Source organism: Scardinius erythrophthalmus (assembly GCF_964197995.2).
Source record: "Scardinius erythrophthalmus genome assembly, chromosome: 13".
In the NCBI taxonomy this organism is placed as follows: Eukaryota; Metazoa; Chordata; class Actinopteri; order Cypriniformes; family Leuciscidae; genus Scardinius; species Scardinius erythrophthalmus.
The window spans coordinates 24391862-24463950 of record NC_138233.1 but is presented as its reverse complement, the minus strand read 5'-3'; the positions used below and the strand labels follow the sequence as shown (position 1 = coordinate 24463950).

At 38.3% G+C, this 72089-nt stretch overlaps 3 protein-coding genes across 3 annotated transcripts in view; 2 read left to right on the top strand and 1 right to left on the bottom strand.

Moving 5' to 3' along the window:
- slc26a2 (solute carrier family 26 member 2) overlaps positions 1 to 3520 on the bottom strand; it is a 14308-nt gene extending 10788 nt beyond the window's left edge. Inside the window, exon 1 of the mRNA XM_081382392.1 lies at positions 3129 to 3520. The gene's annotated coding sequence lies outside the window, so the exon portion shown is untranslated. The remainder of the gene's footprint in view (positions 1 to 3128) is intronic.
- Positions 3521 to 13056: 9536 nt separating this feature from the next.
- Positions 13057 to 55292, top strand: shtn3 (shootin 3). Its single transcript, XM_081382396.1, has 19 exons — positions 13057 to 13144; positions 18202 to 18360; positions 18498 to 18556; positions 21839 to 21899; positions 39281 to 39375; positions 40882 to 41044; positions 41185 to 41282; positions 41525 to 41606; positions 44297 to 44391; positions 44625 to 44771; positions 48005 to 48158; positions 48259 to 48418; positions 48531 to 48601; positions 48697 to 48800; positions 49583 to 49597; positions 50446 to 50532; positions 50782 to 50902; positions 51597 to 51873; positions 52743 to 55292. The coding sequence occupies exons 2-19, from the start codon at positions 18327 to 18329 to the stop codon at positions 52882 to 52884; spliced, it is 1965 nt and encodes a 654-aa protein (XP_081238522.1). The 5' UTR covers positions 13057 to 13144; positions 18202 to 18326; the 3' UTR covers positions 52885 to 55292.
- Positions 55293 to 57444: 2152 nt separating this feature from the next.
- On the top strand, positions 57445 to 61065 carry thoc3 (THO complex 3). The gene is made up of 6 exons (XM_081382822.1): positions 57445 to 57680; positions 58467 to 58623; positions 58710 to 58914; positions 58995 to 59156; positions 60102 to 60202; positions 60292 to 61065. The coding sequence occupies exons 1-6, from the start codon at positions 57501 to 57503 to the stop codon at positions 60453 to 60455; spliced, it is 969 nt and encodes a 322-aa protein (XP_081238948.1). The 5' UTR covers positions 57445 to 57500; the 3' UTR covers positions 60456 to 61065.
- The last annotated feature ends 11024 nt before the right edge of the window (positions 61066 to 72089 follow it).

Genomic DNA, 72089 nt, shown 5'->3' with positions numbered 1-72089 from the left:
CCAAGAGTCTTTTTTTTTTGACTCAACATCTTTGAGTCAGTTTTTCTTTCTTTCCTGACAATGTGGCTAGACTAACCAGGTGAAAATAAACAAGAGATGCTGGCATTGATCAGTCACACATACACACATAATGAAAACTTTAACTCTTTCCCTGCCATTGACAAACTTTCTGTAATTTATGACACAACGCTTCCCCGCCATTAACAGAATTTTCATAGCCTAGAAATCTAGACTAACCCTAGCGGCAGCAAAATGTATTTTGCAGCCAGGGTAGTCTAGCAACTCTCCATTGACTTTCGTGCTGGAAAAACCTAAATTGGGTCAGGCCAATCACGTTGTGTATAGAGTAGGCGGGGCGGGCTTAACATAATGACGAGAGTTGCGACGGTTCCCTGCTACTTGAAAACAAAAAATGGCGGCTGCTGCTGGCGAACAGTCTTTCGAATCGGCTTTGGCCGCGACTCTGGAGGACTTGGAGTTAAGTTTTTCTTTGAGAAAAGAGCAAAGAACGGCACTTAAGTCATTCTTAAAAAAGGAAGATGTGTTCGTAGTTTTGCCGGCCAGATTCAAAAGTTGAATCTATCAACTAACGTTAGCTCCGCTGTTGGGAAAACGCTCTGGTTGGTTGAAGCGCTGTCCTTACAGCCATTTATCCCGCCCCTCGGATTGAGGCGTGTCTATGGTGAGTTGCCAGACCTAACATCTTGATGCGAGTCTGGCTTGCCAGGCTAGAATTCTCCAGCTTTCCGTGTATTCACTGTTATACGGTAGGGGGCGCTATTAAGCATCTTCTGAAAGAGTACTGAATCTCTGGATCAAAACACGTGCGAAAAAGAAGCAGAAACCATTAATAGAAGCATTGCTTATTACATGTAAAATAACATGATCAACAAACATTAAACAGGATAAATCAAAATTGCTTAATGTTACAGAATGAAATGTCGACCCAGGGTGAGGTAGGCTATAGGACTGTGAAGCTTTTGGGGTGTTGATCATAGACAGTATAAGAAGTGGGCAGAGCCATCTCATTGGAACTCAATTGAGACAAGTGAAGCCCATTTTTAGCGAATTTTTAGGACTTCCGTTCCTGACGCGCAGACTCAAACAGAGCTTGACGACGTAGATGTGACGTGAGCAACCCGTCTGTCTTCTAGTAGCTGTGCCAAGAGAAATCTGAATCATTCCCTTCCGAATCTTGCAGAGACGGAGAGTGTGAGTAGGAGCTGTCCATGAGCTTGGAGCAGGAGAAACTTTTGCTAGGTATTCTGATTAATTATTTTGTCATTTTGCCTCCACGTCCCCCCGATTGCCCGCGAGCTTCTCCTCCTGTCCATATGGTAATCTCTCTACTGTGCGACAGAGAGTCGCGTGGTTATGATGCAATCGTTAGCCTACTTTTACAAAAACTGCTTCTACGGGGCCATAACATAAGCTACAAGGTAATGGATCATTTTATACATTGTCGTGTTTCTTTAGAAATAAATAATGGACAAATGGAGTCTTCAAACGCCTCAGATGTAAAGTTGTTCGCTGTCAAAATGACACCAAAATGAATGGGAGTCATTGGGATGCTAATAGCAGGTGAAGTTCTGCTACAAGATGGTGGCAGGCGGCCGGCTTCAACTTCCGGTCGACTTCCTTCCCGCTTGGTGTTGATGGAATCAATCTACTCCATTTATGTTTTGATCATCATTCTGAATCCGATTCAGATTCAGATGTAGTCTCTGACAAAATTACAATTTTCTCAGCTTTTTGTTCAAAATGTTGTTTTTATTAAACTTACCAATATTTAAGTATTGATAAAAAAGAATGCATAAAGCTAGAATAATGTTTTGTTGTTTAAAAGCAGAGACTCTGTTCTTTCTTTTGATATATAGTGCATATTCAGATATTCATACAACAAAATATTCTGGGGGGCCATGACATTTTTGTAAAAAAAAGAAAAAGAAAAAATGCTGGTGCTGGCTGAAAACTGAAAAACTCCTGGCAGGGAAAGAGTTGAGGACAGACACCTTGAGGCACTTGACAAGCTCAATGAGAAAGAAACTTGTGTCTTTTGTTAGCACAGGTTTTGTACTTGGATTGAAAAGCAGGGCCACCTGGAGCGAAGACCAACAACCAATTCAAAACATATCATAGGAACCCTGCTGAGGTTAATCTGCACCAAAACCTCAGTGGGAATATATAAAGCTATCTACCAGACCTCACAAAAGAGTGCTGCAGTGATAGGCTACTGTATTTTTGTAGGCCAACCTAGAAGTTATCGTCACCCTGGTTCCCTCGACAAAAACCCAATAGGATTTTTCTATTGGTTTTTGGATTGTTGAAGAAAACAAGCTGTGAACAACAAGTGCCCTTTTGGTTGCCCTTTGTGGTCCAGTTGGCAGTAAAGTGCGTCACTGTATGATAATGTTCAGTCTGGGGCCACACACACAGGTCATGCTCGTGCATAAAAAAAAAAGAATCATTTGAAAGAATGTGAAACCTAAAAGTCAGATTGAGCGGTTGGCATCACCTTTTACATTACGAATTTACTTTTTAAAAATCACATAGGAACCAAGTGGCATGAATTAGTGAAAGCCTACGGGTACACATGATCTCATCTTAAAGATGCCGTGGAATTCAGATGACATAGCCTTGAATGATCAAAGGAAGTTTAGTTTTATACTAACAGAAAAGCCACGCTGCAGAAACCGTATTTTTACTTTTTTACTGTAAACTTGTTACAAATTAAAAATCTGAATAACTGCATGTACACTGGTGTCGTTTCTCTCGCTCATATGATACTAGTAATCTCAACAAATGATATTAAACATTCAGTCTGCACTCTGCATTGCCTACATATAGATTAGTACAGCGCGACGATAAATATATCAATTCCAAGATCACATCAAGTTTCAGCAAACTTAAACTTCTCGTATAATTGAATGAAATATCATGAAATATATTGATATATGAAAAATAAGTAGCCTATATGAAAGAAACGACGTAATATAACAGAGGTTTGTTTCATGCTCTGTGGTCTAACTTCATGAATGGCACTATTGAAAACAAAACTGCAACGTGTACAACCGACTCATATTAAATCCGCTGACGGAAAAGCTGCACAGATTGTGTTGAAAACTCACCTCAGACCGTCAGCACAACGAGACCGTTTCATTCAGTCATGGTCATCCGAGAGACATTGAATCACTCAAGAGTTTTGTTTGACTACATGTACAGATACTTGTAGTTCAGGATTCCGTGACATATGAAGGCATCAGTTTACAAGTAATATCACGTGGACAGCGAAAAGCCATTACCACTGGTCACGTGACTGCTAATTCCAGGCTGGATCTGAAACCTAAAACACTGTCTTCTCAGTATTCACATAGTTTTCGTAGGTCGACAACACAACCTCACAAAGTTTCTACAGATCCTGTGTCCGGGTTGCGCAAATACTACGGCGAAGGCTTGACTTATGAATATTAATTTTGTGCGCCCAGTAGGTCGAACTCATTGGCCACAAGCAGACATATTCACTGTGCTGTTTGGCTCATGAATATTAATAAGACTAATCGACGTTACAGGAAGGCTGTAACGTCAGCGTTGTCTATTTAATAGTCATAAGTTAAACCCTCGCAATAGTAGCCTATAATTCAGAGGCTACATACTATTTAATTTATTGTCATCCAGGTCTGAATTAGAAATTAATATGATATAATGCCAACTAGGCTATGTTAAACTGCTTTGATTTACCTTATTGTCAGTAGAGATGAATTAGGGGTAAATGTACAAGGGGTCCTAGATGTAGTGGTGTATATCTTCCATTTCATAACATTTCTAATTAACTCATTGTCACATTTCTAAGTTAATTATCTGGTAAGGATTTAGGATTAATGTTCTAATAAAAGTCACTACACTATACAGTTATGACAACATTGTGTTGTCATATGTTGCTGTAACTCATCAAAATAAATTAAGCAATTTCTAACTTTTTTTCATAAGTTATACAAGATTCATCTCAGTCGTTTAAGTCAGTTTAATGTAATTTAAGTTAAAATGACTTAAACATCCAAGTTGATTGTACTTAAAAAAGAAATAAGGCAGCAATTTAGCAACCTGGGTTAGCTGAGAATCTGGAAATGTTGAAAACACTTGTTTTAACAATACATCTGTGTTTCCTTCAACTGACCAATAAAAAATCCTCTGACAAGTGAGGCCTTGTCAGAAGATTGATAAAATCAACCTTATGTCAACAAGACAAAACAAAGTTTGTGAAAGGGGGGACTACTCACATGCAGCTCAAGAAAGAGATTAGAATAAATCAATCCATCAATGTCAGGATCAGCAGACTTTATTATCACTATTACATAATTTACCAATACCTTGACTCCCTCAATTCATTTACAAAAATCCAGCAACTTCTTCATCAGAGAAATCAGATGGCGAATATTATCACTCATTATGGGACAAAAATGTAAGAAGCATCTCTCGCTACTAAAGGATTCAAAGTATATTGAGATCTGCTGAATGTTTGTTCTTATCAGTGAGGCAACGTTGGAACTCTAATTTTATTTAGCTGTGACTGGGTTCATGTTACGTCAACATTCACTCAGTAGCACTTTATGAGGACCATAAAGGATTAGTGATTGCAATTAGCAAATGTACTTTGGTTTTACTGTAAACTACTTAGCAGTACATTATGCCAGGTCTTTGATGATTACACAGTAAACATTCAGGGACGGGGTTGTTAATCAAAGCTTGTGGTTGTCTTACTTTCAGAACTGATTTTATTAATCAAAAAGATCTGATTAACTAACAATCAATACACTGGAATGAGGCTGACAACACACAAACTATCAAAACGTTGAAATCTGTCTGGACATGATTATTTTCATGATTTTATTCTTTTGATTTTGTGTGAAATATGACCCAGATGAGAATCACCTTTGATCCACAGCATGATTACTAAAGTTTTTAACATTTCCTTGACAGATTTGCTGAGCACAATATATTCTATAGGGTAAATGAAACCCTGTGGGTCCGACTCCGAGCATAAGTGTAAGTACTCAACTGTTGTGACGCCACAGGTTTTAATCCATACAGCCTTTAAATTCCACATATACTCGAGGAAATGCAGCCACACACCCCTTGAAGAATCAAAGAGCTGTATGTGTGTGTGTGTGTGTGTGTGTGTGTGTGTGTGTGTGTGTGTGTGTGTGTGTGTGTGTGTGTGTGTGTGTGTGTGTGTGTGTGTGTGTGTGTGTGTGTGTGTGTGTGTGTGTGTGTGTGTGTGTGTTCCTATAGTTCCTATAGGGAGGGGTTTGATGCAGTTCATTGGGTTGTAATCTTTCCATTCCTCAACATTCCTGTGGCAATAACTGTACAATGTTTTAATCAGCATATCATTCTCAAATAATTTTACACAAAAGTACTATATATACAGTGCTATGCATAAGTTTGGACACCCATGCTAAAGTTGACTAAAAAGAGGAATAAAAAATCATCTTTTGGAAATTGATCTTAATGCCTTAATTAAAAAACATTAGGAAAAATCCAACCTTTAAGGACACCAATTTTCTTTGGGAATGAATAATGTATCGTAAATAAATAAATGTTCTTCCTTAAAATACAGGGTGCATAAGTCTGGACACCCCTATGTTAAATTCCCATAGAGGCAGGCAGATTTTTATTTTTAAAGGCCAGTTACTTCATGGATCCAGGATACTAGGCATCCTGATAAAGTTCCCTTGGCCTTTGGAATTAAAATAGCCCCACATCATCACATAGCCTTCACCATACCTAGAGATTGGCATGGAGAACTTTCCATAAGATCATCTCTCAATGCAAATCAAACCAGCTATCAGGCTAACTGAAATAAAACCATACCAATCTCTATGGTGAAGGCTATGTGATGATGTGGGGCTATTATAATTCCAGAGGCCAAGGGAACTTTATCAGGATGCATAGTATTTTCTGGATCCATGAAGTAACTGGCCTTTAAAAATATAAATCTGCCTGCCTCTATGGGAATTTAGGGTGTCCAGACTTATGCACCCTGTATTTTAAGGAAGAACATTTATTTATATATATATATATATTATTTATATATATATATACACACACATACACCATTTATTTGATCAAAATACAGTAAAATCAATAATATTGTTAAATATTTTTATAATATAAAACTATTTTCTGTTATAAGATATTTGAAAATGTCATAAATTATTCCTTCGATGACAAAGCTAAGTTTTCAGCATCATTACTACATCATTACATTTCTTATCAAGCAAACAGAAAATGGCTGATTACTTGTGATGTTGCTCACTATTATATGAATGTTAGTCATTTCAACTGATAGTACCACATTCTCATAAATACAGCTCAATGCAGTCAAATTAACAATCAGCTAACACATAAGGAAGCAGGCGGTGTCATGTAACAGAATGATTCAGTAGCAGGTGAACAATGAACAAAAATCTCCTCTCATGCACTATGTTTACATGGTTACAGGGCTGTGGCAGAATGAAAAAATATGCTGTAATAATTATGTTCATAAAAATTATATTTATTTTTAAAAAGACACATTTAAGTTTCATCAAGTTTTTGAATTTTAAACATTTTTAAATTGTTTCACACATATTATTTGTTTCCATTATGCTCATCTCTAATTTAATCAGGCTGAAACCATCTTTTCAAGTTTATTTTAGTTCAATGTGGACTGGTTGAAATTGATAGCTTTAGCGTAGGTTCTACCAGGAAGACTCTAATGCCACGTATTTCATTCATAACTTGGGCAGAATCCGAATATCGTCCCCTAAACCCTCATTCACTATTCCCTATACGTTAGTCCACTAATACTGTTCACTTGAAGGCTTCAAGTGAACAGTATTAGTGGACTAATGTATAGGGAATAGTGAATGAGGGTTTAGGGGACGATATTCGGATTCTGCCCAAGTTATGAATGAAATACGTGGCATTAGAGTCTTCCTGGTAGAACCTACGAGGAGTGAATGAAAAGGAGTGAGCGAATTCGGAGAGCCGTTGAGCGTACATTGGTTCTACACTCACTATTGCGGTGCAATGGGAGATTGAATGAGTGCACTCAATAATGTCCACTATGGGTTCACACCACTACAAATGGCTGTCCCCTCAAATAATGCCCTTTGCCAATTTCGAATTCAGCTATTCAAATTCAATACTGCAATGTGTACAACCGAGTCATCAAATCTACTGAAGGATAAAACCTGCATATAGATTTACAGTATTACAAACACACCTCTAAATGTTAGATGTTACTGCAATCCTACAATTGCACGCATACACACATCTGGAAGACATTTTTATCCAACTTCTCGTGCATTCAAACTACATTAGTACAGATATTGGCATTGTACCATGCATGACCTTGGTTTTACTTTGACTAACACCCTTACAGGAACTAGAGCCAAGCTACAGGAACTGTCAACAAACCATACATGCAGTGACGTTACCAATGACAAATATGTCAAAGCTTCAGGAACACTAGTGCATACAACAGCTCTTCAATGGACAATATTACGACATTCAAGATAAACAGAAAGCACGTCATTGTTGTGGAACATAAACAATAAAATATTCTGAATAAGAGACACATATACTAATTGTATTTAATGAGGTTTATTTTCTTGCAAGAAACAGTCAGCAGCCATGACAGTGATGGGAGGGCATCCTTGACCCATTGCCAATGATGGTATTTCAACCATATGTGGAACATTCTTAGACTTGTTCATCATCTTTTATCCTCGACAGGAGGCCCTCCTGTCACGTACCAACACCCTTTTAACATTCCAATACAATTCCATATTAAGGATTATGTGTGCTCTTTTACTGTCATATGACGGTCACACTGACACAGATCTTTTTTTTTTTTTTTTTTACATCATAACAGCAGGTGAAGATTCAGGCAAAAATAGCCTATGTTAAAATAGTGAAATCATAGAAAAGTCACCCTAAAATCATTGAAATTCCTCTGTTCACTACTGAAATGCCCTCTTCCTTCCTAATCATCATGAAAGAAAAGCCCTCACTTAACTCTTTGAAAGTATGTGCATACCATTATTCTCCATATCACAGAGTCTGGAATCCACTTTTTAATTAGTCCTAAAACAAAAATTTGTTCCAAACAATCTATCCTGTGGTAAAGTTCATATCTGAGCCCATTATAGAGCCACTACAATGCAATTGAGCAGCAAAGGTGTTCAGGAAACCCATTTAGACATTGCAATTCAAATTTAATGACTCTGGTGTAGAAACACTATCATATCAGATAATCATAATTAGAAAATATAAAGTCATAAACAGTTATAACTGTGACAATGTAAATATAGACGCAATACGGTGAGATGACAACACCGGTTTATTGCAGTGTTAATGGAAAAGCAGGTGAGTAAGTTATTTAGGATGCAAAATTGAACAGCTCAATAACCAGAGTTTTTAAAGGGATACTTCACTTTAAAATGAAAATTCTGTCATCATTTACTCACTCTAAAGTTGTTTCAAACCTGTATGAATTTCTTTCTTCTGCTGCACAGAAAGATAGATATTTTGAAGAATGTCAGTAACCAAACAGTTAACTGGAGCCATTGACTTCCATAGTAGGAAAAAATATATACTATGGAAGTCAATGGCTCCAGTTAACTGTTTGGTTACTGACATTCTTCAAAATATCTATCTTTCTGTGCAGCAGAAGAAAGAAATTCATACAGGTTTGAAACAACTTGAGGGTGAGTAAATGATGACAGAATTTTCATTTTAAAGTGAAGTATCCCTTTAATGTGTTGCAGGTATTGTTGGAGATAGTGGATTTGTGGATAGTGAATGTGGAGAGCACAATCTTTCAGGAATGGTCCAAACAGGTATATGGAAAGTGATTGGCAGTGAAGAGGGTCATTGGGGGAATCTGAGATACAAGGAGCAGAGATTGCTGGAGAAACGTTGGAGTATTGTTAGAGGTAAGCATACAGGTGAGTAGAATGTAGTCCATGGCTGCATCCGAAAACTGAAAAATGCTGCCTTCGGAGGATGCTTTCTAAGGTAGGAAGGCATCAAGGAATGTCCGAATCCAAAGTTAGCTTCACTTCGATCATGTCTCCTGAGATCTGATTGATTTTTGAGGGCATCATAGATGTATCTTTCACTGCCTTTGAAATCTTACATTCCTGTGCTTTCCATTCTGACAGCCAAAATGCAATCTGAAAGTTGCAGCTGGTGGTCAGTTTGTATAAGGGACCGTTCGGTATTTATGGAAGGGGCCACCGGAGGAAAATAGGGGAGGGTCATGTCTTTTTATTCTTTGTTGAGGGGAGGGTCATCCAACTTTTTTTAGTCTAGGGGGAGGGTCACCCAACTTTTATATTCATTAAAACAGCAACATTTCAAAGTGGCTTGTTTGGTGCTATTTTTTTCCATTTAGCTCCATGTTGATCTCGCGTTATCAGCCCCCCTTCGATATCAGATGGGTCTGACCCAACAAAAATCCAGTTTGGCGCTGTTTGACAGTGCGCGCGCACTTCAGTTCGTGCTTAGAAAAAGTGCATCATGTCAGAACAGAATGCCAAAGAAATGTTTACCCGGCAAAGACTTAAAACACGAGCAAATAATGAACTGTTGTTAAGTGCACAGTGTCCTGTGAGTGTAACTCTACCGCTGCATTAACATGTGATGTGAACGTACGTCGAGTTTAACAGTAGGCTATTGGGACTGAGGCGCCAGAACTGCTGATAGAATGTGCGCTGTAGGGCGATACTGCATATTTTAGTTTCCATTCTTATTTTGTTTCCACGATGTGTAAAATGTAGGGCTACCACCAGCCGCGGCGCTACCATTGGGCATTTTAGGTCCGGGCCCACCCATTTTCTACTATGGTTTTGTACGTTTCTTCATTCGGATCTATTTGCGATGATCGATCCAAATTCTAAACAAACAATTTACATGCTTCGTCCTTGTTACATTATTCATTAAGATAATAATAAATGCACGCATAATTATCAGTGAACTTGATAAATGTTGCAGATATGTTTTACATGCATGCACAAATGCCTTTCAACTTGTGTGTGCAAAATTCAGAATAAAATGAATGTGCAGCAATTTGTACAAATACAGAGTCTGTAGGCCTACTGTGTTGTTACCATTAAATAAGCTCATTTAGTTTCATTTTTGTTAAAATATAATAATGTTATTTTTTCATCTATGTTGATTATGAAAAGTGAACCGCACACACGAGTACGCAATATCGAGAGACATGGAGCGGGTCAGACATGATTTTGACCACTTAATTAAGTTTTGTTTTGCAGAAAACGATTTTTTTAAGTGAATTTCGTTTTGTATAAATTGTATCTTAATTTAAAAAAAAAATTATCAACCAATTGCCAAATACCAAATATAGCAGACAACACAATCATAGAGGCGCCCGCGTGGTCACTTGCACTGCACGTAAACAGGAGCGCATCTCAACTTAACGAAACTCAGCGTATGCCTAAAAAAAAAAAAAAATCCTGTTTATCAATATTGTGTGTGCTTGTGTTTATGGTTTACAAGGACAATATGTCAGGTAAGGTTACTCACCAGCATTATGAGGACACCTAGGTTTATGAGGACACCTCAGTGTCCCCGTAATTCGGAGGTCATATATGTTATTTTCTGGCATAAATAAATGCCCATATGAAGTTTGATCATTTTCTAAAAAATGACCTTACATACCATGATGTGCATGTGTATGAATACAACTATGACCTTACATACCATGATGTGAATGTGTATGAATACAACTATCTGTATATTATCTAAATATTCCTCTCAAACCAGGTAATGATGTTGGTGTATATGTACAAAATATTGAGAACACTTTGACACAGACACTGTTATTACAATTTGAAATTAAGATTTTTGAGACTTAACATATAATACCTGTGTATAGTGGTGTTGTCTAGTTTTTTATAGTGAGGGTAACACTTATAACGCTCAGTTGTAAGTTATGCTTATGATGAACTCATGAATTCATAAATGATTAGCAAGTGATATACTAACATTTTATGTATGTTTATTTATAATGTGTGTGTGTGTGTGTGTGTGTGTGTGTGTCGAAATAATTTGTCCGCAGCTGCTCAAAAAAAAAAAAAAACAGTCAAAAACCCCACTGTCAGTGTTTTGTAAGGAACAGTCAAATATGTTCAATATAGCAGGAGACATTTTAATTGTTTACTAATAAAACAGTTATTTTTTATGTCAGTGTCGGCTAGACAGATGAAGTTGACGACTCGCGATCTTCGCAGCGCTACCACATCTTTAAATTACTATTAGTATTATTTAAGTTAACATAAAATACATAGACCTACACCACAAAAACTAGTTGAGGATAAATTCGTTAAAATTGGGCGATTCCAGTGTTATGGACGTGACATTTGCAGTCAAAACTTAAAATAAAAATTCTCAGAAAATGCATTTATTTGAAACATCTGAAAGGAGTCAAACAATAGAAAAATATCAGTCTACACATGCGTTTTATATTTAATATGAGGGGAAATACACATGTGACGTGACACAAAAAAAATCTTTAACTTTTAGGTGGCAAAATATTTTTTAGTAATTCTATAAATTACACTGTGCAAACCAAAATATATACCCACCGGATGAATAAAGATCGGCCTCCACAGAACATAAAATATTATATTATTTTATTTTTCGTGTTCGCATTTATGTGAAAAAAAAAAAAAAAATGTTACGGGCGTGACAGTTCTCCATTACGAACATGACTGCTCTGAAGCGACTTTAAAAATGTCACAGAGACCTCAAACAGAAAGCACAAAGTCTTTCTTTAAAGTGAATTTCGTTTTTTTATTAATTTTATCTTAATTTTAATCAATGTTTCATCTGGATTTAATAAATAAGAAGTAGTCTAAATATAGTAGAAAATAAATAATCATGACACAGAGGCGCGGGCGAGTGAACTGGACTCTTGTCTCATAAATGAACCGAAACTCAGCGTAAGGTATGCTACTTGCCTCACAGACATGAGAAATATATAGAAAGCTTGAAATGTCTACTTTTAAACAGAACAATTCATAACGAAAGAAAACAGACTGCTCTCTGCTTATGAAATGTGCATTTCTCTCTGGCGCGTCCTGAGAAGATCGCGACGCATCGTCAACTTCATCTTTGCAGTAGACACAGAAAACACTTGTTTATTAATAAACAATTAAAATGTCTCCTAGCTTTTTATGACATATTAATAATCATTTGCATTTGATTATTCAGGTTCTTTGTGACAGCTTTTAGATGCTTTATTCGCAACGCCACCCACATGTTGAACGCGTCACACCGCATCAGCACCGAAAACATGATTTTTTTTTCGTGATACGAGCCGAATCGTAGGTTTGATCTATCGTTACAGCCCTAGTAAGATGAGAAAGCAAGAGTTTATGGTTTAAAAAACAAACAAACAATGGCTATCTGAACATCTTTGCCAAGCACAAACCAGTACAGAAGTAGGCTAATCAATAAATTATCGGGGAGGGTCATGCCTTTTTTCACAATCATTTTGGAGGGTCATAGAAAAAATTATTGCTGGCGAAGGGAGGGTAATGTCTTTTTTGACAACAGATCTCAAAACTTCTCCGGTGGCCCCTTAAATAAATAACGAACAGTCCCTAAATGTACATTTTTGACAATTCTTTTTCCACTTTTGATGTCATTTCTAGCGAGAAATTACTAGTATAGTAAATAAACATTCACTTCGTTATCACCAATACTCACCCTATTTTGTTGTAGATCATTAAACTGTTACAGTGCTTTAGAAATCAGTTTTGTGAGGTAGCCTGCACCTGTAAAATAAAACAGTCAAACTCCATACATTTACAGATTTGTTTTACAGTGTACCTTTGTGTACAAATGCTGCCTGCAAAGTCATTGCCTGATAGGGCAGTGAGGCAACAAGTCAGCTACCTAACTTTCAGTTGCAGCCCTTGTTAAAGACCAGACCGACTGAATGTGAAGTGTGTGCTCATAGTGCTCTTGATGAGGCTGCTGATTGGTGCCAGGTGGTACCAGATCAGTAATTGTAATATCATGTGGGCTGTGAGTGTGTAGGAACAAACAGGCAGGCAAAGGACACATAAAGGTGACTCTTAAAAGTCATAATTATGACAAAAATGTTGACTTTTAATCTCAAAACAATGACAATTATGACCAGTGTTAGGGAAGTTAGTTTTTAAAGTAATGTGTCACAATATTGCGTTACTCCCTAAAAAAGTAACTATTTGTTACTTACAAACACAGAACGTTGGCACAACGCACCCAACCTTCTACAACTTTTTAACAACATGGCCAAAAGGTTGCTATAACTACGTTGTGTGGTGAAAGTTGTTACAGCGTTGTCACAATGTTGACATTAAACCACTGTTCAGGGCCATTGCTTAAGGTTGAGCCTAATGGTGTCTTGACAACCACTGGACTACATTATGTACTCGTCACTGTCCTGAAGCGCGAAAATCAGCCTTTTAAATTCCAACTGCATGCCTGTTGGGCTTATTCTTCATCGAGCAAGGATACGTGAGTATTGCAGCTGAAGTAATTACCTCAGCTAAATATAGATACGTAATTATTCAAACACAACCTACAACTTCATTTTCAAATGTGATGTAGCCTCGCTTGCACTGTTTAGTTTTTCATTTTATTTGTCTGCTATTTAGTCTCATTTGTTTCTTTCGTTTCCTGGACTGATTCCGGTTACCGACCTTGGCTTTCGACTACGCTCCCCTGTCTGCCATGTACAGAACCCGGTTTTGTTCATTAAATGTTCTGATCTTTGCCTTTTATGTGTTATTTATTATACTTAAATTTGTAATTTCGTTTATTAATTTTTTTTATTTTTTCACAAATGTATGACTTTTGGAAGTGCAATTTGATTAGACTACCATGCAGTTTTAATAAAGTTGAATTAACGTAACCTTCTGTCAGTTTCACTCTTCAAAGTGTACGCTTGCAGGTGTTGATTATAATTAGGCTAATTTACTGATAGCCTGTGGTGGATTTTTAATAGATAAAATAGTAAACGGTATATTAAACTAACCATGTTTCTAACATCTAACCTTACTTCTTTTTTTTTGGCCTAACATGATAACACTTTGAAACACAATGTACTAAAACGTTCTGTCCTGTGTTTTAGAATGTTGTTGTGTTGCCATACCCCTTTTACTTTGGTTGTGTGAGTGTATAAATAACAAATTTGGGAATTGAAACTACACAGTAGCCTGGCTAACGTCAGACCTCGAGAATGTGTTGGACCTCTTCTCATTGAGACGTGGTCTGGGAACCACATGTTCATTTTCTCGTATTTGAGGCGTGGTTTACGAATGCCCAGAGCCGTTTATTGGGCGCTACGAATGTCTATCAAATGCGCCTGTATGTAGCTCATAGCCAATCGTTTCAGTTATACCAGATGATGTAGAGCGACAGAAATTCGACGAGGAAGAAGACGAAATAAACTTGCGTTCTAAACTACTTAGAACACTATCTAAGGCTGCATCGAAAGGTAACTTTGCGTCTGATGCCATGTTGGATCCATAGATATAAACAAACTGCTTCGGTGTGTTGCATAGACGACGTTCTGTGATTGGTCCCCTCGCTGAGGCGAAAATCTGGTCCATGGAATCCAGGCTGCCTAGCAGCGTGAATAAAATCGCGCTGCGCACAAGGCAGCATGGGGAAACCCAGGCTAACTAGACAGATGACTAAATTTGAATTGCCAATTGTGATTAACAATGAAGTAATCATTAAAGCAAAGTTTGCTTTACCTAGTAACAGAAGGGTTTGTCTATGAAACCCAATCAAATTGTGGGGAAATTATGTAATGCAGCATGACATTTTTGCCATACTTCCTTATTCTATAAAAACTGTTGTATTCTTTTAGCTGGTGGGATTCTCAATGGAATTTTTCTGAGATCCTCCGGCCTTGCTTCTTCTTGGGGGAAATTCTCTGAGAACTGCTCAAGAGATCCTCCGGCCGTGATTAAAGCATTTGAAGGACATTTGCTGAGGTCTGTTTATTGATTATTCCTGCGCAGGAAGTAAGCTAGTTACGGGAAAAGGTATTAGCACCCAGCCAACGTTGATGTGTAGACGCGCTAGAGTATAGGATTAGACTCAGCCGACGTCAATGTGTAGACGCGCTAGGGTATAGGGTTGTACTCCGGTATAGGCCCAGGTAGACTTAGGTCAGATGAGATAGGACTTAGTTAGGTTTATGGAAAAATCTACGACAAGCCATTAATTAATAATAAGGATAAACAATATTTAAAAAGTATAGAATTATCTAACATCTGGCTATTTAAAAATTAACCTCAAAACATGCTAAAATGCTAAATGGGGGATATCTATATGCCTATCCAGCATAAAAAATAGTAATAATAAAATAAAAAAAATGTCAGAACATCATTTCTCAGTTGCTACAGCTCTGTCGTGTCTTACAATTCAACGTTGTTACAATGTTGCGAGCATGTAGACAGCGGTTGTTGCCACGGCAGAAATGCAACATTTTATGTCATCATTTAAATGTCACATTTGTCACTATTTATGGCATAATTTGTCATAATTATTTACTATATGCTTTTTTTTTTGTCCTATGTGGAGGAAATGGGCTTCCATAATTATGAGATTTAAAATGGCATGTAAAAAGCTTGTAAGTTGCAACAAGGGCAGAAGTCTTGGGTGAATGGAGCTGTGGAGTGATCACTGAAGTACTATTGGAATCATCATCAGAGGAATTAAAAAGAAATGTGGGTCAAGGAGAAACCAGGCATGTGCAGGTGAATGTGGAATGAATAGCTGAAGAGAAGTGTGTAAGCGAAAGAGGAGAAGAGCATGTGAAAGTGAGCAATGACTGTTTGGAGAGGAGAAACGTGGAGAGGGTGCTGGGTTAAGTGTTGCAACTGTTGCATGTTAGGGCTGTGAAATCATATAACGCACAGTGTAAATGCAACAAGTGTGAGCTAAATATAGTGTATCATATGCAGAAGTGGTGAAAGCTGTTGAAATGAGGATCAAATGGAAGGGAAAGGAGAGTAATGTCAGAAACTGTACAAAAGTACATGGACGTTATTGCTTGGCTAGTGCACTGCAAATGGGTGATTATGTTGTGTTAACCTGCATTCTTGCTATAACTGTGGTGTTGATAACACACCTCAGTACTCAAGCTATACCGTTACTTTCAAATATCTGTGCCATGATGACTTGAATATACAGCAAGCTTCATTGCATGGAACTTATCATATTTCACTAAAACGTCTGTGTTACATCTGCCATAATAGACCAAGGACCCCTTGTTGGACAGATACTGAGCAGTTGTTAAATATTATGTGGAACTGAGTATTGTATTATAAGCCTGGCCTATAACCTAATATGCGTATATATTTATGTATTTACATAATTTATTATGCTTCCATTAAATAATCTTTTTTGTTTTTGATGAACGGAATATTGGGAAATAATTTTTTACTTACATTTTCAAAGAAATATTATAAGAGAATTTTAATTTTTGTTGAAGCAGTATATCCATCTCATCTTGTAAACCGATAAGATGGATATAGTAAAAGTACCTGAGAGATTCTTAGATGCAAAAGAGCTGGTGTTATTGACTTATGCGATAGTTCAGACACTGGAAGAGGAGATGGGTTTCAGGCACATAACACATTATGGAAATAGTAGCAATTAAGGTTTACTGTTAAATGCTGTATATTTTCCAATATTAAGTTCCCTTGTGATTTCTGTTGGGATAAGGAGGGGGACTCATCGAAAGCCATCAGAGGTCACAGAAGAGGGCACTGTTGAGACGCTTTTCGCCTAAAGAGATCAAGATAAAAATGGGAAGACCTATCTAGATTTAATGGAAGCGGAATAAGCAATAATACATAACCAATGATTCTTGATACCTTTGAATCTTCTGTATTATTCCATAGAAAGAAATCTTATTTAAAAAAAAAAATCGTTGTAGGCTATAGACTATTCAGTAGGCCTATCTTCTTATTAGTGATTTCTCTTTTTGCTTTATATATATATATATATATATATATATATGTATATTTGTTTTATGTTTAATACAAATAATGATGTTTGTGATGTTGATTTGTATTGTAATGTGATGTCATCGCTACTGTTGATGTCAACAACTATTTGATATTAATTAAAGGACAAAATAAAACATATTTTAATGTTATTGCAAAATAAACAAATAGTCTGACTCGCTGCTTTATGGAGTGGGCGGTGCTGTGTGTTTTGGCGCGATTTCCAATTAGATTTCTGGCGAATCCAAGAAGAAACAGTCTTTTGGATAATGAGTAGGCCTACGTGTAGCTCTTCCCCGGTAATTCCTTCTCTGTTTCTTTTTACATTTACATTTACATTTAGTCATTTAGCAGACGCTTTTGTCCGAAGCGACTTACAAATTAGGACTAAATTAAGCGAGTCATCGTGAAGAGGCAAGAAACAACGCAAGAAGTGCTCAAAATACGAAGTTCAGGCATTGTTCAGAGTAGCATAAGCCCGATAAGCGAGGATTTAAAGGAAAAAGGAGATATTTATTTTATTAAATTTTTTTATGAGGTTAAGTGCTCACGGAAGAGATGGGTTTTCAGCTGTCTTTTGAAAGTTGTCAGGGATTCTGCATTCCGGATGAGGGTGGGGAGATCATTCCACCAGCATGGAACTGTGAATGAGAATGTTCTGGAAAGTGATTTTGTGGCTTTCTGTGATGGAACCACGAGACGTCGCTCGTTGACCGATCGTAGGCTTCTGGTAGGGATGTAGACTCGTAGGAGCTAGTGAAAGTAGGAGGGAGCTGAGCCTGTGATAGATCTGTAAGCAAGCGTCAATGCCTTGAACTTGATGCGAGCTTTATTTACCTTTTTAAGAGGTAAATAGATGAAATCGCATAGCTTTCTCTAAAATGAACATGTCATGCCAAACATACCTTATACAACAAGCAGATAGGCACTCAATGTATTATATTACAATATGTTTCCTCTCAGTAGTTCATTTAGCATACTGAATCGTCCTTGACTTCCATTGAAACAGCCTCTGTCGCTTTAAGCGGAGTTTGGCTCCCTCTCGAGGAGGGGATTTGCAGCGAGCGTCTTGTCACGTGACCTAAATTAATATTCAGTAGTTATATTCTCCTTACAGCAAATCAAGTACGTCGACCGTGACGTAAGTATCTTAATATTCATGAGTCAAGCCTTCGCCATAGTAGACGCCCGGGCGGTACTGGTACATTGACTGGCTGAGCCTTATGTGTGTGAGGAGGGGAGATGATGGATGCGCCGCCGCTGACTACCGGCTGTGGTACTGAACATTTCAAATATAACACTCGAGTCGACTAGTTTTGAATGGCAACGATTTCACTGAGGAAAGCAGCATATGAGATGATTGTTTAAATGTTGAAGGTATTGTTGTATGAGTAATTGTGTTTATTTGTGCAGTGAGTGAGATGGAGGCCGGTGGAGATGAAGAGGGAGAGGCTCGGGAGGAGAGCAAGGAGGTGAGAGAAGATGCATGCATAAAAGAATAGACTATATTTTTAGTGCCTTCGCGTCTATTTAGTATAAACAATCTCTGTTAATGAACATACATTATTCTGTATGTAGTGTGTAAAGGGATGTGGCTGTGTGAGTTAACCGGCGTTTTAATCCATTCGAGGGTTGACACCCTTTTCATGTGACAGGGTCTGCGCATCTTTTGTATTTCATATAAGAATGCAGATCATACAGATGATGACCTTAAAGGAAAAATATTCATTAGTTTGCTTTGACACACATCATTGCAGATAACACATAATCATGCATTTTCATATTTCGGATGTGGCTCCATATTCATAATATTTCTAATTCTTGAATGAAACGTTCAAAATAAACTGCATTTATTTAAATTTACGAACGTATTGATGGTTTATAGTGACACTAAGGTTTCAGGTATCAGTGGACCACTATTTGTGTGGCAAGGCAACACTATTTAAATGCGTTTGCAATGTGAAGGAGAATTATGTGGTTTACTTAGAAAGATGCCAGGAGGTTTTCCAGAGCATTGCACCACTGTCGCTAAATCTGACAAAGCCCAAAAGTATAATACTTACAGTGTAGGACCTAAGACAGGTGCATTCGTTTTGGGACACAAGACATCCTTTATGGCAGATTGATATCCAGAATAAACTAGCAGGAACATACAGTCCTACATACCCTCACATCTGCAGAAGTCTGGTTCAGTAACTCAAATTGCAGAGCAACCTGTCAGAGAACCACAACACTGATATTTATTTGCAGGTTGGATCATTTTATGAAACACTATTGTGTTAAATGTAATACTATGTGATTTTCAGTACATTTGTTTTGAACACTACAGTTCAAAAGTTTGTGGTTGGTAAGAATTTTTTATGTTTTTTTTAAGTATGTTTTTTAAAAATCCTCCTAAATTCATTCTAAAATGCTGATTTGCCGCTCAAGAAACCATTTCTTATTATCAATGTTGAAAACAGTTGTGCTGCTTAAAGGGATAGTTCACTCAAAAATGAAAATTGGACATTAATTACTCACCCTCAAGTCGTTAATAATTTTGTTCATCTTCGGAACACAAATTAAGATCTTTTGATGAAATCTGAGAGCTTTCTGTCCCTCCATTGACAGCTACGCAACTGATACTTTGACGCTTCAAAACCAATCCATATGAATTGAGCTGTTTAAAGGGTTAGTTCACCCAAAAATGAAAATTCTGTCAGTAATTACTCACCCTCATGTTGTTCCAACCGCGTAAGACCTTCGTTCATCTTCGGAACACAAATTAAGATATTTTTGATGAAATCTGAGCCATGTCTCACTCCTCCATAGGCTTCTATGTGACCGAAACTTGCTGGCCCAGAAAAGTTATTAAAGAGATCGTTTATATAGTCCAAGTGACTACAGTGGCTCAATCTTAAGTATATCAAGCGACGAGAATACTTTTTGTGCGCAAAAACAAACAAAAATAACGACTTTATTCCACTATTCATTTCCTTCTCTCTGGACCTCTAGTTGGTTCGCGTAGTGTTTTTGCGCAGCGCGTCTGTGTTACACGTCATCACGTAGGCTCACTATTGGCCGACGCCGGTCATGTGTGTGATGCGTGATGACGTGCAACACAGACGCGCAACGCAAAAACACTACGAGGCCCAGAGAGAAGGAAATGAATAGTAGAATAAAGTCGTTATTTTTGTTTGTTTTTGCGCACAAAAAGTATTCTCGTCGCTTGATATACTTAAGATTGAGCTACTGGAGTCACTTGGACTATATTAACAATCTCTTTAATAACTTTTCTGGGCCAGCAAGTTTCGGTCACATAGCAGCCTATGGAGGAGTGAGACATGGCTCAGATTTCATCAAAAATATCTTAATTTGTGTTCCGAAGATGAACGAAGGTCTTACGCGGTTGGAACAACATGAGGGTGAGTAATTACTGACAGAATTTTCATTTTTGGGTGAACTAACCCTTTAATAAAAAAAATTCTGAAGAGACTTGATCGCTTTATATGATGAACAGATTGAATTCAGGCTTTTATTCACATAAACCTTCATCACCTCATACATCAGTTGTGGTAAATGGAAGCTCAGGCATGCTTGCTTAACAAGCAAGAACCAGTTAGGTTCATTCTTGTGTGACGCAGCGTGTTTGAGCTTCTGCAGAAACCAATGAGCTTTGTTCTTTCATATACACTGAAAACATTTTATTTTTTTGGCTGCTTGTTCAAATTGCTTCATTAAAATGAACTTAAAGGGATGGTTCGGAGTAAAATCAACCTAGGGTCCTTTGCACCATGACCTCGATCCAAACACCCCCCCAGAAGCCTTTTTCCCCTTGGTCGAACATTATTAAAGTTAGAGCTTATTTGGAGAAATCAGCCGGATGGCTTAGTGCAAGTGCTAATGGATCCAAGGATGTATCTCGTAAATTACTCCACTAGTAATGCCCAGAATGGTACCAAACTTATACAGTAGTACAAATAGGTTCTGTACTCATAAAACGAGGCATTGGAAAGTTTGTAAGTACATCAGGAGTTTATTTAAATAACACTTGCCTGGCGGCTCATGCTACTGCTAACTTGGACGTCGAGGTCACTTCAGTGGTTTGGGAAAAGCCTATAAAAGTCCTAGCAGAAAGCGATGCATAAGGATGTAGTGTAACAATGCCCAGTTCCAGGAATGCACTAATATTTTGTTGGTAGTACCAGTTTGCAACAATTATTAGTTAACACCAAGTTGTTAACACTTCGGAAAAAAGAATAATTTGTCGTTACACTACATCTTTATGCATCGCTTTCTGCCAGGACTTTTACGTGCTCCCAAATCATGGAAGTGACCTCGGAGTTTAAAGAATCATTTTTAAAGTGTAGATTCGTTTTACGGTCTCTTTATGATCTTTTTGAAGCATCAAAGTGTAAGTTGTGTAGCTGTCAATGGAGGGACAGAAATCTCTCAGATTTCATCAAAAAGATCTTCATTTGTGTTCATGGTGAGTAACTGATGACAGAATTTTCATTTTTGGGTAAACTAACCCTTTAATATTTTTTTGTGGAAACCATGATAGATATATTTTTTCTTGACTCTGATGAATAGAAAATTCAAAAAAAAAAAAAAAGTAGAAACCTTTTCTAACATTATACATGTCTTTCTGTCACTTTTGATCAATTTAATGGATCCTTGCTAAATAAAATTATTGATTTATTTGAAAAAATCTTACTGACCCCAAACGTTTGAATGAAATTGCATATATAATGTTTCTTGTTGTGTTTTTTTAGTGCCAGAGACTCGTTGCAGAGAGAGATGAGGCTGAAAGGCAACTCAAGCACATTAAACGAGGTAAGATCAAGAAACCTGACAGTTGTGAAAGAATGTAAAGTCATCTTCTGCTTTTTTTTTCTTTGTAAGGTATGTTTGTCATTCAAAGTGGGAAGGATAATATTGTAACGTGTAGTATAGAGCAGATTCTGTTTATAGGTGCGGTACATAATCACTTGGATGTCATTAGTGGTAAAGCATCAGATTCATTTTCTGATCATCTGTATTGACCAGAGGTCACCAATCAGATTCATGCGGTCCAGATCCCGGCTCAGTCTGGACCACAAATCAATTCTTACAAATTAATACAATTATAAATAGCTTTTTTTTTATAGCACCCCACCAAAAGTCTTGAGGTCACATGAAACTGAAGTTACAATAGCCATTTTGTCTATTATGACGTATATCCAAGTGAAACGGCTTCTCGGACAAGAAAAAAATGTAGGTTCGGACTTGATATTGTCCATCAGGAATTGATTGGATGGTTGTGGTTTGCTATTGCTGTGATGTCATGTGAGTGACAGGTTGTCCCGTCCTCACGCCAGTAAACATTATCAGAGATGAGATCTTGCTGCAAGAGGGAGGGCAAGTTATTTAAATTGAAGATTACAAGATTTAATCTCCTCCAATTCTCCTTGGTATACCCTGTACCCATACATCACCTTTTTACAAAGATGAAGAGGTGAAGATGATCTCACTTGACTCATCCCACTAAACTGACGCTTGGTGTTGTCTTATCTCATTTCCTATCCCCTCACCCTCACCCATATCACCGTTACCTGAGGGCTCTTCTGAATGGTCTATTATAGGTGTTAGCAGGTGTTCCAGTCTCCATGGCTACTGGGAGCCAACCGTGGAGATGCATTAGTGTTAAGGTGACCTTACCTGCTTCCATTCCATTTTGTGACATGTAAGGAAACCCATCCTCAGTTAACTAGCTAATTTGTTAGCACTCTGACAACACTCGAGCGGCTGCCAGGAGCTGAATCTGGAAAGTGTTCTCAGGTGAGAAAATGTTAATTCTTCTCTGCAAGATTGAAATTAGGGTTTCATTTGACAGGGTTTCACTTGCTTTTTCATAAAAAAGGCCCAATGTTGAACTTTTACACTTATGTTTATATAGTGAATGTGTGCAGTGAGGAGTATTTTTAACGCAGATTCAACTCTAAGTGTCTATTATTTATGTAGAAAATAGTAAAGAGAGCCTGTTTTTAATTCTTTGGGGACACATTCTTTTTTGCTGGAGTTTTATTGGTAATATGGTATGAACAGACTTTTGTGCAATTACTACGGTTAATTGTTACCACACATTTTCTTAATCATAAAATTTATTCAAGTGTGGGAGATCAGTATATAATTTTACCTGGAAGCCTATTCGGTAAATCATTGTGAATATTAGTTATTGTGCATAACTGAATATTGAGATGAATCCAGATTTATTTTAGACTAGTTTTGCTTCTGCTTTTAGGTTATGCTTGCTGCTCTTTTTTTATTGGTGTCCTGGAATTGTCAGACCTTCCCTAGGGAAGCAACGTAGAGCAGCTGTATTCAGCTCTCATCACTGTCTTGTTATATCACTAAATTATTAAAAATCACCAATTATGAATTATTTATCATTAGAAAATGAATAGGCACCTTCCTTTCAACCTTCCATTGTAGTTCATGCCAAACCCCTCATGCGCTTTCATATTATTTCTGAACTGCATGTCACCTTGAATACAGTTTAGTGGAAATATATTCAATATGAATGTCTTGTAAAATGTAATGTTCACAAAATGCATGGTATTTTCACAATTACCTTGTGAGTTATGTTAGGCTTGTGCACCACTCTCGGTCATTTTTCTATGTTTTGACAGTGCATTTATTTTATAACCTCACTAAATGGCACAAACATGACACAGCAAATGTCACTGTAGTTTGCCCTACTTGCTGACATACAGGACAATAGTCTTGTGCAGAGTGCATGTGATTGGTCTGTGTTCTATTTAATGATTGGCTGCTGCAGGGGAACTGCTGTTGAGTATCTGGGAGGTGCTGGATCTGTGTCTGGCAAAGCAGCTGTCTCCCACCTCCTCTTTGGGACGCTTCATTAAGAATACCCTCTGCACTTATGCAAATTAAAACAGGCCCGTGTGTCAAGCTATCGGCCCCATTACTCAGCTAATTTACCTTTAAGCTTTCCATATCTTACAGTTTGTGTGTGGAAAGAGTGGTATAAAAATGAATGCTGTTAGCATTTTAATGCAGTCTACACATCCGCCCTGCGTTTGAAGTAGATTATAGGTTGCAAGCACAGACACAATTAGTCCTGGAGTTGAAATCAAAATTGCTGGGTGATTAAACCTGAACTCTCACGGTTTATTAAAAGCGCTTAATCGCTGTGATCAAAATTGGAATGGAAGTGCTTCAGACTAAAGCCAGCCTAACATTTTCTTAAAGTGGCAGACAAATGCTTGTTTTAAGCAGCTGTTTTCTGTCTGCTAAGGATGCTACTGCATTACTTTAAGCTTTCGTCTCTGTTCGACTGACTCCGCAGAGCCATATTTTGTTCATGCAGCATTAAGCGTGGTGGACTTGCTGACCTAGAATCTGCACAAAGAAGAAAGCCCAGAAGCAGCGCTCTCTCGGTCAATCATTGGAAGCCAAATGAGATGAGCAGATGAGTTTGGACTGATCTGCAAGGGAAAGAGAGAGCCACACCCCTTTTATTGTCCTGCTTTATTTTCATGGGCCGCACGTGCAAACTGACTCGGTGTCAGATGCAGAATTAATGAATGACCCAGATGCAGTGTTGGGGTAACGCATTACAAGTAAAACGAGTTACGTAATCAGATTACTTTTTCAAGTAACCAGTAAAGTAATGCATTACTTTTAAATTTACAATGAAATATCTGAGTTACTTTTTCAAATAAGTATTAACAAGTATAACATGATGCTAATTGTAGTTCTAGACTAAAAGTGAGCATACATTTACTCATCTTACTTGCACAAAAACAGATTCAGTATTCCTTAAAATGAGTAAAAACTGTGAAATGCAAACTCGGGATATTACCCAAACCTGCAATAATTAAATTTACATAAAACATATACTGTATACTTTATGTATTTAATCTCACTTTATTAACCAACGCGTTTGCTGCTGATCCAATTCAGCCATACTAATAATCAAAAATGGCTTTAGATAAACATCCCATTTGTGTTTCATTGTTTTTGTTTTTATTGCTGAAGTTAGAGTTTTGAACTTTCTTCTCTTGCGTCCTGTTCTTCTGCAATACAGAACGGCAGCACATCTGAAAGGTTCGTTTGAGCTGCGCCCTCTACTGTACAGGTGTGAATTTGCATTTCCTTCAGCCTGTGGCTTATTCATTTCACTTTTGGTGTGAAAGGGCCTTTACGTTTGCCAAAAATACAACTTAACCCCCAAAACAAGCAAGCTCATCCCAAGTGAGAAAAAATAACGCAACACATTACTTTCCATAAAAAGTAATTAAGTAATTAAATTAGTTACCTTTTTAGGGAGTAACACAATATTGTAATGCATTACTTTCCCCAATACTGCCCAGATCGAGGTCATTTTGCTTTTATTGTAACTTACAAATGGCAGATCTGGTGATTTATACAGTATTTGGCTAGTTGAGGTGAAATTTCAAGCAGTTTCTACCATGTTCAGTGGTGTGATTTTGGTTTAAAACTAATTATTATATATTCATCTTCATGTCCTTATGTTAATTGAGAAATGTCGACAAACCTTTTATCTAGATTTGATTACATGATGTACAGTATGCTTGTAGACAATAGCAAGCATTATGCGTTGGGTCAGTGGCTGTGATGGATCAATAAGCTAAAAAATGGATGGAACTGATTTTTGATTTAAAAATTTTTATGGACTTTTGCTATACTGAATTATACTTTGCTATACTATTTTGATTTTAGGTTTAAGCAAGTGCTCTGATTAAAGCTGTGTAAAGAGATTAAAGCTGTGAACTTCACACGCCCCTGCCAGGTCATTCTCTCACTGGCTCTGCAGAGCTGCTCACTGCCGCACTGATGCCCATCCTGCATATTTAACAGGAATGAAGAAACAGGTGTCTAAATCCTGCTGCATTTGATTATCCAATAGGATAATGTGAATTGATATTAGGGGTGCACGATATATCAAATCAATATCGTTATCGCGATATCACGTTGCTCGATATCATATCGAAAGTCTCGCGATATTTATGCGATATTTTGTTTATGATGCGTCCTGTCCGACATGCACCGTTGCATTTCCCCCGACTGATTTCCTGGTTCTACTTATCTACTTTTCCTGGTTCTATCAAGGAGAGGGTTTAACTTTTCATGCTACAGATTTCCAACAGTGGTCAGAAAGAACAGGGGAGACACTTTGTTTCACTTCTCCCTTGCTCTACCACACAGTCCCCACAACACACACACTTGCCAGCTTGACGCACACACCAGCGCGCAAGTATAAACATCAGGCCACCTGGCCACTTCATGCGTTATCACAGATCGGATAGCTATCTAATTTATCAAAACGATTCCTTTTACACCTGTTCACATAAATGTGTTTTTTGCAAAACGGATATAAATTCGATCTTCAATTCCCGCGCTATATGCAGATTTAATGGAGTTCACGTCACCGAACACAGTTATGAGCTGCATTATATATATCATCAGCTAAAATGTCAAAATCAAATACCGCACTAATAGAGAACGGCAACAGCCCTGGTAAGATCATTTCACTTCTTTACTTTTAATGAAGATACTTGTGTGTAAAGCGTCTGCAACTTACTTTCACTTTGATTTGCGATAGTTTGCACGTTGGCTTGACCGGTAGATGCTCAGCTGATCATGCGGTGATGCGTGTTGCAGACGTAGCGTCGTCATATCTGGCCATAACATGCCATGTAGCCTATAGCACGTTCTCACACGTTTATTTTTTTGTGTTTTTTGGAGGAGTACATTTTACATATGTGGTTTCAACAACCAGATGCATTTACACTTCGTCCAGTTTCGTCTGGAATGCGGCCCAGATCTCCTCCTGAAGTGGTTTCAGCGATCAGATTCAAATCCGTCTCGAATGCGCTCAATAAACCCTATGTTGTAAGGAAACTTGTTTTATTTGTTATGAATCTATTTTGATGCGTTTTCCCCTAACTTTTGTAGTTTTACGTATGTTTAAAAATATCGAAATTCATATCGATATCGCAATATTCATTATCTTCTTCTTCTTCGTCCTAGCGTTTGTCCCGCGCAGGTGCAGGGTCCGCTTTTTGGCAGGCTGCTCTCCATCTATTCCGGTCCGTAGTGTCCTCCGGGGCGACTTGCACGTCCTTCATATCTTGGTTGATCCGGTCCATCCATCTCATCTTTGGGCGGCCACGTGGTCGCTTACCGGGTAGGTCAAGGCGCATAGCTGTCTTCGCCACTGAGTTCTCATGGCTGCGTGTTACATGGCCATACCAGCGGAGACGAGCCTCGAGAATCTTCTCCGTAATCGGCGCTATTCCCATCCGCTTCCTGACGTTGATGTTCATGACGTGGTCTAGCCTTGTCAGCCCGAGTGACCAGCGGAGCATACGCATTTCCATGGCGTGTAGAAGCTGGCCATGTTTGGCAGTCGCTGGCCAACACTCAGCGCCATACAGGGCGACAGGGCGTACAATGATCTTATAGATTTTGGACTTTAGGCGGATGGGCATTCGGCGATCGCATAGCACTCCCGTGACTTGGCGCCACTTTGACCAGGCAGCACTCACACGTGCGCGGACATCTGGGAGGGTGTCGCCGTTCGATGAGAGTATTGATCCGAGGTACTTGAAGTGTTGAACTTTCTTTAGATCCGTTCCGTCTATGCCAATGGTACCATCAGTCTGGGGGCCACACTCTAGGTACTCCGACTTTGCGAGGTTGAGTTGCAAGCCATTTGCATCCAGGCGATCTTTCCACTGCTGCCCTTGGTCTTGGAGGTCTTGCCGCTCCCTGTTGGCGAGGAACACATCATCGGCATAGAGTAAGGACCATGGATGGGGCGTCTGGAGGTCCCGTGTCACTGTGTCCATGCATGTGATGAAAAGCAAGGGCGAAAGGGCCGATCCTTGGTGAACTCCTACGTTGATGTTGAAAGGGGGTGATATCCCAGCTGTGCATCGGACCACGCTGCTGACATCTTGGTATAAGAGTTGCACCCAGCTAATGTAGGCTTCGGGTACGTGGTGACGTCGGAGGGAGGCCCAGATGAGGTCATGGGGAACGCGGTCGAAAGCCTTCTCCAGATCCAGGAAGACCATGCGGACTGGCTTGTTCTTTTCCCGGTGTTTCTCCATCAGGAGGCGGGCAGCGTGGATGGCGTCTGTGGTCCCTCGTCTTTTGACGAAGCCGCATTGATTTGGGCTGATTTTAATAATGCTTCGGAGGCGGTTGTCCAGGATGCGTTCAAAAATCTTCATGGAGTGGCATAGGAGTCGAATCGGCCGATAGTTCTTGCATTCAGCAACGTCTCCCTTGCCCTTCCAGATCGGCACCGTGGTGCTGATCGTCCAAGCGTGCGGGACTTTGCCCTCACTAATGATCTTGTTGAATAAGGTGGAAAGGACCTCGGCTCCTCTGTGCCCCATCAACTTCCAGGCTTCAGCAGCGATGTCATCTGGGCCGGTGGCTTTGCCATTCTTCATCCTCTTGACGGCCTTTGTGACTTCAGAGACGGTGACTGGCGGTACAGGTCCAGGGGTGGGATCCAGGCTGTGGATAGGCGGATGCGGGAACTCTTCGTTTGAGATGGCTGCGAAGTACTCGCTCCAGCGGGTGAGTATGACACACGGGTCTCGCAGGGCTTGCCCATCGGCGTTCTTGATGTGCATGACTCGACCAATGGCTTGGGTCGCTTGGTGGCGGGAGTTAGCAATGCGGTAGATCATCTTTTCTCCCTGAGGTGTGCCAAGCCGCTCGTATAGATCGTTGTAGTGCACGGCTTTCGCCTTGGTCACTGCCCGTTTTGCGGTTGATTTGAGTGTCCGATAGTGTTGGAAATCATCGTCCAGCCGTGTGCGGTGCCAGGTCATGTACGCCAGTTTCTTGGCCTTGATTGCCTCTTGGACGTCCGCACTCCACCACCAGACTTGCTTGTCCATAAATCGCCGTCCTGGCTTCGTCGAGCCAAGGGCACCGGTGGCAGCATCACGAATTCTGGAGGAGATATCGTCCCAAATTTTTTCAACTGATTGGTCAAAATTGATGTCTAGTGCTTGGAGGGCCATCGCAAGCTGCTGCTTATGTTCGTTCAGTTTCCACCACTTGACCCGCTCAGGCCCAGTGATTCTCGGTCTGGGTTGCCGCTGCAGATTAAGTTGGAAGTCGAGGACGAGTGGCCGGTGTTGGGGGCCGATATTCTCTGAGGGGATCACCTTGGCATCGAGTGCCAGCTTCAGGTCACAGCGTCGGATCATCCAGTAGTCGATCTGGGTTCTGTGGCCGCCACTGGTGTAGGTGGCCAGGTGGCTCGATCTCTTTTTGAAGAAGGTGTTGACGATGACGAGGTCATGTGCTTCGGCGCAATCCAAGATGCGGGCTCCCTCGTCGTTGCGAGTACCTAGCCCCTGTCCTCCATGGACTTGATCATATCCTCCACGATCTTCGGCAACATGGCCGTTTAGGTCTCCTCCGACCAGAATGTGTTCGTCTGTAGCAATTATCTGTAGGTGAGCGCCGAGGGTTTCCCAAAACTCATCCTTCTCTTGATCGGTACAGCCGACTTGAGGGGCGTAGCATGAGATGACTCTGAGGGTGGTTGGGCCGGAAACAATCTTGATCGAGATTAGGCGGTCAGAGATGTTGTCGACTTCGACGATGTTGTCTCGAAGCTGTTGGCAGACGACCACGCCAACTCCATTTCGGCTCGACGTGACACCATGATAGTGTAATAGCAATTTTTATCTCACTTGGAAAAACAGCATCACAGGTGTAAGACAACACTCAAAAAGGCAAAATTGTAATAAAGAAGAAAAAGGCTTTATTCTTTGAGGAATCTTTTCGCAACCGCAGCCACCCAGATGTGAAACAGAAAGCCCACTGACATAATAAAACTGAGACATTTTATACAGGTTTCTGACATTCTTGACTCCTCCTTTCCCAGTCTCTGTAAATTTCCTTAAAGACATCTAGTATGGACTGGTTCTACCCCCCCCCCCTGGGCAGGTCATGCTGTTCTTTGTCCCTGAGAAGCCAAAAGGCCTTCATTTACAATCTAAATGACCTCCTGCTTTCCTCAGGAGGGGGCCTGGGACCCTACTATATGACATCCTGTATTCTTCGACTAAGATTCTTTCTCGTGCCTAGGTGTTTGTTATCTCCCCGGGCTATCTGGTTTATTACATCTGCTCTTTCCTACCCCCAATTCAGCTGTTAGAAATGCTTTTACACACACTCAAATGAAATCAACAAGTTTTAAATGAATGGACACAAGAACAATGAATTTTTCATTAACATCTCCCCCCTGTTTATCATTCTCTGATAACCAATAAAATAATAAAAAATCATTTCTGTTTTCTAATCAAACCCATTATACTATTAAATCTTTAAGAATAGAATTAATTCAAGTCTTAATTCAAGAACAGTTATACCCTTCATGTATATCAATACTAAGCCCTAATTTGATTCAATCAAATAAAATCGCAAAACTTTTCTTCAACCATTAATTGGTCAACATTTTCTCCAGATATGTTGATCATCTCGTTGCTTCATGGACGTTCCATCTTCACCAATATGACACTTTGCATGCCGTAGAGAGGATTTTTTTTCCAACGTTGGCAGGGGAGATATGTTTCTAGCACATATCATTGATCCCCTACTTTATTCTTTGCGCTGGCGTGTGAGGTTGTTGATGTTGGTTGGTATAGTTTAAGGTCAGATGCTTGGACCCAGGTCTAACACCCTTCAATCATTTTCAAATCCTTACAAGATTTTCCCTTAGATCACGATCGCACCCCCACTGGAATGAGTCATTTACTGTCTACTGTCACCTGCGAATGGAGGCCTTAAGTGATTTTGTTAGTGAGCGAGTGTCTTGTCGTCCCTTTGGTGTGACCTGTGAAATTTTCAACCTGAAACATATCACCGGATAATTTCTTGCTCATTGAATAGCACTCAGGGTCCTTGTTCCCCTGAAAAAAAAAACATTCAACCCATGTTGCTCATGTTAACAAAACAATACAGAATCAGTTCTGTTTGGTTCAATCCATCCTGACATCCTGCAAAATGAAATTTTTTAAGTTAGGCATTACACAGGGTTAGGCACTGTTTCTTCACTTTGCTCATGCCATGTGCAAAAGTCTGCATCTTCTGTAAAGAAAAACAAATGTTGAGGTTATTGTCACATAGTTTTCTTTTGTCTGCTGTGCTGCCACATCTGCTCCGGCGTTTCCTGTCAAAACAATTCTTGTTATTAGCACACTTAAAATACAAACAATGCACACAATTAAACCCAATGTCCTCCCAACATTTATCTTCCCACCTGTGCGATGGCTTTCAGCAAATGTGAACCCCTTAGTAAACCAGATCTAGCTGGTTAATACAAATAAAATTCTTCAAATAAACCCCTCCTGGACTTTTACTGTCCTCATATACCGATGAGGTCAAAGCTAGATAACCTCTCAGCCTGCTGTGAAGACAATGGGTTTAGCCCTCCCCCCCTGGATTTACTGTTTTCCCACCTGTGAGGCCGAAATGTCTTTGTTTGTGGCCTGAATACAAATTATTCATACTAAAAAATTCAAAGACTCATCTGACCACTTGTTTTACTGTGCGTTCTCTTGTTCCCGCCATGAGCATATTCATCCTCCTCTTGATGCACAACACCCATCTCGTGCATAAATTTAACATAATAAAATTCTCTTACTTTTATCAGACGCTTTTATCCAAAGCGACTTACATTTCAAGGTACACATTTACATTCTTATCAATTCTTGCTTTCCCTCGGAAATTGAACCCATGACTTTGGCGTTACAAGCGCTAACGCTCTACTGTTTGAGCTATAGAAAACTGCAATATTTGTTCATATTTATTTGGTAACATTTGTTTGGATAAAGTTTGCTAACCCAAACGTTGTCCTTCAGCCAAATTTCCCATCTTTCTCTGCCTCTGAAATAAAAATATTACTTAAAGCCACAATTTCATCTTCTTATCAAATTGTTTTTTAAGGCAACGGCCCCTAGTTTCACAGCGTTTCTTGCTTTTCAGGCCTATTGTTTGGTCTCTTAAGCAACTGTCATCTACGAACATTCTCCAGGTCATCAATTGGTCAGGTCAGGTCGTGGTGTGCACACTTCGTCAATGTCAGTCAAATAACAATCTCCCCTTTTTTTACAATTCATAACTGTTAAGGGCTCTCTGGATAATCTGATATTTATTTAGCCTACGTGTTTGTTGCTGTCAAATTTATAACTTTTTCTCAACACATGACTGACGGCTATCTACGACTTCACAATTCTAATTTACACATCAATACTTAAACCTGTTCAGAAAGTAATTCAAATCTACTGCACATCATAAATGACCAAAATAATAATTAACAGATAGAGCTCGATGATCAATCAACTTAAAGCTCGTCCTATGTTCTGCGTTTCTTTCTCATCAGATTGACTCACAATCCTCAGCTTACTTTCAAATTTGTCATTTGCCTTAACCCATCTATAATGCTAAAACACTCTTTCCAGAGGTTAATGACAAATTTATACACACTATTCAGACATAATAGTTGTCCTAAACTAACACATACTGTACAAAACATGAATTAACACTCACACTCATCCCTGACTATGAACTGCTCATATTTCTTATTCATATCTTTTCTCTAAAAAGATTTAAATTTTAAATGACATTTTAAACTTCTCAATTTACTGTAGCTTTTATCTAATTTTACATGGTCTCTTTACCAGTTTCAAAGCCCGTTTGTTCATTATTCATTTTCTCTCAGAAAAGTCAGCTGGGTTGTTTTGATTCACTATCATTATTTTGTTTTAGCTTGCTTTACCAGGCCGATAACAGAAAGACAGACAGAGTACCATCCCTTCCTCCACTCAAACAGTCTCTCTCACTATACACAAATAATCTTTTCAACAGCCTCCTAAGACTGTAATCTAGACAAAATCTAATAATAAATTCATTTCAATAACCTTTGACCATTAATCTTTATCCAGACTTTTCTTGAATCTACAAAAGCTGTCTTCACCTTTAGCCACCACCACGTCTAATGACCTTCAGGATTTAAAACTTACAAAACATATCTTACATATCTTAAAGACATATTATTTCAATATCAACTTCTATAATATTTTCCCTTGCCCATAAGGCAACCAGCATCATGTTCCTGATAAAAATTAAGTATACTGTCTCCACAACAAATAATGACAATCACCTCACGGTCTCAGCTGGCTCTTGAAAGCCCATTCCCATCAGCTCTTTATCTTTAATCTTCATCAGGGTGTTGTCCCCTGGCATGGTTGCAAACACTTGTCATAATGAAAAACAAGCCATACAATGAATGCGGTTTCTTGCAAGTGGTATATAGAGGAACTCACATTTTCTGGGGCAGACTGCCATAACTCCTTACAGCTCCATCTCCCCTCTCAATGTTCTGCTGATGCTGCTGGCCTCACAGTCATCGCTCAACTCTAATACCTTTCTCACATAAACACACCTTCCTTCAGGAGATGCCCAGTGTCGGCGTGACCCCCTGCCTTAGGTTGACCTCTGGCCAAAGGTTCTTACCCGTCCTTGAGTAGCCACTTCGTGCACACTGGTAGCCGCTCTTTCCCACCGCAAAATCAGTTTTCCCCAACAGACTAAGTTGTTTTCTGAAGCTTTAGGGAAGACACATTCAAGAGTCACCAGAGCACTCTGGACTGCCTAATAGTGTTAACACAGGGAGACAAGTTAATAACAACAGTATTTAATCACCTAAATCTTTTAAACATCTTCAAATCAGCAAAATCGCAATTGAAGCAACCGTCCATTCAGTGTACTGTTACATCTGTAGCCGGAGCCATCAGCCCTGTTCCATGGTGGAGGCTAAAATCAGACAAAGAAGTTACTGGTTCTAAACTAGTTAAAAATGTCACTTCTATCGTTTTAAGACTTCTTTAAAGTCATTCAGTTTTACTTTTAAAACATTTACAAATTTCTCTTGAAATGTATGAAATCTGAACTGCCTTGTAGCATGATTTCTTTTAACATCCATGTCTAAAACAATGTGCTTTACACAGGCTCAGACAACAGCTTTCAGCTGGCATTGAATGAGAGAGAGACTCTTGAGGCATTCAGGACTGATACACTGCATTCTCATAAACCTTTAACTTCAGACTTTGTCTACCATCTTTTATATACTCTAGCCCATCTTAAGGCATCTTTTCCATAAATTACATGTATTGTAATTTAGACCCAGAATGAGTCTCTGTTGCACTGAAACTGTGGCAGTTTCAGTTACAGCACATACCAGATTCAGATAAGCAAACCTGTTTTGGCCAAATCACATTCTTATCTTTTAAAATCAACATTAACAAGCCTTTATTTAATCAAATGCCTTTTACACATTTTACATTTAGCAACTGTTAATCCTGTAACACTGCTTCTGTTTATTTTATCTTAAAGGAATAATAATTATTCTAGTTCTTAATAACGTTTCAAATTTCATTTCAATTTTATTTTCAATTACCATAATTTAATACCCGACTTCAATGTTTTCTCTAGGAGTTCATCAATCTGCTTCTATGGTTCATACTAACTTTTGAGGCTGCGCTCTCTGCTTGTCATACATTTTATGATTATCACTATAAATCATTCATTAGATTTGTCTCTCTATATCATCTAAAACCTTATCAAAGCGTTTCATTCAAAACACAATCATCCTTTTAGTGATCGGTACTTTTAAAATATTTTGCAACTCATTTAGCTCATCTGTAATTTTACGTCCACCGGTACTTTTTATAGTTCTTTTCCTTTCAAAAGGAATTCCTTACACTTAAATCTTTCAATCTTCTTACAACTTTCAAAAGTTCCAACTATCAACTTTATTTCTCCCTCATTTACTTTTACAGTCATACAGTGCGCATACAGTCACTGAATGACCCAGCTGACTGCAATAAAACACTCTCTGTTATTCTGCCTTTTATCTTTCTAACAGCTTCACCCTATTTTGCACTTCTGAAACATTGTGTTGTATTCAGGAAATGCAACAGAGCCATTGATAAGCAGTTCTCTGTCTTTTCTTTTACAGTTGCAAATTCAATTTCAATAGCTGAAACAATCTTCATCATATTAACATTGATCTACTTTCTAACCCATATTAACAAAGACTTTTCTTTAAATTTGTGTAATTTTGGCACTTTCTTTGTTTGGAGCCAGTTAAGTTATTGTTTATCTTTCCAATCACAATTAAACTTACAAAGAAGTTACTAAACATCATCTGCAAATCTCTTCAGAGCATGAACAGAACTGCTTACAGCATTTGCTCTCTTTTATCTCACTATTTATCAGGACTGTTCAGTTACTCTTCATACAGTATTAAAACATTAACGTGTAATTAATTTCATCAACACTGGTTTTAAAAGCTTATTCTTCTATCAAATGGTTAGTTTGCAGATTCAACATAAATCACAAGATTGTATTATAATTATTCAGTCCTACTTATCTCTACTGTTTCACAGAGACCACAAGATTCCCTAATTCTTCTCAGTCTCTAAATTACACAGACAGCTATCCTCAACTCAAAAATATGGCAATCTATTCTTCAATACTCTTGTTTTCATATCATTAATACAATAAAGCATTCACATCGTAATTTCAATCATTATTTTATCTCCAAAATATAGAATTTTTCCCGTTTTGCTTACATTTGCGTACATGATTCCTAATCTTTATATCATGTTAATCCCTGTTAATCATACTCAATGCCTTATTTTATCTAACACTCTTTCCCTACATGCCACTTCCTTCTGTATCTGTTCAATCCAACAATTCACTGTTTCCATCAGGAAAAACATCCTATCTTCCCCTACATGCCAGTTCCTTCTGCATCTGTTCTCTTTTATCTGCAATCCAACAATTCTCTGTTTATAATTTCCATCAGGAAAAACATTCTATCTTTCCCTATCTTCTTTAGTTCAACAAACTACTGTCTGTTCACAGTTTTCTTCCATATCTCTTTCTCATAGCACAATACTTTCACGTTCCTATCGATTCTTTAACCACTTTTAATCTTGTTGTACTCAATGTTCCCTCTTCTGGAAAATCATGATATTTTATCAATTTCCCTATGTCAGTCATACATTTACCACCATAATTATTTCTCATCTGACAGAAAATTGGTGTATAAAAATTATCTGTTTTACTGTTTGATGATCCCATTTTGGCTGAACCTACTTTCTGGATTTCACAATTCGACACGTGCCTTACAGTATCTGTCAAACGTCTTCAACAGACCCGATCTTTCCCTTACCCCAAGATCGGTCGGGTGGTTTGTAATTACGTTTTACTCAAAAACTTCCTATAAGCACTTTCTAGCGCTCGATTAATTCTGATTTGACGTGACTCCTCCGTTCACTTAATTAAATTTGATGTGGCTCCTCTGTCCACTTAATCAAATTAATATTGGGTTACTAGCGCCTTTGAGTAAAACTAATTAATCAATAACAGTTGTGATTATCTGAATCACGGTGGATCCCCGTCCACTAACGAGCTGAGTGGGGCCGAAACCGGTCCGAATCTGTCAGATCGATTTCTCCCTCAAAATTGTGATTATCTGAATCACCCTCACACTCGTACCAAAAGCAAACTCAGCCAACCTGGTTCATGTTCAGTTCACTCACAATTATCAATTCACACTTAAACTTCAATAAAACAATTTGCCGTGTCTTACCCAGATGCTTTTTTCTGTTTCTCCCGCAATCCGCGGATTCTTTATTGTCCTGGTGGGAGCTTCCCCTTCTGGTCCTGAACGCGGTGTTGGCTCTTTCTCTCGTAATCTTTTGAGTTTCTATCTCAAACCGTCGAGGTATGAGACGGCCGCCTGGTGCTGCCGGGGTCGTGCACTTTCCCGTCAAATCCGCTCTCAGGACCAGGAGAAGAAGCGTCCGCACAGGATCCCTCTTCTGACACCAGCTGTAATAGCAATTTTTATCTCACTTGGAAAAACAGCATCACAGGTGTAAGACAACACTCAAAAAGGCAAAATTGTAATAAAGAAGAAAAAGGCTTTATTCTTTGAGGAATCTTTTCGCAACCGCAGCCACCCAGATGTGAAACAGAAAGCCCACTGACATAATAAAACTGAGACATTTTATACAGGTTTCTGACATTCTTGACTCCTCCTTTCCCAGTCTCTGTAAATTTCCTTAAAGACATCTAGTATGGACTGGTTCTACCCCCCCCCCCCCCCTGGGCAGGTCATGCTGTTCTTTGTCCCTGAGAAGCCAAAAGGCCTTCATTTACAATCTAAATGACCTCCTGCTTTCCTCAGGAGGGGGCCTGGGACCCTACTATATGACATCCTGTATTCTTCGACTAAGATTCTTTCTCGTGCCTAGGTGTTTGTTATCTCCCCGGGCTATCTGGTTTATTACATCTGCTCTTTCCTACCCCCAATTCAGCTGTTAGAAATGCTTTTACACACACTCAAATGAAATCAACAAGTTTTAAATGAATGGACACAAGAACAATGAATTTTTCATTAACAATAGATGAGTTTATACCCTTCTCCAATATCTCTTGCCTTGCTCCCCTTCCACTTGGTCTCTTGGATACACGCGATGTCGATGCGTCTGGTCTTGAGAGTATCAGCCAATTCACGGCTACGGCCGGTGAGGGTGCCGATGTTAAGCGTGGCTAGTCGGATTCGGTGGACTATCTTCTTTGGCCAGCCCCGTCCTTGAGCAGGTAGCCCTCGTCCATTTCTCACGCCATCCGGGCGTAGATGACGCGCGTCGCCTAGGGGGAACGCCCTAGCTTGATCGGTTTCTTGGTTTGCTGCTGCCATTTGATGCGACCAAGGAGGCCCAGCCGATGTGTCGCTTCATCTGTCGCTGGGACCAGAGCCACCGTTAGCCGAGTTCCCGAGGGTCCTCGTTTCCAGCCGACGCCACAAGGAGGAGGTGGTTGGCTTTTGACGGCCAACAATATTCGCAATATTCATTATCGATATCGCAATATCACTTTTTGTCAATATCGTGCACCCCTAATTGATATATTATAAAACCAAATGTTTTAATGGTAAATATTATTAAATACAAAATAATCACATTTGTTTAAATTGAAGGACTGTTTTTTATTATTGCATTTTTTTATTATGTGATATCAGAATCAGTTTCATGCACCAATCCCTAAATAAGGGGTCAAAGTGAGGACAAGCATTGATAACGTTCCGCTTTCCATTCTCACAATTTACAGTTTGTTACCACAAAAAGAAAATTAGGCGAAATGTTTATTCCGAGAAAGGGCTCCAGGGCAGGCTGGTGATGTACTTTGCTGTGACTCCATGTTGAGAGACATGTTCCTGCATAATTCAACAGCCTTTCATGGAATAATGTATAATAAACTCCCTCTCTTGATCATTTCCTGTGAAATGCACCGGCACAAACAATGCATTTTCCATTTTATTTTGACCGAACACATATATTATGTTATAATTGATTTGCAAAAAAAATCTTTCATTTTCAATGTACCATTTTAAAGAACTGCTGAAAGTTTAGTTTTTTTTTAAATGCCACTTTAATGTATTTTAGAAATAGTGCAATGCACTAAACACAAACGACTTGTTTAGGAGCCTCTTTGATGTGAGCTGCTCTGACATTTGCTATGACATCCAATCCTCTATTTGAGAGGCCAGTGTAGTGTATAGAGTTACAGTCCATCAATGGTACCCAAAGTGTTGGGAAATGGTCCCCATTGTGAGCATGTAACTGATAACTGTCCATCTCATTAGACTCCGGTAATGTGTCACTGATAATAAAACCACATCTAAATGAAAACGTACTTGTACAACCTTATACATTTGCTATTTCCTCATTTAAAATGTTATATAATAAAAAGTAGCATTTGTGGCTTATTTCTGTGCATCCGGATTTGACCGACTCCTCATGAACTGTGTAGAAGATAGTGTGATGTTCACTTCAAGAAATACTGTAAAGAATATAGATGAAAACATGACTATATTCCCACTTTTATTGCCATGAGAACAGACTTGTATAGCGTCCTAGCTGATGCTTGTATCTAAAATGTGCATCTGTCATACAGGACTGTATTTCTATAGAGTTACTTCTATAGAGCACAGTTCCTGCATGATGGATTGGACTGTAAATTTGACCTGCTGTGCTTTCATTTACTCATAAATGCATTTCCTTTCTTTTCCACAGTTTCCCAAATGGTGATCGAGGAGGTGAACGTACTACAGACCCAGCTTGAGATTGAGAAATCTTGCCGAGAAAATGCAGAGGCTCTGGCTACCAAGGTGTTTATCCAACAATACTATTCTTCTGTTTCGTCGGAAAACCTTAAAAGCCCTGAGATACTCACAGCGAAGTTCTTTTACGCTCTTCCCTTAGGGGTAAAAAGAAGAACGAATTTTGAAATGCCTTTTCGGCTGTATACTGTAAAAGCTGCTGAGAGCTACTTTTATATGAATATGTAAACGTATGTCGCATGCTTTCCTCTCAATAACAAAATAAACACAACAACAAAAAATGACAGTGGTGAGAAACCAGTAGTTAAGAAAGCATCTGATCATAGCGATGTGGATATGTTTGCACAAGCTTTTCAATTTGGCACTTCATTCAAGTCACGTCACATTTATTTTTATAGCCCTTTATATCATAGACTGCTTTAAAGCAATTAGCTTTACATTATTGAACATTAAAACTACAACTTCAGTTACAAAATTGCTCTTCAGTGTGTTCATGTTTTTACTCATGGACTGAACAGAATACATTGACCGGGAGAAGATTTACTCAAGAAGGCGTAGCCTCACAGAGCACATTTATCAGGGTTCCCACGGGTCCTTGAAATCCTTGAAAGTTTGTGAATCTGAAAAAAAATATTCAAGGCCCTGGAAAGTTTTTGAAAATAAACATACATAGGTAACATACAGGTCCTTGAAAGTGCTTGAATTTATTTTGTGCAAGACGTTTTCTGGAAAAAAATTCATATTATTCCCTCCAGTCCACTAATGTGTAATTTCGCCAAAACTTTGTGGCCTAATGCATACTAGCTTGCTTGATTTACGATAGTTGCGTGCATTTAAGCGTTAAATTTAAGTGTTTCCCGCGTGAGGTACTTTGTGTTGTACGTTGACATGACGTTCATGCGCAGACGAAACTACTACGATGGTACCTCAACATTTGTTGTTGGAAACAACAAATGTGTCCCCACATTAAGTCCTTGAATTTGAGGGTATTGGACCTGGAAAGTCCTTGTAAGGTCCTTGAATTTGAGGTTAACCAAGGTGTGGGAACCCTGATTTATGTACTGTAGTGTCATGGACCAATGGAAGTTGAACTTTTCACCTTTATGTATCGTCACGGGCCAATGGAAGTCGAACAGCCAGGCGAACTTTTCTGGAAATATTGATTTTGCAAGCTGTTTCTAACCTTGGAAACAAACTCCAAACGAACTTTATATTGGCCTGATTTTGTTCAAAATGGCGTCACACCAGTCCGTTAGGCAATTTCGCTTGAAGTATCTCGAGGCTGTAATGATTTTGTCTAGTTATTTTGTTTGTTTACATCTTCAGGCTCTACTAGAAAGCAAAATAAGCATGAAAACAAATCAAGTCAACATGATTAGAATTGTTGAACACAAAAGGAGAAATTTTGAAGAATGAGAATTGAGAATCGGATCAGTCTGATTCACTAATGAATGATGTAGACTATTGTCGAATGTGCCAAGGAGAGCTATGGCAAAAGTCAAAACTTTTCTAATAATTTATGGTCTTAAATCATTTTGTTTTGATCACTTTTAGTTGAACTGTGAGAACAGGAAGCTGAAGTATTTGAGCCTGTCGTCACGGCCGTGTCTGGATGAGCTGCTGCCCAGTATTTCTGATTGCATTTCCCTAGAAGAGGAGACTGAACAACAAGATCCCAGCTCTGACCCCTTTTCTCAGTATAAGCTGCAGGTCAAAGGTAAATACCATAGTACCAGTGTATTAAAATGGGGTGCAGTTTATAAATAAGCCTGTGTACAATTTCCTTCAAGGGATCTGTCATCATAAACATCAATACGTTTACGTTACGTCCATTCCAAATTCCACATTTTTCCACAGATCTCCAAGAAACCGTGAGTTCTATGCTGGAGGAGAAGAAGCAGTTGGCCTGTCAGCTTCAAGAGCAGCAAAGGAAGATAGAGGAGTTGACAGCACTTGTGAGTAGCAAAGCAACTCTCTTACTTTTTACTCCGAATGAAAGGCAGAGCTCAGTTAGGCTTGTGGATGGGGGCCTGTTCTGCAAAGCATCTTCCAGTATTTTAACCTGCTCATAAATAATAAATGATCTTGAAATGAAGCCTGCGGTATTGCTTATCCTAAAAGGATATCAGAGTAACAATGTCTAATTGAGTTTCTTTGCTGATAGTTTCTCAAATATGTGCCTAATGCTGATTTACAGACTGAAAAGGAGCAGGCTGAGATGAAGGAGCTTTATAAAACCATTGAGCAGCAAAGCAAGACCATTAAGAGGTTCAACAGGGGTGAGTATGGACGTTGTGAATACAGAGCCTCTTCATTTCCTCACTTGTATTCAAATTCATGAGCATGACATCATCTCAAATGGCCTGCAGTGCATCTGTGCATGTGCCTTCCAAGAAGATTAATGTTCCCCACCAGCCCACTCACTACCGGCCACACGTCAAAGTCCTTGATCAAATTATCTGTAAAAGATTCACCACAGGAAGTCTCTCTGTTCCAGCTGGGGGTGATGCACTTTGTTTTGACATCCTCCCAGCGCCCTCTTTGCTCATTTGTGTTATTACTCTGACTGGAATATTGGAAACAGCTGTGCTCAGGTCATATACCGTACTGACTTACTTGACTGACTTAGTGGGTTTTTATTTTTAAACTAACAGTTTTGCCTATGAAATCTGATTGAAGGAGCCACAGTGTGAAATTGCTGATATAAGTGCACATGTGATTGAATATCGGTTGAATAATACATGAATGTGTCACTGTTCATTAGGGCTGGAAATCGAGAATCGGTTCTTATTTTGAACCAGTTCCATTTGCAAAGAATACCATGGCAATAAAGAGACAATACAACCAAAATGTTTTCACAAGTAAATTACTATTATGAGCTGGTTCTTTTTAATGAAAATACTTAACCTCAAAAAAGTTTCTACCGTTCAAAAGTTTGGGGTCGGTATGTTTTTAAAGAAGTCTTTAATGCTCACCAAATGTGCTGCTTAATATTTTGGTGGAAACTGGGATACATTTTATTCAGGATTGAATAGAAAGTTCAAAAGAGCAGCATTTATTTAAAGTAGAAATCTTTAAACGTTATAAATGTCTTTCCTGTAACAATTGATCATCTTTACTGACCCCAAACATTTGAACAGTAGTGAATGCTGACATAAAGCAACAACACTTTTTATTTACTGTATACTAGTAACTAAAAGAATCATTAATGTAAAATCGGAACCAGTAGATTCCTTGCGATTCCCATCCCTACTATCCATTTAATAATCTATGCCTGTAATACTGTGTCTATTATGATATTTGCCTTACTATGGATGCACGATATATCGGCCACCATATCGGTATTGGCCGATATATGTTCATTTTTAATGAAATGCTCATTTTCACTCAATCTCCTGTTAATCTTGAGTACCTATAGAGTAATATTGCATCCTTCATATCTCCAAAAAGTCTTTTGTTTTATTATATTTTTAATTGAAAGATTGGCTGTACCGTGTCTTTCCGGAAAAAAACGAGCGGCTGGGGGCGGGCCGTGTGGGCGAAGCTTAGCTGTGCTTACCCGCCGAGCTAACAACACACAGAGACATTTGTTCAACAGTTTTACTCACCGTTCCAACGCACGACCGCGAACCTTTATCATTGTGACTGCTCGATCCTTAAGCATAGACGATCTGCAAATCCGGCGATCTGGGCTTTGTTTATAAAACAATCATCGTCGAAATGCAGGGAACAACAGTCTTACACAACTCTGTTTATGCTCAGGAAAACAAACTCCATCCACGGGTTCCTTAACGCTGGGTTCTTTGGGAATCTGTGCAGGGTTGTCTTGCCCTGGCAACCAAAAACACACTTCTTTGGTGACATTGACTTCCAAAAGCCGGGCAGGGCGCTTTGATGGTGAACTGCTTTCGCTCTCTCGCTCTGTTCTACGAGTGCGCGCGCGCCCGCGATCTTACCGGAGAAGTGCCCTTAGGACCCATATAAGGAAATTCCGCTCTATCTTACGTAAGACAGAGCCATACTCGAAAAAAACTTTCCGAAACTTGTGACAAACCGGAAGGAGTATTTTTGGAACTAAAATACTCCTTCAAACGTACAACTTAGTTTTTTGAAACTTTGTCCATGTTTAGCATGGGAATCCAACTCTTTACCAGTGTAAAAAACTCAGTATGCATGAAATAGCATTTCACCCCCCCTTTAATATTATCATTATCAGTCCGATAAAAAGATTTGGCAGATATCTTAAAGCCGATAAGTAATGGATTATATTCTTCAGCTGAGACACTTCAGATGCACAGTGTTCACCATTATGGTTTTGAATTGCTTTAAATATGATTCTTTCTTTTTTTTTTTTTTGGTAAGGAAAGTTGGCCATAGAAGTGTAAAAAAAATCATTTTAAAATTCACACTGGTTCAAACTAGACTACTGTCCTTTTTTTTATGTTGAAGTGCTTGGAGCATGTCTTTTAATGGTGAGATTTTTGTTTTTGTAATCAGGCTCTCAAAAATTATATATAAATTTGGATTTAGATTTATCAGCCAATAGAGTGGTCATCGCTTTCAAATATAAAGAATTATCGGTTATCGATATCGGCCAAAATTTTCATATCGGTGCAAGTATCATTAGAAATAAAAAATCTTTAAACATTATAAATATATTCACTGCCACTTTTGATCATTTTGATCAATCTTACTGACCCAGTAAGTAACAGTAGTGTATGGTACCTTAAAGCAGGATTTTTTACTACTGTATTTATAGTTAGAATCAAATATTTTTCATTTACTGAAAGAATCAAAAGTGCAAAAGTGGAACCAGTAAAACATTTTCGATTCTCATCCATACTGTCCATACAATAGTCTATGCCTGTCATAATGTGTCTTTTATGATATTTATTTGCGTTATACCTGAAAAAGCCTTACAGGGATTTTTGCCAAGCCTATTGCTTTATTATCATTGTTTATCTCTTAGTGTCTATGATGGCCACTCATGAGTATGAAACCATGAAGGAGCATCTGGATTTGGAGCAGAGCCTCAGGCAGAAAGCAGAGACCTATGCACATGAGGTATGGGACAAAACATCTCCATTCACTTCATCAGTACACGGGTGACAGGACAACTGCAGTCCCTGCCCTGGTGACCTCAGAATCCTACCAAAAGACAAGATAGTTGTATATATTGACTGTAGAGTTTGAATTGTGTATGGCTGCCTGCATCACAGTAGAATGTTTCATTACCTTTAGTTGTTGAAGAAAACCATCTGAAATAGTTGTTTCCTTATGTTTATTTTCTCCTGTAGATGATGGTGAAGCAAAAAGAAGCAAACAGACAGAGCATGATTCTACTGCAACAGGTAGATCCCAGCATTCAACTGCTCAAAGCTTTGGAAGATTTGGCCAATGTGACCAAAACATTAGAAGAAGAGAGAATACAGCACAAAGACAAGGTAGGAAACCTCAGAGTCTTTTAAACACATTTGATTTTTAGATGTACAAAACTGGAGTATATGTTTTCAGTTTTGATAGCTCATTTCAGGGGGAAAAAGTGAAATTTTACCCACATCTCCGTGAACACAATAAGCCTCATTAGTAATCGTGGATTACATGATAGGATTAGACAATGGAATTAAATCTAAACCCCCTTTTCAGTTATTTAAACCAGTCAGTTAGGGCTTTTCATAGACATAAATCCTTTCATAACTATTAATCCTCTAATGTTCGTTTTTTTAGATCTTCGTAAACAGTTTTGTCTGTGGTCTTATTCACTAGCCACACACAATCCAGTTTAAGCCGGCACTAAATGGGATTAAATAGTGCTGTGTATTCATCGAACTTATTTAAAGTTAATCATTAAAAAGTGTTAAAAAGTCAAAATGGAAATTAAAATTGTGCATTATAATGTTGCCTTAATTCAAATGTAGAATTTAAGGCGAGACACGGCAGGCAAAAACATCGATTTTCATGCAGTGGTCAATTTTGAGATTTTGGGCTATTTTACTCCTTCAATATGTGTTCTTTCAAGCTGTTATAAAGAAAACGTTGAAAATATACATTAAGATGTTTATTTTATTACATTTTGTTTACTTGCGGCTGTAAGTTTCTCCCGAATTTACCAGGAAGTTAGCATTACAATACGACGCGCCGAGCTCCGTCTGTTTACTGAAGTCTGTCATGACCGGTATCACCGTGAAGCTCTGAGTCTCCTGCACAACGCTATGTAACCCAAATATGGGCATTTCCTTTCTATCAGTAACCAATCGTGAATGTCCAAAGGGGGATTTAAAGCTATGACAATTTCTCATTTAGAGCTATTTAAATCTTTAACTGCCGTTTTCTCAAAATGAGTTTTTGTCATTCTCCAGTAGAAACATCTCAGCCTATGTAGCACCTATGTACACCAAACTTTTCAGTTATACACTTAGCAGTATTCTGAAGATATTTTCAGAGGGATTTGTTAATAAATCATTCCTGGCCTGATTTATGTGACATTTTAATCAAAAAAATATGGTGAAAATCTATGTTTTATGGCTATTGACAGTATATTTTGATTTTATAGGTAATGAAAGTATATATCCTGAAATCCCTCTGAGTTTTTATTTTCATCTTGTGTGTAAACAAAATGAAAAAATAATTTTTCACCTGGCTTTATCATATGTTCAGATATATCTACCGAAAATATATGCAAAATCGTGCATATTTAATGAGATAATGCCTAATTTGCATAATTAAACATACAAATTTCTAAAACTTGTAATACATTTTTTTATATACTTGTGAAAGTAATCAACTGAGGAAGTTTCATGGTGATATCTATTATTTTAAAATTTTACCCTATTCACCTGTAGTGTCTCGCCTTAAATGATTGATTCTAGTTTTTAGTGTTTTATTTTTCATGTAGACAGCATAGTATTGACTATTTCAATACGGTGAAGCTGGCATTTCAAACAGCTGATTCTGGTGTCTAGTGTCTGGTTGAGTGATACTGTACAGTCAGTAGACTAGAATATGCCAGATCATAGAGCGCATTCATTGTTTTTTTTCATGTGGGTCTCCTGTGGCTCCACTCTTCTACATTTGCATCCTCAGCAGTAACATGTCATAGTTTTCATACCACATTAAACGACAAAAGTGGTAGGCTGTCAACACAACCACAAATATATTAAACCAACACAAATCAGAGCAGATGAGATTTGCATTCATAATGCTTGACAGATGCATTCAGCAGCTTTCTGTGGCAGCAAATTAAGAGTTTCCAGATGATCAGATACTTTTTACACATGCTAGTTACAAGGAATCAGATGTAGGCAATGTTATGTTTATGCATGCAGTGACAAAAGGGCATTTGCAGCATTACTTATACTGACATATGGGTTTTAGAGTTTGTGAATCAGTAGCACTGTTGTGTCATCAGTCAATATACAGTCTGACCCGCAATTCAAATCCAAAGAGCATGGATCCTAACTTCAGACGTCACATAATCAATAGGCTATGTTAGCAAAACCTTGTTTACAAGTCAGCCTGTAAATATGAACTAATTCTTTGCCAGAGTCAAGGACATTTGAAATTTTGCACCGGTTTGGGTTCCATTTGAGTTTGTTGTACCAATTCAATCTAAAAGAAAGAAACAAATAATTTCAATATAACCGTTTATGGCCATTTAATTCAATTTTTTATATTGGAGCATTCAAGTCCTCCTGGGAATTTCATATTTACAAGTTGGGAAGTTCGTATATAAGTTGGGAAGTCGTAATTACGTCATCAGCTGTATTAAAATAGCTTTAATGCTCAACAAAAATATGGTATATAAAAAACATTTGTTTATGAAAACCTGTTCTCTGAACGTTCAAAATGTCCAGTTGTTTTAAAGGAGAACTCCGGTCAATTTTAACATTGAGCTCATTTTTTTTGTAAATTGAGAGTGCTGTCAATACAGAGAACAACGACAAAAATCGCTGTTGCCCACATCATGTTATCCTCTTTTTAAAATTTGCACCCTGTTGACTTCAATGGGGCAAGTTTTAAACCAGCTTTTAGCCTCTTAACATCCTTGATGTGTCATTACAAGTGCACAGCTAATGAGAGTGATTCCTTCAGAGTGAACAGGGGTGAATCTGACTGCAGTAGATGTGAAAGATATGTATAAAAATGATGTTATTTCAGCCAGCGCACATACCTGTATTTTCTTCCTGTTTTCGGTCGAAGTCCATAGTAATCGATTGTCGAGTTCACACGCATAGGTTTAGTTACCAATGATCACGCTCGTGGACAATCAATGTTAAAATTGACCGGAGTTCTCCTTTAAGAAGTTTTTCTTCATTATAGGGAACTTTGCCTAAGTTCTCAGAATGTTCCTTATTAACTGGGAAGAAGGTGATGTGCTTTTTCTGCATAAAATTCAACCAAAGTTTCTACAAGAAACTTTACATAATACAAAATGATGTATAAAGAATTTGTTTTTGTTCAATTTATGAAGGTGCTGTAAATTAAATCATTATATATTCTATGGTGATTGTATAATACTTGTATAAAAAGTTTTTGGTTTATTTTAATACATTTACAATTAATACAGATGCTGCATCCGACATGTTTTCTCACTGGTACGCCCCCAACTCGGAGACTGCATTCAAATACAATCTTTTCAACGTGAGTTGAACGTATCATATGTCCCATTTGTTTGCAGGTAAAAGCTCTAGAGGCTGAACTGGAAGAATGTGCTTTGCGTAAGCAGCTAGTTCAACTGCAAAGGCAACTAGAGATATTAGATGAAGAAAAGAAAGAGACGGAGGGACGACTGCAGGAGGAAGAGAAGAAAAACAGTGTTTTGGAAATGAAAGGTAAAATTCAGGATGATTTTAAATTTGAAGGCCAGATACTACAACAGCATAACACTCAGGAACATAACATCCCGGCGTCCTTTTTTGTCGTTTGTCACAGTGAAAGATCTGCAGGAGGAGAGGAGGAGCTGTGATTCAGCATCAGCCCCCTCCCCTGGGACCGCTCCTCCCCCGGCCCCTCTTCCTCAACCACCTCCTCCTCCCCCACCCCCTCCTCCTCCACCTCCCCCACCTCCTCAGTCCCGCTGCAACCCCCTCAGGTAACGCCCCACTTTACTGCACTGAAGCCAGACTGTCATATACCATCATTAAAACAGTGTTGTTCTTTATCCCAGCTGTGAACGTCTAATGACATCTCTTTGTTTACGGCAGCTCTCTCATTGCGATTATGAGGAAATCTTCCAAGGGAGGTAAAGGAAGCCCAAAACAAGAGCAAGCCCCAGGTGATTGTCCCCTTTTCCCTATAGTCAGAATTGTGTATTTTTATTCTGTTGCCCTATTATTGGTGCCCTGACAAACACTATCTCTCTCGATGCAGCAACTGAAGCTGTGGATGATGTTAAAGTGAAAGCTGTCAATGAGATGATGGAGAGGATTAAACACGGAGTGGTTCTCAGGCCTGTGAAGAGTCAGGACACTAAGGTTGGGCAAAATTCAGAATTTTATTGGCTCTCTTTATGAGTTTATATTTGATTCGAATTGGCCACACCCCACATGATTTTGAATCGGAATTTACAGGAAGAGGAATATATTGTATTGTCACACAGCAGAACAATTTGATTCACCCAAACCAACTAAATTGACAAAAAAACAAATACATTAATGTTTAATGTTTCCACTTAGTAAACTTACTTCATGTTATTTGTCTCTATTTTGAAGACGTTCGGGTAAATCTAAGCATTCTGTGAAATTGAGTGTACTTCCATCATGGTCTATAAAATATAGACTAAATACAAAAATATATAAAAAGCATTTCAAATGTTTACACTGCTGTTTAAAGGTTAGGGGTTGGTAAATTTGTTTTTGAACATAAGTCACACCAAGACTGCATTTATTTGATCAAAAATACAGTAATATTCTGAATTATTGCAATTGTTTTTTAATGCTACATTTTTTTGTTTACGGATTATTAAAAAGTACTTTTACAGCAATACTTAATCAAATAACATTACTTAGTATACTAAAATAATTAGTATTTAATTCATTCCTATTTAATTTCTTCATTTCTTAAATTCAAATTGCAATCCTACACCAAATTGCAACTCCAATTCAAATTCAGAAACTAAATTTGACTTTAATAGAAATTAATTCAGTTGTAAATGGTACATTGGTTATGAATATATTGTGTGTATTGTGTGTACTGATTGATGGTCTGTTGTGTTTCTCTACTCTGTACCATCATCTGCTGACCTCATCGTTTGCAGAGATTTGGCACGAAGGTATGTTCAACTCACACATATTGTTTACAGTGTTTAGCAACAGTCATCACACCAGATCATTGTTCCACGTGCAGCAGTGTTAACAGTTCAGACGGCTCTATTACAATCAAAGGAAATCTTGTGTTTTACAACTCAGCACCATTTTGTCAATACAAAGATCCTGTAGAAATGGTTCATAGCATTTGATCGTCCTCCCTGAGGAAGAGTCGGGTCATTAAATCATTTTGCGTATAGACAGTTCATAGCCTGAGCGGGGACCCATCTTGTTTAAGTTATTGATGAGCAAAGCCATCAAGATCATCCTGAGGCTCAGAGGAGCTGGATAACTTTAGATCAATAGCTATAGTCCTGACTTTAGAGATTGACTGCATTCTCATTATGCTGAACTAGCAGATTGTCTTTTGTTTTTGACTTTCGGACGTTGCTCATCTAAAATGTGTGCATAAACTTAAAAACAACACATGTTAAATCACCAATGTTATTTATATACTTTAATAGTATTTAATACAAATTTGAATTGGTTATTATTTTTAAATTTAAATTAAGTTTTAAGAATTTTATGTTTTTCTGTCATGTTTCTTTTAATATTTCTATTGAGCTTTAGTTTTAGTCATTCTACTTCAACTTAAACATATTTATTTCAGTTAGATGATAAGGCAACATTTTCATTTTTGTTTTTCATCTAATATTTACATTTTATTTTATCTCAGGTATATTATTAATTACCAAAAATATTTTTTTAAATATTTCTAGGTAAAAATAACAACAGTGATATTATATCATATAATGTTTTTTTTTGTGTGTGATTTGATCATATAATGTAGCTTTTCTTTGTTCCTGATCCACAGCAGCCGATCCCAGCAGCAGTTGCAGCAGCAGCAACAGTGGAGGAAAAGCACCAAGAAAGTGCAATGGAAGAGCTGAAAGGCATTCTGGTAGGCTTTCTGATTAACTGATTTTAATACCCCCTTGTTACAGTCATCTACTGATCCACAGATTACAGAAATCCATCCCATTATATGTTTGTTTACAACAAATAGTTCTATGATGATGATCATGGTGTTCAGTAGTGGTTGTGCAAATAAATGCATAATCTACTAAAGAATTCTTTGCTTAAAAATACCAAGATGCCAAACTCAGCAATGAATCGTTCATCAAATTCTGTTCTCTCTCTGAACCTATAGGAGACGGTGAAGAAGAGTCCCAGTCGTGGGTTTCAGGAAGTGGTTCATGCTAAAAAGGACAGTGAACTGGAAGTAATTCTGAGGAGGAGACGCAAACAGGCCTGCGATCCCGACACAGAAGGCAAGAGGATAAACACTACCCTTCAAGAACCATGAAATAGTTGAACGTATGCATCTACTATGTATTTGCTGTTGAAACAGGAAGTATTACATACTTTATCAAAGGGCTTTTAAAATAGCCTGCAAGTTCTACACAGCTAGCAAAAATTTGTTCCAATAATATTTGCTAACGTTCCCATTCAATTTCTGGGTAATGCAAACACTAAGAACACATATACCATTTGATCTTTTTGCAGACATTATGGGAACGTTACTTTCCAAGTTCTCTAAACATTCTGAAAAAAGTTTAAAAAACGTTTAAACGTCCAGTTAAAACGTTCCAGAAAAAAAGCATTCAATGAATGATGTATAAATAATGTTTTTGTGCTAACATTTGAAGAACCAGGAAGAGAAAACCTGTATATTTTAAATGTATATACTGTATCTAAGCTAATGCCAGCGTATAGTAGTAAACTAGCATGTAGAAAAAAGCTAATAGACTTTAACTAAAAGCTACAATAATAATATTTGATGTATTTAAGTTGTGGTGATGATGATAATGACATTAATGAAAAATATATTTCAAGTAAAAGTGCAATGTGTCCTTTTGTTGGCACTGTAAACGTTTTATGTTTATGACCTAAAATAAATGTTTGGATTTAGTATTCTGCATAACTCGAGCGAATAATGACACTCCTTCATCTGTTGCTCTGTAGATGATGGGCAGCTGAGTAAAGTCTCGTCATCAAACAGCCTGAACGGGCGACACAGCTCTGACTCTGGCAAAGACACAGAAGGGCCAGGCAGCAGCTCTCTGTCAGGCAGTGAGCGCGGGTCGAGAACCAGCTCAGACTCGGGCCGAGAGCCAGCCATGGCTCCGCAGAGCTCAGACTCTGGCATGGAGTTCAAAGGAGGCGCTCAGACAGACAGTGTCTGCAGATCTCTCTCTGAGAAAGAGCCCACTGAGCCGGTCACCAACGGCTGCTGTTCAGGGTAAGGTTACGCTCACACAACTCGTTTGTTCAGCAGTCAACCACAATAAATCGATTAAGATTGGGCTTTGTCATCTATTTTGCTAGATGTTAAAGTGCCCCTATTATGCTATTTTAAAGATTCCTGATTTAGTTTTGAGGTCTTCTACAATGCATGCATCAGGTCAAAAAACACTTTAATTTTCTCATAATATACATTGCAGCATCACCTCTTTTCTCACAGGATCTGAAACGGTTTGATAATGGATCCAGTCTCTCTAAACCCCTCCTTTCTGAGAGCGTACTCTGCTCTCTGATTGGTCAAATGGCACCAGTCTGTTGTGATTGGTCTACCAATTACATTGCGTGTCAGAAACAAAACACCCATTACCATACCAGCTCTGGAGGCTTCCTCAGCGCTTAATACATGTTGATACGAACAGTAACGATGCCGTCGGTTTTATCGTATCAATTCAAGCCTGAGTCTTTCACAGGGCAGAAAACAGCGTCTTCTCGACATGTCGACAACATCAACATTTTGAGGGTCAAAATAGATGCTGTTTGTGGACAGTCAATGAAGACCATAGGCTGGCATTATGCACATTTGTTACAAACCAATGTATGTTTGTGCAGGAAATTAGATTTGAATTACTGATGACTCGTTTCAGGCAGTTCAGAATCAGTTCTTTCTTTTGGGAGACAATATTTCCATGTATCTGCATTTTGATCTTTGAAACTTTGTAGACCTTTTACATTCACCGCTATATTACACACTACATGAAAGGTAATATCTAAAAAAGCTTAATAGGGGCACTTTAATATGACATCTGTATATAAATATTATAGTCTGTTCACTTTTGTTGTAATTTTTGCATGTGCTTTTATGATCAGTGAAGTGAAGGATGGAGATCCAGAGAAGTGGACGGGGCCCAACGGGATTGGCCATACGGATGCCAGCGAAGACCTGCAAACCATCAGCTCCTCTGCACAAAGCCCCAATGCAGCAAACAGTAGCACAGACGCCGAATGTTAACGGCAAGTGGCGCTGTAAGGACAGCTGCATTATTTGCACAAAACCATGCTTTCTAAATTAGTTTGTTCCAAATTTAAAATCAGCTGTTCATATTTCAAATTAGTATAGAAAGATCATTTCATCATTTGCAGCTTGATTAATATTACACTTAAAAAAAAAAAAAAATAAAATCTTACCAGACACTTTTTTTTTTGTTCCTTTCATTGAAAATGTACTGTACCTGCCTTTACAAATAATAAACACAGGGTGTTTAGATATTAGGGACATCTGTCATACACTTCAGATTAGTTCTATAGTTGCTATTAGATTCATCTTAGATTCATGGATTCAACATCTGAGTCGCATTTCCATAAAAATGCAAGCAAGGAAACTGTAACGATGAAGTGTGTAATTCTGTGCCACTAGCAGCAGAATTTGAGTCTGTTTGTGCGATCTGAATAAGGAAGTCTGTGATGCCTAAAGGATTCCCATTCATCTCAATTCTTCGGAGACGATTTGGACCCCATTGACTTTCATTGTATGGGCAAGAGCAGTTGAAACATTCTTCGTTTTTGTTTCACAGAACTATACCTTTAAGAAAGATGCATTTTGCTTGCTAACCAGTCAAACCTTGATGCCTCAGGCCCAATTGACGATTCTCAATCAATGTGTGAGTTTGAGGCGGGATTACCTGTTTGAACAATGGCGGATGCTGCAAGTAGCACAGAATTTACGTCATATTCAATGCAAAGCAGCAGAACAATCCTGACAAAATCACTGCACTGCACATCACGGCACCTTTGTTGTTCTAAAAAGGTCCTAAGTGTGAACTAGACTATCCAAACATTAATCAAGAGATGCAATTATAAGCCATGTAATCGATTTTACCTTAAAGAGGAACCGTGGTGGTCTGTTCTGTCTACCTCTTAAGACACACCTCTTAGGGATTTGAGATCATACATCCTAGATATTAGGAAAATGAATACCATCAAGTCATGGAGGGCTACACACGCATGTCTTCCGCCGTGGCGTTTCCAAAACTTTGCACTGCATGAATGCACTGTACAAAAGTTTGGCTTTGATTGACAGTTGCGTCATGATTAGATCTGCTCACTAACTCTGAGCTGTTCCAATGCAATATCATCTGCAAATTGTAATATTGTGCAGGATCAAGCTGCCTCTAATAACTGCGAATATTTGCCTTGTGACTCATCTTGACTCTAAGTGGATCATGTTAATGGTACGACGCGAGTAATATTAATGAGACAGAGTTCTGGCCGTCTCATTTGTCCTGTTCTTATTGCCCAGCTAACAGGGAACGTTCCCAGATCTTTGGCTAATGTTCTGTTATGAATAAATGTTCTTCCTGGTGTTTAATAACATTCTTAAAATGTTACTTATACATTGTTCATGGAACTTTTTTTTCTGAAATGTTTTAGTTTTTCAAACGTTTTTTAAACGTTACTCCTCACTGCTCGTTCAGAGAATAGACAACTCAAAAGTATCTTTCTCATAATGTTTGCAAAATGATAAAATGTAACGTTCTCTTAATGTTTTCTGTAATATTTGCATAACCAAGAAATGTTTTGAACACTAAAAGACGTTTTGAACACTAAGAGAACATTCAGAAAATATCGTTTAACAACTTAATGGGAACGTTAGATAAACGTTCTTAGGGCTCTTTCACACAGAATGTGCTTTGAAAATTGAAAAACGAAAGGGATTCATCTTAGGGCAGTTGAATGGGTCAACGTTTAGAAAAAAAAAAAAAAAGTTGAACTGATTTTAATTTGAGCGCCACGTTTTTAGACCGCCGTGTCATTCGCGAGAAGCTGCAAAAGACGCGAGTGCAACGGTCATACACGTCCGTCTACCGTGCGATTACATAGAAAAACAATGGACAAGTAGCGCATTGGAATGGAAAATCGCGTTCTGTGCGAACGGCCCCTCAGAATATATTTTTGTTAGCTGGGTGGTCTTAAGTCTTGATATCAGGCTATCTGACAGCTGCAATAATATATGGCCAATAATTGCAAATACTGAATTACTTGTGGTTGTATCACTTGTCAGAAAATCTGAATTGTTTTATTATATATTCTTGTTTTCACACTGAGTTTTTAATAACCCACATTGACGTGACTTATTTAGCCTAGTTTTTTTTTTTTTTTTTTATTGTAGGAGACTTGTTTAAATGGCTCCTTAATTTCTCACCACCTCTGGAATGTGTTTTGGCCTTAATGTTTGCACCACTTCTTCCTTTTCGGCCTTATTGGAGTGTAGGCTTTTGTATAAGAACTCTGAGAGGTGATTGATCTGACTTGTGATCTTGAAATGAGTGTGTTTTGAAGCTTAACCTGAGTGTACCTGTTTTTATTTGAACTGATCTAAACCTTCCTCTTCAACATACCTTTTAAACTCAACTGAATAAACTTATGAAGAAACACAAACTGCTCTTTATACCTCTCTTTTTTCTGTTTTTCAAACAAATGCATGTCAGCATCACATATTATCATTAAACTTGTAATTTAGCACAGTATACATATTGGTTGTGCATAAGCAATTTAAGTTAAAATGAGCTCCTTTTAATAAGAACTTGCGTAGCAATGACACAAAAGTTGGACCTTAGGATTAAATAACGTACTTAAATCTTTCTTTAAAGTAGTGTTTCTCGAAGTAGTTGGTCTCTATAGATTCTAAGTGGTTTGTATACTAAAAGGGAGTTCGTTCGTTGTAACAAAAGAAAGTGCAAAACATTACTAAGAGTGCAATGAAATATACATGAAGGCATTAGCAGGTAATGCAACTGGATCTGCCTGTAAGAAACAGATCCTGGACAAATAGTGTGGAGGGAATTGGCAGGAGTTGACAGAAGAAAAGGAGACAACACACTATATGAACTTTTCCGGGTTGCGTAGTTTGAAAGAAATTGCAAAAGTTTAGTGATCGTTTATGGATCATGACTGAATTTAAGGCACACATTTTCAGTACGCAAAACCCCTAAAAGAATGTTAACTCAAATGCCACTCAAACCAGCAACTGTAAGGAGCAAACAATCATCTAGGGACCGTTTACACAAAAACAGAAAACTTGATATGCGTTTTGACCGTTCATTTACACGACAACTGCGTTTTGGGGCCTGAAAACACAAACATTTGAAAGGTGCAAGTTTTTGAGAGCGATACCATTATCTCTTTGTGTAAACTACAAAAACGAATTGGTGAAAACTGTGACGTCATGTGCATGCGTTTTGCGTGTTCAGTCTATAGCCACGTAGTGTTTCTTTACAAAGTGACATCGCCAACTACTGGCCTGGCATGAATAATACAGCGTTTTTAGTCTTTTCGTGGATCCGTGTGAACGGGTATCGTTTTGACAATGTTGTCGTCTGTATGTGAAAAACGCAATTTCTTAGTTCAGTGGTCAAAATATAATTGAAATCACACTTATCTACAAATTTTTTTTTTTTTTTTAAATTGTAGCGTCTGTGAGTTCAATATATCATTAGAATTAATACTTATGATATTTGTGGGTCAGACTGATCCATGGTTAGTTTTAATACATTTGACCAAGAATCACACTGGAAAAAGTAGCAAACAGATCACAACTACGGTGGCCGAGAGGTGCAAAACAAATCACAATTCAGAAAACACAACGACAATTTAGAAAACAAAATAATTCAGAAAACACAACGATTTGTTTCTACCGGTACTTCCAGACAATATCGCTTGATTCCGGTTCTGGCTTGATTGACAGGTATCTCGTCCATTCAGCGATAAGTACATCATTCTCAAAATATACCTTTTCCGTTTTTTTCTGAATTGTCGCTGTGTTTTCTGAAATGTCGTTGTGTTTTCTGAATTGTCGTTGTGTTTTCTGAATTGTTATTTTGTTTTCTAAATTGTCGTTGTGTTTTCTGAATTATTTTGTTTTCTGAATTATTTTGTTTTTGTAATTGTGATTTGTTTTGCACCTCTCGGCCACCGTACGCAACAGTATTGTATTCTAACAAAATGATGCTGGTCAGTCTTTTTTAATTACATAATTCAATTGTTTTGTCAATGTCCATTTTTTCCTCATATTAATATCTTAGTATTTCATAATTATGACTTTTTATGTCATCATTTTGAATTTTTGCCGTATTTATTATGTAGTATCTCATAATTTCCACTTTTATGTTCAATTTACATTTCTATTAACATTTATTTGCATAGGCCTTTTCACAATACATATTGTTTCAAAGCAGCTTTACTGAAAATGCATGTGTCTGCATTACAATTTAGAGTTATCTGTTATCAGAGCTGACTGTCAAAATAATGTCCACATGTTAGAAATGTTCTAAGATAATACAAATCATGCAGTTAGCTAACATGTATTCATTTTAGGCAGAAACAGCTTATTACAGCAATTATTACAAGTTGTGACCATAATGATTAACATATAGAACGTTTGGCAGTTGTGTATGTTGATTCAGAATCGGCATCATCTGACTTTATATTATAATTTTTAGTTATCAAAGCATGTTTTATTTTTCTTATGTGGAGGATTTTGACATTGTTTATGTCATGTCACTCCCGTGCACTAGGTGGCAGTAAGTAACTAAAGATTGAGCTTAAATACACGGCGAATGACAAGCTAGCATGGCGTCCTCATACTATCAGGAGATGCAGGAGGTTTTCAGGAATAACAATAAAAGCAGAGAGTTCCCGGCTCACAGCGCTAAAGTGCATTCGGTTGCCTGGAGCTGTGATGGGAAACGTCTGGCGTCCGGATCATTTGACAAAACCGCCAGCGTGTTTGTCCTGGAAAAAGATCGACTGGTGAGGTTTATCATCTCCATCATCTGCAATGCACCCTGAATTATACAAGTGACTCATACATGTAGATCATCGTTATTATTGGTATTTAAACGACGTTTTTGCAGTCTTGAACAGTTCTCAAATCCATGATCGATCTCCATCATTTCTGTTATTTTGATTAGCCTTTTTTAAAGGGATAGTTCACCCCAAAATGAAAAATTCTGTCATCATTTAACGTTACTCGCCCTCATGTCGTTCCAAACCCGTAAGACTTTCGTTCATCTTCGGAACACAAATGAAGATCTTTTTGATGAAATCTGAGAGATTTCTGTTCCTCCATTGACAGCTACGCAACTACCACTTTAAACTACGCTTCTAAAAGAGATCGTAAAACTAATCCATATGAATTGTTTGTGCACTTTTGTCCAAATTTTGTAGAGACTCGATCGCTTTATACGATGAACAGGTTGAATTTAGGCTTTTATTCACATATAAACATAGATCAGCGAACATAAACAAGCTGAAGTGGACCCGTTTGACGCTCGAGATCAAACCTCAAAAAGCTCTCATATTTCATCAAAATAAATTTTATTTATGTCCTGAAGATGAACGAAAGTCTTACTGGTTTGGAACGACACGAGGGTGAGTAAATGATGACAGAATTTTCATTTTTTGCTGAATTATTTCTTTAAGTAATACCACGTGACAACGGTAGCTACTTTCATTTAGGTCAGCTGTGTTTACGATGGCAATTTATTTGATTAAACATGAGCTTGCTCACCCATGAATCTATATTCCATGCATCAGGTGAAGGAAAACAATTACAGAGGACATGGAGACAGTGTGGATCAGCTGTGCTGGCATCCCACAAACCCTGATCTGTTCGTCACTGCATCCGGAGACAAGACCATCCGCATCTGGGACGTACGGACCACCAAATGCATGGCCACGGTCAGCACGAAAGGTGAACCTCTAAACCTTATCTCGGTCGCATCTTTTGTTCTCATGAGATATTTATTAATCTGTGAGATATTGTCTGACAACTTTCAGGGGAGAATATCAACATATGTTGGAGTCCTGATGGTCAGACAATTGCTGTAGGCAACAAGGATGATGTTGTAACTTTCATTGATGCCAAGACGCACCGTCCTCGTGGTGAGGAACAGTTCAAGTTTGAGGTCAATGAGATCTCCTGGAATAATGACAACGACATGTTCTTCCTGACCAACGGCAATGGCTGTATCAATATATTAAGGTATGTTTATCTGTAGTTTTACTAATAGGCCGTATTGTACTAATGGGAACTCAAACGTCATGTTTCTCTCTCTTTTTCAGTTACCCTGAACTGAAGCTCATACAGTCAATTAATGCCCATCCGTCCAACTGCATCTGCATTAAATTTGATCCCACTGGCAAGTATTTTGCCACCGGAAGTGCAGATGCCCTGGTCAGCCTGTGGGATGTGGAGGAGCTGGTGTGTGTTCGCTGCTTCTCCAGGTCAGCTGATCAGAATTTAGATTTTTTTTTTCTCATAATTTTGACTGTCATAATTGTGACTTTTTATCTCATAATTTTCACTTTTTTTCCCCACTCATAATTTTGACTTAGTATCTCATTCCTCCAGGTCAGTTGATGCAGTTAACTAAAACTATTAAAAACAGTATTTTTTTTTTTAAATAAATCTGAAATAATATATACATTTTATTATTTTTATCACATTTACACATACACACACACACACACACACACACACACACACACACACACACACACACACACACACACACACACACACATATATATGACTTAAAATGGAAATGAAAACAGAAAATATTTAAATAAAAGCTCATTCAAATAATGATTTAATCCTGTATATAAATAATATACAGTTTATTATATAAATACTAAAATAACACTGGGCTGATGTTATGGTGTATTTACTTTATTATTGTTACCTATGAACAATTAGAAACTGAAACACGTAAATGATTGAATGCAATTCATCTTGTAATAAAATATATTGTGATTCATTACCTTTTTTCAAATACAAATGTCCCCAAAAGAATACTTTTGTCGACATGTTTTATCTAATACGATAAAGTTCTCAATCTGTTCATTTCACATCTTCATATCCATGTCCATGTTCAATTGTCCCGCCTTGTATTTTAGACATTTTTAATATAAATTACAATCAAATAATAATGTTTGCACACTCAATGCAGTATATTTGTTTTACAAAGAACAATTATTAAACTATTATTATTATTTCTTGCACTATAAGCACGGTGCTTACGGTAAAATGTTTTTCGCTACAATATCCCCATGAAAAATATCACGATACTAAGCTGTATTGATTTATCAGCAGTCAAGCTCATTGTAATGTGTTATTTGTATTATAGTCTTATATTATATAAAGTCATATTTCCATTCTGAATCCCATAGACTAGACTGGCCTGTGCGGACGCTCAGTTTCAGTCATGATGGTAAAATGCTGGCGTCAGCCTCTGAGGACCATTTCATTGACATCGCTGAAGTAGAGACAGGTGAGCAGATACATTTTGAAATGATCATAAAAGCTTGAATTGTGTTTTACCAACGTCTTCATGTTTGTTGCTGTGTGTTATTTCTGTAGGTGAGAAACTCTGGGAGATTCAGTGCGAGTCTCCAACCTTCACTGTAGCGTGGCATCCGAAAAGACCCCTGCTGGCGTACGCCTGCGATGATAAAGAGGGCAAATACGACAGCAACCGAGAGGCAGGGACCGTCAAGCTCTTTGGACTTCCCAATGACTCTTAAGAACCAGTGTTTTTAGGTTGTTGTTTTTTTTTCTTCAGGCCTCATTTGAGGTTTAATGAATAGTTTGTTTGATTGACTTACTTTGTATTAGATTCTGACTTATTTTGAAGCAAAAGCTGTAAATAGATCAAAGATATTGTGATGTTCTCTCATATTACTTGATGAGTTCCTGAATGATCAAGCTCGAAATTACAAGTATAAATAACTACTGCCTGCAGCTCATCTTCAGATCATAAGAATGATCAACTTTTTCCAAAAAAATTGCACTGTGCATGTTATCATGTCTGTGTAGAGGACTTGAAAATCATTTGACTCGAAGCACATGTTGTTTCCATGATTGACCATTTTGGGAATCTTGACATTCTTTTGTTCAAATGCACATCTCGTACCTCCAGTTTTAGAAATGACCAGCAGAGGGCATCATAAGCTCAAAGAGGCAAGGCACGGCAATACTGTCCAACAGGCATTTTTTTGTTTTCTTTTTTTACTGAAATAAACTTATTGTATTTTTTAATGAAAATTGTTTCATGTTTTGTGTGTTTATGATTTTATGGTAAACAAAAGCCTTCGCTGGAAAATATGAAGCACCATATCTTAATGTGAGAGTGAGAACAAGAAAAAAAAACTGAAATGGAAAAATGTTGTTTTTTTGGACCTTTACTTGTCAATTCAATTATGAATTGTCCACAAGCTATATTTATTTATTAATTATGTGAAGAAACAGTATTAGATTATTGGGAATTATTAGAAGAGCATCCTGATCTTATCAGAGTCGAGTGATCTAGCAGAATGCTGTAGGCCTATGTCTATATGCCATATCATAATGGCAAGTTAAATATTAAGCCTGTCTCTGATATCACTACATACTAGACAAGTTGTTAGTTAAACATGTTAATTGCATTTTCAGGTAAAAAGTGTTGCAATTTTAGAAGATCAGCGTGGATAGATTTGTCTCCGGAGGTCGTGATTTTGCCAAGCAAAGACATGGGTTGCGTCCGAAATCGCATACTCTCTTGAGTAGCTTATTTTTTAATTAGTAATTAATTCGTGAGTGCTAAAAAAAAGTAGGTTTTATGTTGTATGAATGTATGCATGCCTGTAATTTGGACGCAGCCTACTAACATTCGCCATGTTGTCATTAACACGTGACCATACAGCGTCAGTTACTTTTTACAGTCTATGGTTGCGTCGCGTCACTGTCATTCATGTATCTTCTGGAATTTTTTATTTGCCAGGCTATATCCCGTGGCCTCATGGGATAGTAAGGTTTCCATCGTACTATGCACACTTCAGAATCTCGCCAGAAGTAAGTCATCCCAGTACTTTTTGCCTACTCTCTTAATTCGGACATAGGGCTGCTTACAAGCTAGGGCCTGACAATTGCTGAACTTATTTTGATGAGTTAAAGCAATGTAAAAACATGCTGTCATAACTTATTGATCATATCATTTTTTACAGTGTTCTTTTGTCACATAGCCTACTGTTTTTCACCTACTATATAGGGAAGTATGCAATTTCGGATGCAGCCTTTAACCTTTAAAGGGTAAGTTCGGTATTTTACACTTAAAGCCCTGTTTACAGATCGTTTCTGATGAAATAGAACGGTTAAGATTAAAATTTGGACACATGCTGCTGTCCCGAGAATTTTAGGTTTCTTTCGCTTTCCCCAAAACCTCTAGAATGGGTGTATAGGTGCACTGGAACAATACTTCATAAAACGCATTAAACTTTCGTTTACAAAGACCTGAAACTCACCGAGTGCTCAGGGGTGTTCACTGATATGCTCACACAAAAATCGCTGCAAAAGATGCTTTCCAACAGGTGTTTTACCATTCGTTGTAAAACTGTGGATCTATTTTTCCAAACGTCTCACACCCGTAGATTCTTCCGTTGAGAGCTTGAATAATAGACACTCCAGCCCAGTTGGTGGCGATAATGCACCTTTGCCAATTGCAAGCAAACCGCTGGCATTTCATTGCATACACTGAAGAAGCAGAAGAAGAAGCGGCGGAGTAATACCGTACCTCACACAGCACATTCAATACAAGTCAATGGAGTTGGACAAAAACTACGATAAAACACCTGTTGGAAAGCATCTTCTGCAGCGATTTTTGTGTGAGCATATCAGTGAACACCCCTGACCACTCGGTGAGTTTCACGTCTTTGTAAACGAAAGTTTAATGCGTTTTATGAAGGAGTGTTCGAGTGCACCTATACACCCATTCTAGAGGTTTTGGGGAAAGCGAAATAAACCTAAAATTCTCGGGACAGCAGCATGTGTCCAAATTTTAATCTTAACCGTTCTATTTCATAAGAAACGATCTGTAAACAGGGCTTTAAGTGTAAAATACCGAACTTGTCCTTTAACAACATCTTTTGTTGATCCTGGAACAACATTCCTGTCCAAAAATATAGTCCTCCTAATCATATACCTATGCCCCTAACAAACAACCTATAATGTTTCTCTAAAATCAGAGGGAAATGATACATACGCGCAGGGTGCGATTTGTGAAAAAAACAGAGGGGGGGATGTTTTGAAACATTTTTATTCATAAAAATAAACCATGAGAACATGAACTTCATTCACTGCATTTGCTGCTCTGGACCCTTATTTGTTCCCAGCTAGCTAGCTAGAGTTTTCGCGCTGAAAAATTAGGCTACATAAATATTTAGGCTACTTGGTGACATTCTGAAAAGCCGTACATGGATCAAAGCTAATGGACAGGATCAGATAAATATACTATAATATAGATAATAAACTTTAAAAATATTTATTTTGTTTAAAAAATATTCTATATTCTAAAACCTTGTTGAATTAGAGTTGTAGCCTACTAGGCCTACTCCTAGGCCATCCAAAGTTCATCCAAAGTTCATTCATGTTTATTTTCTGTGTTCATCATTGTCCACGTTTTTTTTTTTTTTTTTTTTTTTTTTTTTTTACATTTCTTCATTCGGATCCATTTGCGATCCATTTCATTCTGAATAAACAAACAAGACAGTTACCATGATTTGTCCTTGTTGCATTATTAATTAAGATAATAATTAATAAATGCACGCACAATTATCCGTGAACTTGATAAATGTTGCAGATATGTTTTACTATGCACAAACAAATGCCTTTCAACTTGTGTGTAAAATTCAGAAGCAGTAAATGAATGTGCAGAAATTTGTACAGAGATTCTGTAGGCCTACTATGTGTTGTAGCCTAGCCATTAAATAATAAATTTAATAAATAAATAACTAAATAAATTTAGTTGCATATTTGTTAAAATATTATAATGTTTTTTTTGTTTTTTTTTTTCATCTATGTTGATTATGAAAAGTGAACAGCACGAAGATAGGATGTGCAGTATATCGGGAGACTTGGAGTGGGTCAGACATGATTTTGACCACTTCATTAAGTTTTGTTTTGTAGAAAGCCTTTCTTTAAAGTGAATTTCGTTTTGTATAAATTGTATCTTAATTTTAATACATTTTTCATCAACGAATTGCATGTATTTAAGAAGCAAATATAGCAGACATAGGCTATAGGCTAATCATGGAGGCGCCCGCGCGCCCCGGTCACTTGCACTGCGCATCTCATCATAAATTAACCGAAACTCAGTGTATGCCTCACACAGAGAATATTAAGAAATATATCTAAAGAAAGCTTGAAATGTCTTTAAACGAAACAATTTAAAACGAAAAGAAATAGGCAACACTCTGATGTAATTCATGCATTTCTCCATATATGTGCATTCACTACGGAGATGGCGATCGTCAACTTCATCTTTGCTTCATCTCAACTTCCCTGGCGCCACCTGGTTATAACGGCCCACGTATTAAAAAAAATGTGTGTAAAACTTCTCTCTCTGGACGGGTTTAAATCGGGCTCGGGCTCATGATTACAGTTAACGTGTCGGGCAGGGCCGACAAAGTCAATTCGCCTCATTCGGGCTTCGCGTCTACCGCGCCGCAGGACCTCTAGACGCGCGTAAACGCGTCTTTACATTGAAATCACTCGCGCCAGAAACTCAAGAGTGAGTGAGTAATCAAAAAACCTTTGCGTTTAGTCTCAATTGAGTAAAACACCGTATGTGTAACTTCGGCCATTCTCAGTGGTGTGACTGGGACACTAACCCTGCTTGTCATCATAGAAACAGATAATCAGATTGTGATTTTTATTCCCGCTTCAGTAACATGCTGAATATGCGGCGTAAAAAAAGACCTGCAGCCGTCTCGCAAGTGTTGATAGGCTATTACTCGTGAGGTGTAACCAATCATATAGCGCCGTGGGCGGGAAATTGAGCAAGTCTTCAGAGTGGTGATAGAGGCTGCGCGGAGCCAGTCAAAGTAGCGCATTTTAAAATAAAATGGACTTTAATCAAACCACGGATCCGTGATAAGTTTTGTGATCCGCCTCGCCACTAGTGTAGTAGCACTGATCACTTTGAGGGGGGGATAAATTTATCCCCACTGGGGATAAAAATAATTAAGCAGAGGCAGGGATACATTGACCAGAAAGGGGGAAATCCCACGCATCCCCCCCGGCAAATCGCACCCTGCATACGCGTATAAGATTATGTTGAAGCATCTAACCCTGATTGTAAGCCTAAACTTGACATTAACTTTGAACCTATCCCTCAAATCTGATTGGTTGATTGAAATGTTGTTCCAGGATCAACAAGGATGGTGATCCAAGAACATGCTTGGTGAAATCCCATTCTACCCAATTTGGTGTAGAGCCACCGTGGAGCAAAACAGCATTAGTCTGTTAGACTTGGAGCAGTGTCCAGTCAGCAGGGAATAGTCAGTGAGATTAGGTACAACCCCCCATCATTAATCTTTGTCCGTTGTGACAGATTTACACAGCGCGCTCGTCCTCCCTGCCCACTTAAGGAGTCTCTAGTCTGGCTGGTGGCAGCTGTCCTCACCCTTCTCTGGTGACTCACCTCAGCAGGCTCCAGGGTGGCTCACTTTCTACAGGCGTCCTTCGATTGATGCTTAATTATATTTTATTTCATTTAGCAGAGGTCATTTCCCTTGTGATGTCTAGTTTCCATGGCTTTGGCCCATCACCATTATTTTCATCCTCTTGTTTATGGTTGAGGATTTAAATCTTTATCTGGGAGTTGTTCATTATTTCGTTAACATGATTTAGATTAGGGAACACATTCATTATTTACTATTGGAGTTTTCCCTCAATGAAGTCCTTATTATTATTGATAGTAAGGTAGTTAAGTTTAGGTAGGGGTAGGTTTAGGAAAATGGTCATGCAGAATAAGGCATTAAAGGTGCTGTAAGTGATGCAACGTGTTTTTTAGGCCAAAACATTTTTTGTCACATACAGCAAACATCTCCTCACTATCCGCTAGCTGCCTGTCCCCTGAACACACTGTAAAAAAACGCGGTCTCTCTAGACACCACAGCCTCCACAAACGGCAACAAAAACAAACTGGGCTCACCCGCACCACGAAACATAATAAACAGAGTTCCAGCCAATAACCGACAAGAAGTATTGGAGGGTGGGGTTTGGGGAGTTAATGCGCGTGCACATGAAATGGGTGTGGAGCGTGTGGAGGAGAGAGAAGCATAAAGAGGGAAGTTTGAACTATGGCCGAAACACGACCAAAGAGACGACGTTCCGATGAACAAATTGCAAAGAAGAGGGACAAGGATGTAGCCTGGGAAAACCCAGACTACTTCCGGCGAATTTTCATTCTCTCTCCAGGATAGTCTGGAGAAGAGCCCATTCAAACTCATTTCTGTGCCGCCGAAATCGCGGCACCAATCAGAAATGTTTGGGGAGGGATTTACATGATGACGACAGCGCAGCGACGCTGAAGGAGTTCTCACGCACACGCAGTGAAAAATACATTGCGGAGCAGAGAGGAGACTGACAACACGCTGGCAGACAGGACAGAGCAGCCTACTTTTCGGTTACGTTTGATATTAAACATATTAAACAAAGTCTCAGCTTTCAAATTTGGTAATTTTTTTAAAGAAATTTAAGCAATAAATACCGTTTTGTTGCTCTTTAATGTGCCGTGACAGATCGCTGTAGAGCATCAGTTAAAGCTGTTCTTGTGAACCGATCATCTCTTCCTTCTAGTTAATTTATAGCCTCAAATAAACATGAACAAACATAAGAAGGAATGTTGTTTTAACCACGGAAAGGCGTCAGTACACTCCATTTTTAAAGTTGAAATCTATGTTAATCTACTCTCCTGACTGCTTTGTCGGACAAAATGGCGGATGGCGAAGTATGATTGGTCAGATCACTTGTCAATCAAGCTGAGCTACGCCGGTTGGTGACGCCCCTTTGGAAATGATTTGTCTACATAGCTTCTCCAGACCCTACACTCAGTTTCAACTGAGAAGGGTCTGGTTTTAACCAGGCTAACAAGGATGAGGAACGCACAAAGTCCCGAATTTACATCGGAAAAACCTTTAAAAGGTGGCGAATGGCGAAGGCAGAAGTTGAAAGTTGAAAAACCATCAATGCAAGTGAATGGGAGAAAATAATTATTTTCTGGTCCCGTTTGAATTGTGCCATGAATGTGAACATATGTTGTCTGTGAATTTTTTATATAACTTTTCGTGTAAAGAATGATACAATTTAGCGGGTAGAAGTTTGATACGGTTAGACTTTGTGTGAGAGCACTTTGTGGACTACAACTCTCGACGCGTTTGAAACGTCAACACCACTAGCACACGGACTAGCTCACGGATCCCGCTAAACATGGCTGTGTCTTTGGTGCACTTCACCGCCTTCTTTCAGGGAGAGGACAAAATCGTTGAGGTTGGCGAAAACCACGGGTAAGTCAACTTTATGGGGTGACGTCACATAGGCGACATGTAGTCTTTCTCGTTATGTCTTTTCCACAACTGCTAGCCGAAGAATCATACCATATACTGTCAAACTCGTAACATGAAAAGTTATATAAAAAATTCACAGACAACATATGTTCACATTCATGGCACAATTCAAACGGGACCAGAAAATAATTATTTTCTCCCATTCACTTGCATTGACGGTTTTTCAACTTTGAGGTCCAGCGGGGTTTTGCGGAAGGGGCGGGACTTACCAGCTGTAGGGCGACAATTTGTGTGAACGATTGTTTTCATCCACTGTTTGTTATGAATTTGAATGTTCATTTATAGGCTATTGACAACTTTGACTAAATTTGTTTACGACGCCGCCGTTGTTTATGCTCACTGGGAAACGCAGTCTTTGCAACTAACTCCCCAAACCCCACCCTCCAATACTTCTTGTCGGTTATTGGCTGGAACTCTGTTTATTTTGTTCATGCTATTATTGCGTCCTTGTATGGGAGCTATTTATAACCTCAGGTGGCGAGACGATTTTAAGATAATGTTTCTCTTTTTCTGCATTCTGTTCTGCAATATATAAAAGCATTTATCTAACTTGGCGACATTACACATTGAATGAAGTATCAGTAAAACTTAACTTTGTTTGTAGTAACTATTTGGACTTTCCTTTATGCCGGAAGGGAGGGGAGGAGGGAGGAGACGGGATGAGGAGGAGGGAGGGTCTAGCTAGCCTCCGTTTTGTTTGACAACAATTAGAATGTCAACAAGAAGTAACGTCTCCCGGGATCGCTTACAGCACCTTTAATGTGCTTTATAAGTACAAATGAACAACCAATAGTATGCATGCTAATAGTTAATAGTGAATATGTGTTCCCTAAACTGAAGTGTTAATTCTGGTCTTTGAATTTGATTGGATGAGCAACAATTTTTTGTCGTTGTTTTGTTCTGTTGTCATAGACGGATCATCTTTGTGTTATGTGCTCGAATAATCTGGAATATATCTTATTGGTTGGAAACAAAGGTCCAATCACTGCTTACATTTTATAGAAAACGTTGGAGCCTATATTGAAAGTTGTTGGATGACTTTAATGTAATGTTGATTTTTTTAATGGGGAAAATCTTAATCCAGAAATGTAAGAGTATGTTATTATTTCTCATTACTTGAAATACATTATTTCTCGGTAATCAAAAAAATATTTTGTTTGTAATTATTTCTCATTTCTTTCTTAGAGTAAACAGGCCTGAACATTTGCTGGAATTATAAGAGACTTTAATTTTCTGGAAGATGAATGACAACCCCTCTTTTTCATTAGTTTACTTTTTTATTTTCCTCCCCAATTTTATTGGTGTGCCTTGCTTTATTATTCATTTATTTGGACTTATGAATACCATTATTGATATATGTTTATTATGTTCAATTACAAAAACAAAAACAACATTACCCAGTAACAAGAGCATAAAAGTGTTGTTAAAGAATTTTATACATTTTAGCACTGTCCAAGCTTACAATTTTAGCATTTTACAATGAGTTCAGTTTACAGAAATGAAATAATAAACATTGATTGGACATTTAATTTATGTGGTTCTAAACTAGAAAATCCTTCTTGGATATACATTTATTTAACAGTTATTTAGATGAGCTTCTCTGATCAATTTTAGGCCTACATAACCTATCTTTAATATGACTAAAGATGTTTGGTTCATGTTTTCCTCAAGTAAGGACGATGTTGCAGAACATCTAGTAATCTGCTTAATTTTGTAAGAACATTTACATTTTTGATGTAGGTACTAGTTTTAAAATTGTTTAACATTTGCATATTGTATAAGAATGAGTCATAATTTTAATATGGTTATACAATCAGATGATAAGAGTGTTTGCATTTAAATGAACTCAGATTTATTAAGAATAGAAGAATTATCTTGTTAAATGAACAGCTACCAGTGATAAAATAAATGAAATCTCTTAAAATAACTTAAATTTACTGCATTTTATCAGGACTGCTGACATGAGGATGATTAATGTGTGTGTTTATTGATATTGATCATATAGTTTTATTGTGTTTAGGATCTATAGTAAGAATGCATTTATTGGCCAAGATGCATAAAGCCTAATGTTTCTTTTAACTACTATTTTTCTATGCTTCAGGTAACAGTGGAATTGTGTTCACGTTGTCATATGCCATTAAACACCATTGGTTAAACACATGCAGAACGCACACAAACACACAAATTAAGAGGCAGAAGTGAAATGCTTTCTGCTTTTCTCTGCTAAAATGACACGACACATTTTGGTATCTCCCCTAATTTCCATTTCAATAGATAGAGCTTCCAGGTCCCTTATGAGACTCTCTCAGTCCCTCAGGTCTTAATGGATTAGTTTCTTCACCAGCCATATTATTGGCTTTCGTTGCTCTTCCAATTTGTCTTTCAGTCTTTGCTCCAGTAATTTATGGGGCTTGATGTGAAACAAAACATTTTTGACATGCAATTTATTAGCATTCAGTAACCTTTGCTGTTCAACAATTCAGGCTCTCTGAACATTTTTTATTTTTTTTTTGCAGCTTTTGAATGAATAAAATTTGCAATTCACATGCAGGTGCAATATTTTATGCTTAGACACTTTCCTGCATTATTTCTGCTAAAATATTCAGATTGAACTACATTTCTTAATATCAGGATGTTTCTTGTTTCTTTTAAATATGTGCAAAGTTTAACTAGTTAGCAAGCCTGACCAGTGTTGGGTAAGTTATTCCCCCCAAAATAATGAATTACTAGCTACTAATTACATCTTCAACAATGTAATTAGATTACTTTACTAATTAGAGTACATTACATTACTTATTTCTAATTACTTTCTAAATCCAATAGGGACAATCACATGAAGTAACAAACACAAAACCTGTCATCAGATTCTGACAGTCACATATGAGCATGATATATATATAAACGTGAGTGGGTTTCGGTGAGCAAGTCCCACGTCAGCATTTGCTCATGAAATTCAGTCATAACCTTGCCTAATACATTTCAGGAAATCAGTGGGAGTTTTAAGACAAAGATATGAGACATCCATCCACTAGCACTCCCTTTTTTTGTGCTAGACAGACTATAGTCTTGTTAGCTCTTTATTTAAATTCACAAAAACATTAAAACATTTTTATAAAGTATTTTTATTTGCCATTTCCAAAAATTCATTGAGGTTTATTAATGTAACAGATTTACATTTATTTGGTTTAACAGATGTTTATTACAAAACATGCAATAAGAAACTCATTCTATATATTCTCCACACTCGTACCGTGGATCAAAACCTCAGATGATTGAATGCTTCTCAACAAACTTTTTTTTTTCTGATAGCATTTCAACTTTATCATTCACATATGACAGGCATTTATGTGATGACAGGTGGCCGAAACTAGATTTAAGTCTGTTACACAGTAAAGCAAACTTACTATGCATGAAAATAATGAAAATAAATGGTATTGCTTGATGCTGACAACTTACTCGACCACTTGTTTCAAACTTTTTGAAGTTTGAAACATGAAAGCCTGTTCAGATTGGAAGTATTATTTTAAGTATTAGCTATAAATATCATCCAGTATTGTGCCTCAGGATGAACAGAAACATATAGGGCTTTTTGATGTCTGTGGCACACTTTTGTTTTTCTCCATAGCAGTTTTAAGATATGTATCATAATCAAACATATTTTTCTGACCAGATGAAGCTGAAATTTTGCAGTGTGGTTTAATCTGAGGTTAATATAGTTGTTTATTCTGATGCAGTAAACAGTTGACTAAACTAAAGTTCCCTTTCAGTCACTCACGTTAAACATAGTCGAAGTGTCGACTGATTGGGATCACGCTTAGGGAGCCTGTCATCTTTGAGTATTGTTAAAACGAGCCAATGCACATTGGCTTGCGTGAATTGCATCACACGCTCCGCCCCACAGCGCGGGTATAAATACGGAAGTGGATGCACGGAGACGATCGGTGTCGATGTCTCTGAAGAGTGTTGTTGTTTTACAATGAGTGAGTGTATCTGTGTTCTTCTGGAAGGCTCTCCCAGTGCTGGTGTTTGGTGGTGTTACACTGCCCCAGTACATTTCTTCCCTGAAGTGCATGAGGAGCTTACTAGGTTGTGGACGGCACCTTTCTCTGCCAGAAACCGCCTAAGTAGTTCCTCCCCTAAGGCCTGTAAGTTCTCGTCCGTCCTTACGGGCAAGGCTTACAAAGCCTGTGGGCAAGCCGCCTCCTTTCTGCATGCCATGGAACTGCTTCAGGTCCACCAGGCCTCAGCACTCATGAACATGCACAAGGATAGCTCAGACCGTGAGCTCATGGGTGAGCTCCGCACTGCAACCGACCTCAACCTCTGGGGCACAAAGGTTGCAGCTCACGTGATCGGTCTGGCGATGTCCACCTTAGTGGTCCAGGTTGGGCCATCTCTGGTTAGGACAAGGTTAGATTCCTGGACTCCCCCATATCACAGGTTGGGCTATTCGGCGACGCGGTGGAGAACTTCACCCAACAGTTCTCTGCTGCCCAGAAGCAGACAGAGGCCATCCGGCACATCCTGCCCCCGCGGCCCGCTGCTGCCTCCACCCATCCGCCTGGGGCAGATCCTCTGCCTGCTCGTCGCCGAGGGCGTCCATCTGCCGCCGCCTCTGCTCCTGCTGGGCCACCGCAGCAGCCTCCACCCAGGCCTCCTGGCCTCTGCCCATTTTCAGCGCTATTCGTTACACTTCGGTGTTCAGCGAATGTGGGTCTGTCATGTGCGCGGTCATCGCACTCCTACTGGTGCTGGCGAAGGATGTGATTGAGCCAG

What these genes read in the sequence shown, in the direction of transcription:
- shtn3 (XM_081382396.1), top strand. Translation starts at nt 18,327, where the DNA reads ATGATGGATGCGCCGCCGCTGACTACCGGCTGTG. An exon ending in GCCGCTGACTACCGGCTGTG is followed by an intron (nt 18,361 to 18,497) that starts GTACTGAACATT and finishes TTATTTGTGCAG; the next exon opens with TGAGTGAGATGGAGGCCGGT. An exon ending in AAGAGCTGAAAGGCATTCTG is followed by an intron (nt 50,533 to 50,781) that starts GTAGGCTTTCTG and finishes CTGAACCTATAG; the next exon opens with GAGACGGTGAAGAAGAGTCC.
- thoc3 (XM_081382822.1), top strand. Translation starts at nt 57,501, where the DNA reads ATGGCGTCCTCATACTATCAGGAGATGCAGGAGGTTTTCAGGAATAAC. An exon ending in TGTGTTCGCTGCTTCTCCAG is followed by an intron (nt 59,157 to 60,101) that starts GTCAGCTGATCA and finishes TGAATCCCATAG; the next exon opens with ACTAGACTGGCCTGTGCGGA. An exon ending in CATCGCTGAAGTAGAGACAG is followed by an intron (nt 60,203 to 60,291) that starts GTGAGCAGATAC and finishes TTATTTCTGTAG; the next exon opens with GTGAGAAACTCTGGGAGATT.